The sequence below is a fragment of the Ascidiella aspersa genome, chromosome 9 (genome assembly GCF_963924565.1).
Source record: "Ascidiella aspersa chromosome 9, kaAscAspe10.2, whole genome shotgun sequence".
Taxonomy (NCBI): domain Eukaryota; kingdom Metazoa; phylum Chordata; class Ascidiacea; order Phlebobranchia; family Ascidiidae; genus Ascidiella; species Ascidiella aspersa.
In genome coordinates, this window is record NC_139455.1 from 17,388,262 (window position 1) to 17,451,599 (window position 63,338).

At 38.4% G+C, this 63,338-nt stretch overlaps 6 protein-coding genes across 6 annotated transcripts in view; 4 read left to right on the plus strand and 2 right to left on the minus strand.

Moving 5' to 3' along the window:
* Positions 1–1,669, plus strand: part of LOC146133320 (cytochrome P450 2B2-like) — a 6,529-nt gene extending 4,860 nt beyond the window's left edge. The window contains exons 8-9 of the mRNA XM_083396869.1: positions 1–148; positions 460–1,669. The exon at positions 1–148 is cut by the window's left edge and continues 13 nt beyond it. Coding sequence (XP_083252995.1) covers positions 1–148; positions 460–774 — 463 coding nt within the window. The 3' untranslated portion in view covers positions 775–1,669. The remainder of the gene's footprint in view (positions 149–459) is intronic.
* Positions 1,670–6,992: 5,323 nt separating this feature from the next.
* Positions 6,993–10,608, plus strand: LOC146133321 (lipoyl synthase, mitochondrial-like). Its single transcript, XM_083396658.1, has 7 exons — positions 6,993–7,261; positions 7,346–7,520; positions 7,631–7,787; positions 7,992–8,178; positions 9,031–9,176; positions 9,532–9,602; positions 9,759–10,608. The coding sequence occupies exons 1-7, from the start codon at positions 7,032–7,034 to the stop codon at positions 9,921–9,923; spliced, it is 1,131 nt and encodes a 376-aa protein (XP_083252784.1). The 5' UTR covers positions 6,993–7,031; the 3' UTR covers positions 9,924–10,608.
* A 4,674-nt stretch (positions 10,609–15,282) lies between these two features.
* LOC146133322 (sterol regulatory element-binding protein 2-like) lies at positions 15,283–26,537 on the plus strand. Its single transcript, XM_083396892.1, has 20 exons — positions 15,283–15,540; positions 16,574–16,797; positions 17,637–17,798; positions 18,032–18,160; positions 18,322–18,573; positions 18,857–18,927; positions 19,290–19,370; positions 19,509–19,690; positions 19,847–20,037; positions 20,325–20,487; positions 20,655–20,869; positions 20,986–21,223; positions 21,575–21,744; positions 21,881–22,058; positions 22,266–22,460; positions 22,731–22,884; positions 23,364–23,565; positions 24,380–24,556; positions 25,026–25,128; positions 26,195–26,537. The coding sequence occupies exons 1-20, from the start codon at positions 15,381–15,383 to the stop codon at positions 26,404–26,406; spliced, it is 3,459 nt and encodes a 1,152-aa protein (XP_083253018.1). The 5' UTR covers positions 15,283–15,380; the 3' UTR covers positions 26,407–26,537.
* A 1,578-nt stretch (positions 26,538–28,115) lies between these two features.
* Positions 28,116–29,701, minus strand: LOC146133323 (uncharacterized). Its single transcript, XM_083397712.1, has 2 exons — positions 29,437–29,701; positions 28,116–28,924 (listed from the first exon to the last, which is right to left on the minus strand). Exons 1-2 carry the CDS (start codon positions 29,699–29,701, stop codon positions 28,116–28,118), a joined length of 1,074 nt encoding a protein of 357 aa, XP_083253838.1.
* Positions 29,702–35,163: 5,462 nt separating this feature from the next.
* On the minus strand, positions 35,164–42,814 carry LOC146133324 (uncharacterized). Its single transcript, XM_083397210.1, has 7 exons — positions 42,685–42,814; positions 41,876–42,033; positions 41,314–41,492; positions 41,070–41,180; positions 37,492–37,641; positions 36,648–36,866; positions 35,164–36,232 (listed from the first exon to the last, which is right to left on the minus strand). The coding sequence occupies exons 1-7, from the start codon at positions 42,714–42,716 to the stop codon at positions 36,074–36,076; spliced, it is 1,008 nt and encodes a 335-aa protein (XP_083253336.1). The 5' UTR covers positions 42,717–42,814; the 3' UTR covers positions 35,164–36,073.
* A 9,323-nt stretch (positions 42,815–52,137) lies between these two features.
* On the plus strand, positions 52,138–59,130 carry LOC146133325 (uncharacterized). The gene is made up of 9 exons (XM_083397713.1): positions 52,138–52,201; positions 53,107–53,205; positions 53,369–53,401; positions 53,859–54,024; positions 55,037–55,238; positions 55,771–55,858; positions 56,258–56,408; positions 57,283–57,437; positions 58,946–59,130. Exons 1-9 carry the CDS (start codon positions 52,138–52,140, stop codon positions 59,128–59,130), a joined length of 1,143 nt encoding a protein of 380 aa, XP_083253839.1.
* Positions 59,131–63,338: the final 4,208 nt, after the last annotated feature.

Sequence of the window (63,338 nt, forward strand, 5' to 3'; positions counted from 1 at the left end):
ATTATTCTCGCTCAAGCATGAAATGGTGTTCACTCATGCGTTTCTTCAAGAAGTGATGCGATACCGAGCTGGGGCGCCCTTTAGTGTTCCTCACAAGGCAAATGAAACTATTGAAGTGGATGGCTATGTTATTCCCAAAGGAACACCAGTAAGTTATTTTTATTGTTATGACGTTAGCCTGCTCTACCTCATGCTATGTTTCATTCGATAAGCTCTAAATGGTTTTGTGGCCACATGATGAAGGCTACAAATTCGATTTTTACTGGGGATTATTAAAAATACTATTTGGTCGTTAAAAGACGTATATTAAAATTGTGGAAAATCGCACATTTTTTTCGGTTCATCAAATATTGTGTATTTTTTATAAATTTATTCTAAAATTTAATCATGATTTTAAAATCCTTTAATGCCACTCGCTAGCGACGAAATTGAAGTAACTCATTTGCTTCTTTGCTACAGATATTTTCGAATTTGCACGCGGCACAGAACGATCCTCAATGCTGGGAAAATCCCGAATTGTTTCGACCAGAAAGATTCATTAAACCAGACGGAAGTTTTGATTATTCCAAGAAGACCTCGTTGTTCGGTGTGGGGCCGCGTTCTTGCATTGGCGAAATTTTGGCCAAGTACGAGGTCTTTACAATGTTTGCAAAAGTGCTACAGTTATTCGAGGTCATGCCAGTTCCAGATACGCCGATTCCCTCTCTCGATGAAAACTTCACCACTCTATTTTTCGCGCCGAAACCTTATACTGTGCTGCTCAGAGAAAGATAGATAGCATTGGAAAACGCATGCAAAATAAAAACATATAATCCAGAGTACGGTAGTTTTATTACCCAGTAGATTTCCGTGGCTGAGTCATCATGTTAAACAGAATGTGTTATTCGTTTTGTATATGTGTTGTTTCCACCATTGCTTTCTCACCTACGGCACATTACATTTCACCTGTTTTATTTCTGATCTGTTTACGTTTTAAATCGACTCTTTTTTATCATTGGTCACCTTCTGCACTCAAATGTTTTTCTCATCGTTTGGTCTTTTAGAAAAGATGATGTGGTTGAAGACAGTCCGGTTTGGGAAGCCTGGGGAGAACCATATGAAATTGCCATTAAACGTTGGAGCTCTTTGTGTCGCTGGCCACATACCGTTGTACGCCTTAATTATTTCGCATGTATTCAGACTGCACTTATTACAAATAATATACGCCTCGTGTAGCGTTAGGCATCCGACAGGTCGTTAATTAGAGGATCCAGTATTTTTGGCGCAACAATCATTGGTGCATATTTTTTTTCTTAAAGTTATACTTTTGAAAAGAAGTCGATTTTCAATCATTATATACAATATACACCTTTTTTCTGTTGGAATAAAACGTTTTAGTGGCGCAAATAAACCCTTGAACTGTAACTGTAGGGGTAACTGTACATAACTTGTGCATGTTTTTAGCGTAAATGCGGACATATTTATTTCCAAATGAAACATTCTGTCTCTTACCATTTTGCCAAATAGTATTGTCCCGGCTAAGGCTAAAAAAGTTTTTTTATATTTCTATCGCGTTAAAATTTGGTAGCGCATTCTTTTGTTGATGTAAGGTGTTTTTGTTTTTTATTCCACGTATTTACTTGTGACGAAACGTAACAAAGAGAATTTAATAAACGGAAAAAACGGAGTTTAAGAATAAATTTGCATTACCGAAACATTGTAAATTCGCTGATGAAAGCAAAGCATAAACCCGGAAGGAATGTTAAGCGACACATGTTCAATAGAGTAGAATATAATCCTAATCCATACAAAAGTATTAAATTTACACTCATTCAGTCCACCAGCACCAGCAGTAGGCGTACACCTAAAACAGGTCTACGTTATAGCCTACCTGCAAAAATACTAACGTTGATATGCCCAATTTAACGTGTATATAGTATACAACGAAATATTATCGAAACACAAATATTGTCTGGTTGCAAAAGAGAAGCCAACTGCCCTAATGGTCACCTTAGATCAGGGGTGGGCAATTATTTTTAACCGCGGGCTGCATGAGAAACCTAAAATATGGGGTCAAATATAGGATCTAAAATACATACAATATGACGTCATACTCTAACGGTGTAAAACAAATAATCAACCAATTTGTTATTACATTTAGAGTTGTGCGAAAATGTGCAATTTAAGTCGGACTTAAAGAAGGTCACAAAACGTCGCGCAAAGCGCGAAAAATTTGCGACTATGTTGGTTTGAAAATGCAAACTTTAATTTAAATTTAGTACGTGATGCATTGAGCACCGACTAAAAATGTATATTGCTTGAGCGTTTATTAAGTTGTGGGGCGCGTTGACCCAAAACTTAAGATTAAAATACGGAAAAATTTCGTACGAAAAACTTACCTATATGTTTTTTCTTCTTTTTTAAAACTTTAAGTTACCGATGTGTTACAAAGTTTAATAAACTTAGCCTAATATTTATATATATTTTAAATATTAGGCTAAATTTGTTTAACTTTCGTTGGAGAGAGTGCCACTGAGCAGAGAACGCTATTGGTTTGTAAAGATGCAAAAAATCGCGTGAAACATATAAGAGAAAGACATAAGAGATTCGAAAAAAAAAATAATTTCCGTTTTAGCATTTAGAACAGGCTAAAAATGTTCTAAATGCTAAAACGGAAAATTTGGCGGGGTCTTGCCAAGATCTGTCAACTTGCCCTGGTTTTCGCTTAGCCTATGTATTTTATTGAAAATAAGCCGCGGGCCGTATGTTGCCCAGGTCTGCCTTATATGGACATACTCCCAGCTTATTGTTAAAACCATGCAAACAACAGCCGGTTTCCACACCAGACTTGTTATTCCTTGGGCATTTCTGTGATGCTATGCGGACCGTTTGCTTCGAAAATGTGCTTGCAAGCGTTTGTTCAAGTTGCTTTAGTCCCTTTTTTGTGTTTTACGTTTGCTTTAATAAAAATGTATGCCGCTAAAGTGGCGGAAATCCTGATAACATGTTATATACATTGGTTAGTTCGCGGCTAAAATGTAAGAAAGGATGGGAGTAATAAACTTACAAAATTTACCTCTTTGAGAAAACACCATTGACCAAATTTTATGAAAGTGTCAATCGCTCATATTCCTATTGTATTGTGTGCAGGGTTTTTTTTAAGTTTGGTTTGATTGACCGCTAAGTAGTTTTAAGAGACCGCAAGTGTTTCATTTAAATACCAAAAAGTTGTAAGCTTATTTCTAAGAAACGTGCTTATTTTAAAGTTGCATGCTTATAGTTTGTCTTATTTTAGTTTCTAAACGCGTTCTTTATCCTTTTTTTTATTTATATCTACCAAGTTATTTAATCCAGATTATAACAGTAATGCATTAAATTACATCATAACAATGTATTGTGATTGTTTATTCTAAATCTAAAAAGTACACTGTAGCCTATAGAAGTGTGGAAGGTTGCTTTAGCAATCAGGTAAACTAATTTCGGCTTGACGTGAGGACTGGCATTTTTGTGTCAGTACAGACAAAATGCTATATCAGCCCATATAGGCTATGGAAAATACAATGTTACTACAAAAAAAAATTCCTAGATGCATTACAGTAAATCATTCAATGAATAATTTTATTACAAGCCAAACTCCGCCAAGTGAACCAAACTTAACTACCAGGCAGGGTCAGAATTAGGCGTTTCATGCTGCCATGCACCATGGTTTAAAACAGGGGTCGACAACCTACGGCCCGCGGACCGGATCCGGCCCGCCGCCTCTTTGACAAATTAGACACGTGAGTCTATTGCACAAACTTTTTGTTCATTTTAACCACTTAATTGCGAAATATTTTCGCGCTACGCGCGAATGTTTATTCTACGTCCGGTTTGTTTACGTTTTGATGCTGCCTTTTCAACTAGATCAGCGATTCTTTACCGTTGAAAGGCTGCCAAGTGCGTCACGCAAAAACGGAAAACATATTAAAAAATATTGGACATATATTTTTTACTATTTTTTTATTTTTCATTTCGGCAATGTAATAAAAACTTGCAAGAAATTGAAAGAAACACCACTAAACCAAAAAATAAAATCGCGCTCTCTTCGCTCGCCGCAGGTGCCGCCTTGACTTAAATCGATTAACAAACACTGAGCTAGATTAACTTTAAATGTTATCGCGTTCCCTTAAAGTATTTTTGTTACACTTTTCGCTAGTAGTTTGGATGACGAAAGTGCGAACTCGAATTTTAAACCAAACAAACTTTTTTTTCACGCTTTGCGTCAACACTTTTACTGCCTCTGTAAATGTAATTAAACGCGTTTTTAAGTGCAAAAAATATCCAAGACCCGTCTGACTCACAGTTGTTCTAACATTTCAATCACACAATTCTTATAGTTATCATTTTGTGTAGCCCGCAAAGACCTTTCTGGGTTTGGTTTTGGCCCGCGACTAGAAAAAGGTTGCCGACCCATGGTTTAAAATTTGTATAATTGGTGCGGTCTGACGCGAAAAAATTGACAAAGCTTGCATTAAAAAAGGGTGGTAAAATTGCCAATTTCAACCTAATAAACGCATTTTTTGCGCTTCGCGCGATTAAGCTACGTTTTGCGCATACAAAAATAGCTGTTTTTCAAGTTTTTATTTTTTTTTGCAACGTTATTTCTGAAACCTTGGATTTCACCTCCAGAGTCCTGGATCTGTCCCTGATCTTTAGTAGCGTGCTTATTTTTTGGTCTGAGCAGATGGTAACCCTGCGCACCCTGCGGTATAGCTATAGTTGACGTAATATATTTATTTTTGCAAATCTGTGACAGATTAATTTAGCGAGTGGAAAACACCTCTAAGTTCTGAAATAAGATTACACAATGTGTGCCTATTGCGATTCGCGCGTAATAAAATACAAAAAATTTATAATTGCGCTTTTCTTGATAAACTCAAATAGGACTCCAGTCATAATACCAAATTCGGAATAAAAGCAAAATAGGACAATTACCTAAAGGTCGGAGTTCCGTCAAAATCAGAATAAGTCCTAAATCCGTTGGAATACGACATAAATGGTCAAAATCAGGCCTAAACAACACTTTGCCTAACCCCACCCTTAAGTACATCACTAACTCCCCTAATAATTTCAACCCTAAACCGTTTTCTAACCTCATCCATTACCCACTAATAACCCCAAACAGGACCGAAAATCCGGTGCCAAAACATAGGCGTGTAGCCAGGGTGGGCCTGAGGGCCAGTTTTTGCTCATTGACTGTTTTTTTTAACATTCCAACTTTTTGGCCCCCCCCAAAAAAAATTTTCGGCTGGCTACGCCACTGTGCCAAAACAGAGGCGCCCTAACGACACTGGTCAAACCAGGGCGTCCAAACGTCGTCAATAAAACGACCGATTCCAAACCGACCGCCCCTGATCGTCCCTTACCCTCTAGCGTTTGAGGCGTTATTTTGGCTATTAAGGCATTTTGCAGGTGAATTTAGGACGTATTCCATCAGATTTAGGTCTTATTCAGACGATTTTGATATTGTTCTACTGCGTATTTGGCTGTATTAACTATTATGTCATTGATTTTTGTGTGTTCCCCTTATGTGTTCCCCTAAAATTCGGTCGCATGTTTGTTTGAGTTCAAGAACAGGATGTTTCTTACATCAACATGTTTTCTAAAATATGGAGTTGTAAAGGGCTCTGCACACATACTACGTTTCGCGTCAAGCGTCGCGTTTTTACAGTAACTTTGTGACGTCATTCGTAAAATATTTTTATTCACAAAGATTGTCTAGATCAGGGATGTCCAACCTGCGGCCCGCGGGCCGCATTGCGGCCCGCCTGATATTTACGTGCGGCCCACACTAATTCTCACTTTCAGTAACCTTCATTAAAAACAGTTGTTTCGAATATCATCAAAACGTGAAGATCGCGCAGTATTTGATGTAGGCATCATCTTGTGTTTTTTATAATCGAGTCTAATGTCGTATTTCAACATCCATCGAGCACTTTGTGCACCCATCATTGCTAAGTAAGATGTTTGTTTTTCTGAATGTGTGTTTTTCCGGACCGTTTTAAGGAAATATGTCAGCCCAAACACGTGAAAACTTAAATTTTCGCATATTTGCGCATAAGTTCACTCTCGAAGAACGGGTGTTTATAAGTTAGGTTGTTTTATGACGTCACGATATGACGCAACTTATGACGTCACCCCTTTAATTTGAGAGATTTTGCGGCCCATCGAAATTTTTCAAGTGGCAATGCGGCCCATTCTGCTAAAAGGTTGGACATCCCTGGTCTAGATTGTAGAAGCAATAACATAATATTATTTATGTGCAAAAATAGAAATTACGGTACAGAATGATGAGTCACCAACTCATAACAACAATTGGGGATATCGTTGGTGTAGAATCGTACCACATTTTTGTCAGGGCGTCTATATTGTTTACGTTATTTGTGTTGGGATGTGAGTTAGCGTTTGGGCTTGTCAAGTTCTCAAGTATTATTATTATATTCTCTCATCTTTACTTCTTGCAATTTCAACTTTAATAACTCGCTTTGTTACTGTAAAAAAACAGTGGTAGGATTCTAGACCAACGCCATTTCTTTCTAATAAGTAAATACCTAGGCTACTAAAATCTTCCATTCTTAACGTGTCATGCATTTTTGGGACTACTGTGAATCCAATCTGCATTCTGTTGCAGGTTAACATCCAAGATTTTTTTAAAGGGTCAGCAAAACCAAAAGTTGAGTTGTGCTAGATTCCCCAACCTCAAGTGTGCATAGAGATTGCAATATGTATTTAATTGCATTTTTCTTGGGTGTATAACCTGAATTAAGAGTTGTACAGATGTGCAATCAAGCTTTTATGCACACCTGAGGTTTGGAATCATACAAATACTTCGGCTTTTCTGAATATTAGATCCAACATTACTAATTTTCATGTGCACATAAAACACTTAAAAATTCTGGGTTGTGAAACTGCCTCTGAATCCACACTGGCTGTCAAGGTATTTGGAAAAATTGTAAACTAATACACATTTTTATCCCTTAACTAATTGTTATAGCTTGTAAGCAGAATTGACCATGTCTGTGATTTGTAATAATGTTCATCAAGTTTGGAGACACTCTTGTAGACCATTCTTTACTACTTCTATTTGCCGAAGTATAAGCGAAAACTATTCAGACACAAAAGACAAAAAGAATGCAATTTCTAACGGTCCTGGTCTTGAAGAATTTATTTCTGGAGAAGTGACTAAGACCGATAAATGGTCAAATTATTCTGGAGATCTTGTCAAGCAAAAAGGAACTAAGCGGTTTGTTGTTAGTAAATAGCAGAATTTTATATGTTGATTTCATACACTAGTTGTCAATTTTTGCTAATCTATAGCTAAATACAGGCTGCGTTTGCCACCATGGTTAAAAACAAGTTATCCTGCTGGTGACAATTACAAAAGAATCAAACAAAATCTGCGAAAACTTAATCTTCACACAGTTTGCGAGGAAGCTCGATGTCCCAATATTGGTGAATGTTGGGGAGGAGGTGAACATCAAACTGCAACGGCTACTATTATGGTATGTAATATTTAAACCTCTCAACAATTTTTTTTTTTTTTTAATTTTATTATTTAAAACACATTTTGCTTGACATCGATATTGTCATTCATGGAATAGCTTGTTTCCAGTTATTGGGTGACACATGTACCAGAGGATGTAGATTCTGTTCAGTCAAAACTGCACGAAACCCACCACCACCTGATCCCAATGAACCAACCAACACTGCCCAAGCTATTGTTGCATGGGGCCTCGACTATGTTGTTCTCACATCTGTGGACAGAGATGGTGGGTTTGTTCTTACCATAATATTATTTAATTTAAATGTTTTTAAAATAAAATTATAGCTTATTTGCAATAAGAACTCAAATTCCAAAATTGTTGTTTGACAACTTAATGTATTATGTCCTAGTTGTTGTTTTGCATTATTTTTACTACTCCTTAAATCCTGTTTAACTGTATATAGTTAATCTTTTTATGATTTTGTTGTAGATTTACCTGATGGAGGCTCACACCATTTTGCAGAGACAGTTCAGCATTTAAAAAAAGGTGCACCTAGTCTTCTTGTAGAGTGCCTAACTCCTGACTTTAGGGGTGACATGGAATCGGTGTCTGTTCTGGCCAAAAGTGGACTTGATGTGTATGCACATAATGTTGAATGTGTACGAGACTTTACATGGTAAGAAATATGCTTATTGTACTTTTTATACTTTCCACGGTGAATTTGGCTTAAAACCTCGCTAATAAAATGTTTTTAAAAAATTGGTGTTTGTTTCACTGGAATGCTTACAATTATTTGCTAAACTATATATAATTCCATGAGGCAAAGTCTTGCCATTCTTTCGGAGATTGCCATCAATATATGGAAACTTTGTTTTATCTTGCCATTTCATTCAAAACACTTTTATATTTACTCTAGTGTCCATGGCAGTATTGTTTTATAATAACTATATACTGTATGTTGTTAGTTAATATTTATATACAATAAGGTTTGTACACTTTTTATTTGTAGCGCTATAAACAAGGTGTTATATATGTTGAAACCTGTTAACATAAAGCTAATGGGTTTGTAACCAGTTATATATATTTGTTTCATTGTTTTTAAAAATTGCCAAATTTTCTATTTTGAAAGAAACACAGCTTTCTAAATTTCTGCCACAAACTTATAGTAAAACAATACTGCACCTTGTGAACACATTGGCAGTAAATACAAAGTAGATAATATTTTTTTTATGTGTTGTAACGTTCTTGCTCAAGATTCCTTTCGATGCTGATATTCCCTGTTTTAGTCTAACTTGAAAGCAGTACATCACACATGTGAAACAAATCGTTTTACACAAAGTGACATGATATTTTTTAGCTGTTTATTTAAATACCAGATAAATTCAACATTAACAAAACATCAAACTTTCATGCATAGGTGATACACCTAAAGTAAATATAATTTCACAAATTTCAGTTAGTCTAAAATTTGCAAAACTATTATTTTTAAGTTCACATAAATTGCAAACACATCGCGTTTTACATAAAGGTTGGTTCGAGACCCCAGAGCAAAGTATGATCAATCTTTGGATGTACTTAGGCATGCCAAGAAAGCAAACCCAAATGTTTTAACCAAGTCCTCCATAATGCTTGGATTCGGTGAAACAGATGACCAGGTCATGCAAACCATGCAAGGTCTGTATGTGGTAGAGCACATTAACTGTTTTTTGATGATTTATTTGAATTGTTAAATTTAGTCCACAAACTGAACATTATTCTATCCAATTTGTTTTTCATCGAGGGACCGTAACAATCTCTTAAATTTCTCAAATGGTCTCTTAAAATATAGCCTAAATTCTGAACGGTCTCCTAAATATAGCTTAAATTTCCTAGAAAATAGCAGTTATTACTGAAGATAAAATTGCGGTACCTGAAAATATTTTTGCGGTACTTAAAAAAACCTTGTATGCCTATCAATTAATTTTGTATTGTGAGGCCTTACAGCTACAGTTATAAATCAGCAAACATTAATAATAATATATTATTTCAGATTTACGAGATGCAGATGTGGATTGTGTTACCTTGGGGCAATATATGCAACCGACCAAACGTCATATGAAAGTAGGAAATAATTTTTGTAACGGATATTGATAAAATCGGCCCATATAATTAAAACCCTTTATAATTCAGTAACTACAAATGAATTTCTTATAGTGAGAATGCAGTAGAAACCTACAGAATTCGTTAATTTATTACTTAATAATTTAATGTGACCAGGTGGCAGAATACGTGACACCCGCAAAGTTCCAGCATTGGGAAGATGTTGGAAAAAGTCTTGGGTTTCTTTACACTGCAAGCGGGCCGCTTGTTCGATCGTCCTACAAAGCCGGCGAATTCTTCATCAAAAATATTTTGGATCAGAGGCGGCAAAACCAAAGCTGAACAAAGGTCCATTGCAGTCCGTGTGACAGGCAGCGGATTGCAGAATAAATTCTCGCGTTTTACCTAGTATATTTATTGGCTTTTGTTTGATGCCATTTACTGCCAGATATAGCCTACCCTTTTCCATTATTTCTTACACTGCAATGCCGAGTAAAACTTTGGCGATCTACTTTTTTCAAGAGACAACGACTATAATTAATACCGATGAAACTTTGGCGATGAAGCATAGACTACAATCAATACCAATAATTTTTTTTTATTGGTGTTTAATACCCACTTCATCCAAGTGGTTGTCTTACATACGAAATTATATGTTGAAGTTGAATAATTGTTTTTCCGAAGGGTTGCTTCATTGTAACTTGCGCGTTGTAAGCATACCAAGTGTATTTGCACCTATAACTTGTCTTATACTGTGTTTCGCAAACCAATTTATTCTTCTCGTTGGAGAAGCCATGTAAAATGGCAAAACGATATACATAAATGGTTATTTTTACTGTATTTATTAATATTATTCGGCCCACTAGACGAATTTTATCTGCTATGCTTACTTTCCGGATTTGACTTGTAATGAAAACACTCTGGGCTCTGTAGCCGCTTCGAGGCCTTGGTCAGTGCTGTACGAGACCCAGAAAGTCACTGGTCGTACTCCTGTTATATTAATACACGATTCACTGTTAACTGACAGTCACCAAGTTCCGGTATGTTAAAATCTAACTTTTTTAGGGGCAGGTATAACGCGGTAAGAAACTCGTGTCTATCAATTTGTTGCAGTCTTCTGTTATGCACTAAAACGTGAAAGGCAACCCTCAATCTCGCCTTAGAACCCAAGGCGAGAATTCAGGTCCGTGAAGATCGATAGCATATGAATATGGATCCGATGTGAAATTGTAAACTCCGAACTGTATGAATGAATCTAAAATATTATGACTGGTCGAGCCATGTGCGAAAAAGCCAAACAAATGAGATGCATTCGTTTTCTCACAAGTAATGATTAGTTAAATATAAACCCATATATTTAATTACGAAAAGCTAAGTGTGGTATTGCTGCTGTGTTGTGTGGCGTTAGTGAAAATTAGGTATGTCGGATCGGAGCTGATCAATGCCAAAGTGGTACTACCGCTACTCGTTCGATACTATGGAATCGGAAGCATTCCGATAACAAATTGATATTGCAATTTCAGCCAAGACGATGATTTTTACTTAAAAGGTAAATTTATTAAGCAGTAGGTTAGTTAAACTGGAGGTATGTAACCTTAATTACGCTAAAGACAATTTGGTCTTAATAAATAACCAATGTTTGGCCTAAATTACCATCTATTATGCTTGTTCGAGCACATAATGACGTCATTTATATCATATCGCTATACTTTTTGCCCAAAATATCGGGAATGTAGGCCGAAATAAAGTAGTAGTAGGCCTATGCCTATCAATTAACAGTAAACATACTAATCTGGAGTGCTTACTCCATTAGGCTTTCGCCGTCGTTATTACAATCTCAGGGACAATGAATAAAGACTAATTGCGCGGTTTACCCACTGTTTGAAGGTTTACAAGCAGGCACTAAACTTTAATTCTAAGATATTTTAGTTGATCATCCTAGAACTGAGTTAGTTATTTGTATTCTGTGGTTAGACTCGCCATTGTTTATCTGCATCTACACAACCAAGTACATCCGCTCGCAGGTAGGTACCTTTCTCAAATAAACAGTTTCAATCAAACCACACTTTTTTGTTTCCTGTTATCAAATAAGTTTATTTCGAAAATATATATTTTTTAGGGAAAAAAAAGTGCGCTTAACTCTCACTAAACATTTTTTTCAATAAACAATTGAAGGCAGGTGATTTCCATAGGTCAGAAAAGACAAATTTAAGCATCCTCGAGTAGCGTCGTGCCAACATATAGGAAACCCTTGGCTGTTACTATTCGCTACTTCAACGGTCTTTCCGCAAAGCCCTAGGCTAAATCACGAATACATCCAATTAGGCCAGGGGTCGGCAACCTTTTTCCAGTCGCGGGCCAAAACCAAACTCAGAAAGGTCTCTGCGGGCCGCACAACATATGTTAACTGAGATTTCGTGTTATCACAATTTTAAAACAACTGTAACTTAGGCGGGCCGCGGATATTTTTGCACTTTGAAAACGTGCTTAATTACATTTAGGGAGGTAGAATGTTGGCAGAAAGCGCGAAAAGAGCGTTTGCTTGGTTTGAAATTCGAGTCCACACGTCGTCATCCCAACTACTAATGCAAAATTGTAATAAAACTACTTTGAATAAAAAACGCGATAATTTAACAGTTAATCTATTTGAGTGTTTGTAAACCATTTTAATCCGGGAACACCTAACGAGCGAAGCGAGCGCAATTTTTTTTTTGATATAACTTTTCTTTTAAATTTCTTGCGAGATTTTATTACATTTTCACAAAAATAATAGTTAAAAAAATTATATTGTCCAATATTTTTGAATACGTTTTCCGTTCGTCCGCGACTCACTTGGCAGCCTTCCACGGTGCAATGGTAAAGAAGCGCTGATCTAGTTTCAAACCAGCATTAGAACGTAAATAAAAACGGACGGAGAAAGAACATTCGGGCGAAGCGCGAAAATTTTTCGCATTTATGTAGTTAAAATAGTCAAAAAGTATTATAAATGGACTCGTGTCCAGTTTGTCCAAGAGGCGGCGGGCCGAATGAATTACATTGGCGGGCCGTAGGTTGCCGACCCCTGAATTAGGCTATCGCTAGATGTTGAGAAGGAACATATTCTAATGGTCTGATATCTGTGTTTTCACACAATAAAGTATGTAGAAAACATTGTTGGGTTTTAGGGTCCCTAGAAACACTAAAAAGCCATTTTGATGCTTGTCGTATTTGAGGCTTTAAACAACTGCAAGGTTCGACATAATCGACAACTTGTCGTGAGCTCCACCGTCTCTGCACAGCGGTTGTACAGCGTTGTTGGTGGCTGCTTCGTATGACTCAGTACCCCGGGCGGTGCATAGGTTGTAGAAGTCCTGGTATATATAATTTAAGTCGGTGTTTATGGGAGATGGATGGCCCCGCGCTTAGTCGATTGTGATCAAACGAAAGCGCTTCCAATCGGCCTTGCGAAAGTTCCATCGCCTTTTAGGTTTTCTCGGGACCGAAGCAGGGCTGCGGAGTCGGTTTAAAATAACCCGAGTCCGACTCCCGAGTTCGACTCCGGCCAAAAAAATAAACCCGAGTCCGACTACCGAGTCCCGAATCCGACTCCGGTCAAATGTGCGATTTTGTCGAGTCCCGAGTCCGGCCCGGACACTACAGCCCGTATTTCACCAATTTACGTAACTAAAATAACGTAGATCTTCAATCCACCTATAGGGTTGTCGTATAATTCATTCACTCACAATACTTGGTTGGAAAATGTTCCGCCATATAATATTCCACCTTTACAATTTCCATTTGGCGGCCATATCAGTTTTAAAATTCGGTACTGCGCATGCGCATGTCGGACTCGGGACTCTGGTAATTTTACAAGGTCTTACTTGAGTCCCGAGTTCCGAGTCCGACTCCAGCAAAAACAAACCGACTCCTCGAGTTCCGAGTCCCGAGTCCGACTCCGACTCCGCAGCCCTGGTCCGAAGTCACGATTTTGTCCGCACTGGCACTGTTCAGTGATCCTCGATGTTGAGTGAGGGGGATTTTGCCAGCACACTTCGTTTTGGATGTGGCACTTAAGTCACTATAGCAGTCGCCGCAAATGGTAGGTCCGTAATGTTTTCCACGTAACACCGGACAGAGTAAAACATTTCCTCGTCCTTAGGATAGCAGAACTTTAAATATTGTACTCTTAAAAAATTGTTCGGTAGCATTTATGTGCAGTATCACACCAGTCGATTTTCAGGCATGCCACACCTTCAATGATTACGTCAAATGATGTACCGTAGTTATTACGTATGCTATAAAACTACTTTTTAAAACCGTAACTTCAGCTTGTTGTGCATAGCACATTTTAGCCAAATTTTGATACAATCCTAAACTAGATTTTCTCTCTTTTGAATTTGGCCAATTTTAAAATGTGTTTTGTCATTTACTCGGGTTTATTTATCATACACTATAATTGGGGGGTCGCGCAAGTTATCGAAAACTTAAGGGGGGTCGCGAGAACAAAAAGGTTGAGAACCACTGATACAATGGCAAAAGCTAAACAAAAAAAGTTTAAACTTCTTGGCCCCCCAAAAAAATTTTCGGCTACGCCACTGGGCAGAAGAGTGAGGCCGGTGTTACCTTGGCAGAATGTTATTCAAAGGGTTCTTTGGAGTAGGGTGTTAAAGTCTTTGATGTGATTAGCCAATCTTCTGGCTGATGTTAAAGCGCTGCACTGGTCCCACAGGGTTTTTCACCGTGGTGTCCTTGTCAATACATTTGCTTCACACTGATCCACTTTGCGCAGAGAACCCCCGCGCCGTAACAGAGGGGCCACGTGTAAGCTGCATCGTTAAACTGAAAAAGCTAGACTATTTATGATTCGAACGTCGTTAATATTGTAGCAAACTGCGTTTTTTTCTCAAAAAACAGATCTTGGCTGTGAAAATACAACGGTTTTTAAAAAAAAGTCAATTTGCTAAGATGCAGAATGTTAAAACAATAGATGCAGAATGTTAAAACAAATACAAGTGGGTGGTGCGATCATGTTGGCCAGGCCTTGTAGTAATATATGACGACCTTTGCACATTGGACTCAGAGTCCGAACTGTGCTAATCCAAATTTTAATCCAACACTCGCGAGTCGCGAGCGATCAAATTTACATATTTTAAACGTGTCTAATGAAACCGATAACTTTTGATAATTAAATACCCCCAGCAAAATCAGTGATAACTGACAATTTAGCGACAAAGGCAATAAAGTTGGCATATAGAGAAATTTTATTTCCTACGTTACGAAGGAACGCTTTGCTACCGCTTTGCTTGATTGCGCATGTTGTTTGCCTAATATGACGTAACATCACGCCACTGCAAGAAAGCCCTGTGATTGGTCAACAATGAGTGGTCTCATTCTCTCAAGTATTACATCAACAATACTAGTTTCATCATACGTTTACTTTCCTTGTTAAATTTCGAGTTTTTTTGGCACGTGCAATTGTTCCGGTGGGAAAAATTAAATTAGGAGTGAACCGCTATTTTAATATATTTTATCTTTAGTTGGACAGTGTTTTAGTTGTGCACACTATAACACAACTGATGTGAAGTTCAACTATTTTTAGTCTAAATAATTTCGTTGGGATAACTATTCGAATAGTTTGGTCTTAATTAAGTCTGTTAATGGACATTGTTGGTTACACCATTGTTATCGTATTAATATGTTTTAATACTAAGATAGTTAATTGTAAATCGTTTTTTGTTTCTAGACAAAAATTGTGCAATGGAGTAACAACATTAATTTATTAATTTACCTTAGTCTGTTTTGCGAAGACACAACCAAAGCATGGATTTGGATTCTTATGTTTGGGGTAAGCAGGCTGACGCGGTCCTTGACCCTTTTGATGTTGATGAACTGGATCAACAGAGTTTAGGAAACTTCGATTCTGATGGATTTTTCTCGGATAGAGAACTCCTGGAAAACAACTGGGTTTCCGAAATTGATGGTAAAATTGTTTTCCTGATTTTATATAAATTCGTTAAGTTTGTGCAGCTATTATTTTTTTTATTATATTTAAACCTGCAAAATTTGCGCTGATGTAGAATCGCACCACTTTTTACAATAATGAAATGAGTTATCACAAATGAAAATGAAAGGAATAAATAAATATTGGAGATCAAATATAATAATAATACTTGACCCACCTAAATGCTAACTTGAACCATAACCAAAATATTGTTAGTATTATAAACTCCTGGATGAAATGTGATAGCATTCTAGACCAGTGCCCCAATTTTTTTTTTTCGACTTAAAAGCAGATTCAGACAAAATCTTAGGGTACACGCATACACACCAACCTGTTGTTAAAAGCGTTGCATATGCAATACCATCCCGGAATCTAAAAACAAACAAAGCGCCAGACTATATTGTATACATTTATTTTGGCAAAATTTCTTACAAAGTCACTACAAAAAGAGTGCCAAACAATAAAAACCAAAAAATGTCATTTCTTGAATGTTAACACATAAGAGACTAACAAGTGGTGTGGAGTTTGATTATTAAAGTACTATCCATTTTCCACAAGTGGGAGAATAGGCCTGTTCCCGCAGTTGGAAATTTAACGTTTGGTGAAAGGCTACAAAATTAATTTGGAACTAAGAAGTATGTTCTGCACATTCGGACTAGCGTTTCGGTTAGTATTTGGGTCAGGGTGGGTCATGTATTATTATATAATTTGTTATTTAATAATATTGCCTAACCTACCCAAACCCTAACCCAAATAATGTTCTTTGTGGTAAGATTCTAGACCATCGCCAAAGTTTCCCCAACCCTTTTATTCATATTGTAATTTTGCAGTTCCGTTACAGTAGTGCGAATTTCAAAGTTTGGCAAATAGCCTCTTTTTTCTAAAATTCAAGATCTTGTCAATCTAAAATACAATTCAGGCTTGTCCTAAGGGTACTGAAGGTTCCATGACAATGAATGTTTTCGTTTTGATTTACCCCTTTTCTATTCAGTTAAATTGATTCTTTGCTCAGATATCATTAAAGGAATGGACACCGATAAAACCACTGAGGAAGATCATGGAAGTCCAGCCATGAAAAATTTGGGGCATCAAACCTTGAATGACCTATTAAACTTACCTGCCCAGCGCCCTATATCACAGCATATTGCAGCAACCACTTTGCTACCAGAAGCAAAGAGCAATGTTAGCCTTCCATCCCCATCCTCACCACCAGAAGCCAAACCAAGACTACAACCTGTGAGTAGCAGAAGTTTTAAAAATGGGGGAGATTTTTCATGCAGGGAAATCTTCCAGTTTGAGTTTGGTTATCGTTTTTAAATAATTTTATTTTTTTTTAAAAAAATTTTTTTTTAGTATATGATATTAGGCACTGGTCTAGAATCAGGGCTTTTGAGCCCCGGCCTGGTGCCGTGCATTTTCACCCGAGCAGGAGCCGGTGCCCTTCACAAAATTAAGAATTGTTGCCTGTTTGGTGCCACCTTTTCTAACTAACCATTGTGGTGTTTTTTTTGTTTGTGTTTATTTTGAAACGCTAGATATTGCAAATTAAGCGTTCATCCTTAAACCTTAGTTTTTGAATTAATGGAGCCGGACCAGTAGTATCAATACGCTCCGGAGCTGGAGCTAACTTCTGATAAAAGAGAGCTCCGGAGCTGGAGCCGGAGCAGTTTAGCATTTACGCCTGTTCCAAAGCCCCGTCTAGAATCCTGCCACTTTTTAGGTACAGTGCTGCCAGATGTCAAAATTAAAACTGGTAGAACAAATATAAAAATACGACCAACTAAACCCAAATGCTAACCAGCGCCTTAACCGCAAAAAAATGAGTTGATTTAATAATTTATTTAACACTGCCCAAACTGGGATGAGCATAAAATATTTTTTTGTCTGTGAGGTTCTAAGCATTGCATTTATAGCATTTGTGTATAGCAAACTTCCAGCCCATTGCTCTAAAGGTATAGCTATTGATAAAAGTTCCAGGTCTGAAATCGCAGCAACCTTATTCCTTTTAGGTGAACCCTGGCTGTACATAAAAATTGTTGTTTTGTAAATACATATATTTCTGTTATTCTTTTAAGGGTTATGCTGTCCCAACAGCTGCTGTTCTACCAATGCAGCAACATCAAGTGAAAGCTCCTCTAAGCCGCGGGTCTTCAACCTCACCTTTCCCAGTGGCTGAAAGACAAACCATGGCTGCAAGCCCTAAAGTGAAGCCCATGATTTCCAGCCCCAAACTTCAAGTAATAATTTTAGCACTAAATATGCTTTCCTTCCTATAATATGACATATTAAATATATGCCTACTGAAATGTTAAGATTGCTTTAAGAGATATATAACAACTTACTGTTTTTGGTTTATAAACATTTTTAGATATTTGTTAATATTGCTACATTATGGATCAAATCTTTCATGTTGTTTAGATCCTTCAAACTTTTTAATAAAATTAACAAAATATTTCACTTTAATTTACAGAGATTACTGATCGCTTCTTCACCAAACACCCAGCAGCAGCAACAACCCAGTTCACCACCTTTGTCACCAGAAGTGGTTGTTGGTATGCAGCAAGCTCAAAACCAGTTAAATACTTCTGGAACTATTACGGTAAATCAAATTTAAAAAAAAAATTAAGATCTCTTTCTGTTTAGCTCAGACATATTTATAGTTAAAAATAGAATAAAAACAAAAAATTAAAATGTTGCAAAATTGTTGTTATGAAAACATCTGTCAATAGGTTACCCGAATTAAACATTTTTACTTCACAGATTCCAGTCTTAGCTGCGGCATCTCCCCTACAATCACCACCACAAGCACAGACAATTGACCTGTTGTCAACCTTGCAAAACAACCCTCAGCTGTGTAGCCAGCTTCGGCAACAAATTTTGAACCGACAGCAACAAGCATCGCCACAGCTTGAGACTAAACTGGACTCAACTCCACAAAGTTCGCTGAACCTTACTCCTGCCTCTTCTCCAAACAGGGCATCAGACTCTCCAACCAGCATTCCTTTAGTACAGGTAAATGTCCTAAAAGCTGCTATTAAATATTACTTGTATACAAGCAATCTTCATTCATTTTCTGTATCCTCAGTCATTTTTTTTAAGTTAACCAAAATAAAACCATTTTTAGGCACCCCGCTGTTGATTATCCTGTAACATAAATATTAAAAGCAAACCGACCGCTGTTTTTCCATCTGTCCAAAATTTCTCTAGTTGTTACCTGGTTAGTGAGGAAACATTTCACTAACATAATGTTTTTCAAAGTTTTAGTGACTTTTTTATATAATTTTTAATTGTGTAGAATCTTCAAGGAAAGACGTTCATAACATCAGTACCTATGGTGATGGAAGGAAGCAAACTCACTATCCAAAGGTAAAACTAGACCAGGGGTGGACAAAGGTATTCAATGGAAGAGCCATTTGAAGAAAATAAAAGTACCAGAGAGCCCCTTAATTAGAAAATGAAATTGTGTTGACTTGCTTCTAGTGATACGTCATAAACGAAATGCTGGCCTAAATAAAGAAAAAAAAGAGAAAAACGTTCTTAAACGGTACCCTTGGTAGCATTTACAATCCTTTTGAAATTTGACGATTCGACTAAAAGGGCCGCAGTTTGCCGACCCCTAAACTAGACCTTAGCTTTATCATATTATGTCTAGAAATGACTAATAGTTAAATTATGTTTTTTTAATTCTTTATTAATGTCATTTTTATTCTCTTTTGTCTTGTGTCTAGGCTACCATCTTCTGCAAAGCAAGAAGCAAAACCACAGCCTCCAAAACGCTCCTCACATAATGCCATTGAAAAGAGATACAGGTTGGTACAGTTTGACGAATAAAATAAAGCACACTGGTATAAAGCATTATTTCTAACTTTTGTTAAAAAGCATTTTCAACAAACATTTCAATTGTTAATGTCAAGAACATATATATAATGTAGCTCTCTGTATTAAAGATCCTCAATCAATGACAAAATCTTGGAACTGAAAGATCTCCTTATTGGAGGTGATGCTAAACTCAACAAAGCAGCGGTATTAAAAAAGGCAATTGACTACATTAAATTTTTGACCAATGCAAACAGAAGATTAAAGATGGAAAATCATTTGTTGAAAAAACACCTAACTTCAAATGATAACAGTAAGTGTTGTCCTAGGTTTTGGTTTGAGTTTTATTCCTTAGACTTAATCCATATGAAACGCTATAATAAATATCCAAATAGTTGTTAAGGAAGATTTTGCCTGGATTTTTTTTTTTTGCAATACTGAATCTAACCTTGAAATTATCTTTTTTTAGTAACAATCCGTGACCTGATAAAGAATGACATTAGTATTGTGGATGCTTGTGACTCCCCGTACTCCTTTGCAAGCCCCTCGTCGATGCAAACCCCACCCCATTCTGACCCCGATTCACCCAGCCTGCCCCTCATGTCCGAGTTTGATGTGGATATGCAGCAAAGTGTGGATGACATGGTTAATGGAAAAACTGTAAGCAAAACTAGAAAATTGTACAAAATAAATACAATGTGTGTGTGTTGTAATCAAATTGAAATTATGAACAGTCTTTAAGCAAGTTTCTTCTCACAGAAGACAAACTGTTAAGTTAAAATAACGGTATTGTTACTGCATTGCGATTAAAATGTGGTACATCTGTGCACTGCCACTAACATTAAGTGTGTCAGTAAAATTATCTTTTCAACAAACCAGGATGCTCAACCCATGTTTACTAAATTACCATGCACTTGATGTTTTTTTTAAAACTTTTTTTAATGCAGCAACCAAGTGAAGCAATGTCAACAGCCCCAGGTTTAATGGACCGAAGTCGTGCTGCGCTTTGTGTGTTCATGTTTACATGTCTTATACTCAATCCTGGCAACACCATTATGAAAGCATTTACCCCAGATGCTCAACCAAGCGAGCTGGACCATGTCATTGTTGGTAAGTATAATTTGATAAATACGTATGAATATGGTTTGTTTACTTTTATAAGGCACTTATTTTTCATGTTTGGAAACTATACATTAAATTCGTCCTGGTAACAAATGTTTGTAATAACTAATATGCACAATGTCATTTGTAATGCAATGAAACATTTTTATTTTCAGGTCGCTCGATTCTTGGTTTTGACTTGGGCACTTCCAATCCTGGCTGGTGGGATTGGATGTTTCCCACACTTCTGTCATGGTTTGTTAACGGCACTATCACACTCGCTGTACTTTGGCGCCTTCTGGTGTCTGGGGAGCCAATAACGGAAGCTAATTCCAAGTCATCGGCAAGGTATTGGAAGCATCGAAAGCAAGCAGAGAAAGAAATTGAGAAGGTTGAGCTTATTTGTCTTGAATTTCATAACAAATAATATTTTACATTTGATAAGCATTTTGGAAATATTTATGCCGGGCACAAACTTAGGTTTAACATTTTGATGATCATTTTTAGAACAACTATCCATCTGCGGACTACCACCTTCAGCAGAGTCTTCGTGCTATTGGACGACCTTTACCCACTTCTAAGTTCGACCAATGGTGTGCGCTTGTGTGGAACTCATTCCGACTTTGCCTAGGTTTCTCCCGCATCGGCCCTTGGATCGCAAGATGGAAGAGCAAGCTGTCGGTGCGAAATTCTGCACGTGATGCAGCCCAAGTTTACCACAAACTCGACCAACTGCATTTAACAGGTAAATTCTAGGAGGAATCTTGCACAGGTGTAGTAGGTTTCTAATCTTAGTGTATTCAATTTTGATTGGGCGAGAGCCCAGATTTTCGAAAAACGAATAAAATAGAAATCAATCTAGCAACGCCCGAATGATGAACATTACAACTGCAACATGTGATGCTTATAAAACCAGCAACAGTTTCACTAACAAACTTAAGTTAAATTGGAAAATCATAAATCAGTATTGCTTCACTTTTATAATTTGGTTTATTAGTTTTGATTGCTATCGATTTAGCAGATTTGTTTATTCCAAGCGCATGAACGACCAAGTAACTTCGCTGAACAAGTTAACACAGTTTTTATTTTACTATAGGGAAGGTTGAAGGAAGTCCAGTGATTGGATTTGTCTACTCGTTAAGTGCCATCAACCTGTGTGAAGTTGCTGGGTGGAAAACAACCCCACCTGGTGTGGCCTCGAGTATTTACGCCACTACTGCACTGCGGATCAAACGAACGGCACCTAAAGTACTGCAGTGGACCTTTGTAAGTTATTGATATAAGTCACTTCAACTCCAGTGCTAGGGTTTTTTAGTTGCACACCAGAGAAACAAATCCTATGCTTAAAACTTTATTATTATCAATATGATAAACCGAGTATATTTAAACTCTTGATTTGCAGAGATACTTTCTGAGCAAAAGCCGTAAAGTTATGACGGCTCATAAAGATTGCTGCGACACGCTTCGCTGGTTGTGTCACCCGATCGGACACCGTTTCATGGTTGACGAAACTTGGTCAAACCAGTCTGAAAGTGAAAGTGAGGACGAATCTATTCATTTCACAGCTGTAACAGACACAAGTAAGACCCTAAGTTGTTAAACAGTGTTTTTTTGGTTGATTGAACAAAAATTGTTGCAAGTGATAACTTGTTCTTTTTCCACAATCAGCAATCTGTATTAATGGTGTTACTATTTTGCTGTAACTTTTTGTTTAGAAAAACGCTTTTTTCAATTTCCTTAATATTCATTGGGTTTATCAAGTTTTAACTAGCAATGTCCAATTTTAGCCGATCCACTGTCGTTCGCTTCGTTCAACTTCCGCCAGAACATGTTGCAGAAGGCAGTTTACTCGCTCATCAACCCTGTGGACGAAGAAATGCTGGAAAACCAACAGATCAAAAAGGGCAAGAAGCGATCCAAGCGTAACACGCCGTCAAGCGAAGCTTTGCAATACCTTCAGCTGGTCTCCGAATGCAATGAAGGTAAATTTAACTCCATAATTTACAGGTGTTTTGACTGCTCTTTTGCTGATCTATTTACTAGTGTCTTATAGGCCAAAGGCCGTCCAACCCGTGACCTCTTTCGCGAGGAAGTTTTTAAATTTTTTACCTTAAAAACATGACAAATAATTATTGTTTACCGCGAAGACAATCACCGATACGGTTGTCCCTTGAACAGAACATGAAGCGGCACTAGACACTTTAAAGTTTACACTTTGAGGTTTATTACTTTAATTATGTTGTGTTTTGCAGACATCCTGAAAGTGGACTTGCGACACGACGACGAATGCAAGTTCTGGTGGTCGGTGGCGTCAATTGCCGCTTACTGGCTGCTTGGCGACCAAGAACAAGCTTCCAAGCTCTACCAAAGTGTTGAACAGTTGCCTAGGAAGCTGACAAAGTCCAAGTACGCGCTTGTTGTCGGTTGATCTAATTATATTAAAACAAATTCTCCCTAATAACATGGGAAGAGTGCAAAATATTAAGCCTAGAAAAATACCCGCTTTCTGTTGAATGCAATTTGAAAGCTTACACCAGTGTTTCTCAACCTTTTATGGCTTACGGCATCCCTCAAAAATATTAAATAGAGTTTCGTAACAACACAATCAACTTAACCATGTATGAAAATGTCATTTGAAATAATGATCTCTAATCCTTCACAAATATGTCTATCAAGAGGCTTACCAATTGAGCAAAAATTGGACTTTAAAAAAATTCTCAAATACCTATCGGCACCCTTGAGCATTAGAAATGGCACACCATGGCGCCGCGGCATCCCGATTGGGAACCACTCGCTTACACCAAAACAATGCAGTTTTTTCATCTCCAACCAAACGACACACAAAACTTGCTATGTTTCGCTATAAATTGTTCCTTTATTCGCAGAAACCCGCTTCCGCGTGCCGTGATGTGGTCCTTTGTGGCGCGTCGTGACTTCTTGATGCTGGAGGAAGAAATATCGAAAGACCCGTCGTCGGTCAAAGAGCTCGCCCAATCGCTCCAGATCGTCACACAAAGATGCGCCCAGGCTACGAAACTGCTCAAGCAAAGCCTGTACAGCGAGCAGGAGTGCCACCCGACTGCATTGGTAACTTTTCATATGTGACGTAGCAGTACGAAAATGTAAACTTTTCCTAAAAGCACTGGAAAAAATATATAATTATGAACATTTACCTCGAATTCTATTTGTTCATTAGTAACACAGTTTATAAATGACGCTGTCTTATGTTATGCCACACTTTGTGTATTTGCCCAATTAACAATGTATAATGTAGTTTGAATAGGGTCACGTACTCACGTTGCTTACTTGGACTGTCACTCAAGCAAAAAATAGCAATTGACAAACATTTTTGGCCGGTGGTGTCTTGATACACAAGTCAAAAACTGCACATGATTGTGTTGGAGGTGCATTGTAGTTGCATTGCACTTTATGAGAGTTTGTGCAGTGTCTCAACCATGCAATACCAATGCTTATCAAGAACAACTTTCCGTGGTTAGGAAACAGTATTACAAATTAAAAAACAATGGTAAAAAACAATGAAACATTCACACACATGTGTGTGTTAACAACTGAGATCTAGCCCTTCTGAACTTGCTGTTTGACCAACGATTACGGCTTACGTATAATTAGTACATCGAAAGCTATTGCAAACTTACCGAATCTGTTGATATATGATACAAGCAGGGCAGGCTAGAAAAAGGACCGTCGCTCTACCAAATGAGCTGCACAGGCTCCGATAGGAGATAGTCGAGAAACAACCATATGCGGTAAAAAAGCAATGTTCATTGTTCATTGTTCAATGTTCATGCTTTACCCGGGATAACGACAGCAAATTGGTATTGCCCCCTCATTCAAGTTGTGTAATGCGTGGCATACTAAATCTTTGATGTTTTTTTCGCAGGGCTTCCAGCTGATCGCATGCGAATGGCTGCTGCAGACCAGAACCGGCCTGTGGGAATGCACTCGCTGCCAGGACGGCGTTACACGTCGCGCCTCGCTCGAGCAATTGTCAGAGTTTGAAGCCAACACCGATCTTTTAAGAATTGTCACCGGCAAGATACCATCGGCCCAGTCGAAGGTAAACTGCCTTATCGTATTTTTTTTAATTTTTTTTTTTAAACCTACATATGAAAATTGAATTTTTAACATTAAAAACGCCATTTTGGCGATGTAGGTGTTTTAACATCTACAATATACAGATTCAACATTATTTTTATTAAGTTGGTGCACTAATAAACTGTTTAGGATTTGTAAATCTTCGCAAAAAATGATATAATGGTTATAGCGGTGGTTGTCAACCTGGTATATAGATCCACTTCAAACAGGTTGGGGAAACATATTTTAATATATTTTAAGAGCCTGTTTTCAGCAACCAGATTGTTTAGTAGTGTCTAAATAAAGTAATTGTTTTCCCGTGATATATGCTTGCTTGCCTTTTTCGAAATTAGCGGGCCCCGCCATAATCTCAAGTAAGCAAAAGGGTCAGGGAAAAATGGAGAACAGCTGGTTTCTAGATTTCGGCTTTTTAATGCCTGTACGTTTAACAGGTTTACCTTTACGACGCGACTCTTCGTTTGATGGCTGGAGCCTGTCCAACCAAAACGCACGTGCTACTTGACCGAGCTCTGCGTAAGAGACATCCCTCAAAGAGTAAGTTGCTGCTTTTTTTCTCTAATTATAAACGATTTTATAAAATTTAATTCGCCAAAGAAGAGATGAATGTATGTGTCCAATTTATTGACAAACAATAGCGCTAATAAAATGGCGAAATTAATGATCTGTATAACAAAAGAGGATTGTTTCTAAACAAAAATAATGACAAACTAAACTAAAATTTATTCACGTTGAATTTGGGCATTTACTGTTTAAATTAGGGCTTCTTAAACGTTTCAATCTACGGCTCGATTTGCTTTTTGTTAAATTTTCCACTACATTTAAAGGCAGGTTCTCACACTCTAATTGCTCTTAGGGCGAAATCTAACCATGTAGAATGTAGATAAACCTGCGGGCCGGTTTACACTAGATCAGAGTGTCCTAGATTGCCACAGGGGTGAAAGTAAGCTGGAACTGCCCGAAATGGCGTTTCGCTAATAGGCGTACTAGCGGGAAGCGGTTCCGGCAAAATTTATTTTACCGTAACGCCAAACTGGTGAAAAATTTTGTTTAGCATAACATTGTCCATTTTTACCAGACCATCCCAAAATATCCGGAAGTGTATTTAAACTAAATTGAATATTTGTGTATTACATCGAACGATAATCTCCGATTTTTTGGTTTGTTTTTGACATCCCCCCAATACTTTGTTGTGCGACACCCAGTTTAGGAAGCCCTAGCCCAGGGGTTCTTAAACTGGGGTCCATGGACCCCTTTGGGGTCCGTGAACTAATTTCAGGGGGTCCATGATGGCCAAATTGAAATATTAGTGTACGTTTGAAAAGTAATCAATTTAAAAAAGAGTTTAATTAAAAATGAAACGTTTTACCACTGAATGTTAGACTCTTTTTTGCTTAAACCATCAGCATATTTCTGACAGGCTATTTGATTATGACGTCAATTTATGAGATCATTTTTAATAAATTCTTGCCTACAGGGGTCCACGTGAAGCAAAAAATAATTTTAGGAGTCCGCGGTGAAAAAAGTTTAAGAACCCCTGCCCTAGCCTAAATAATGTTATACGTAAATATTCTGCTTACAAAATCCTCGCTTTGTTTTACAGATGAGGCCGAAGAGTCGAGCGGGCCTGGCGTTCGCGAACACGCTGCTGCTGTCAAATTAGCGTGTCGTCATCTCCCGTCGCCGATGATGTCATCGCCCGGGGAGCGCGAGAAAATGCTCAGGGGGGCAATCCACCAGATGGAGCTGCTGGGCGACCGCAAGGGGGCACGAGAGTGTCGGAGCCTGCTACTGAAGTTCACCGACCCTAAGTAGTAGTTTGGTTGCGAAAGTTGTGTCTGCTGTACGCTGCGAAGATTATATTTTATTTCCTACGCTTATTCGCCATTTCTCTCTCAAAACTTTCGTGTTTCGTTCTTTTGTTGTAAATAAACGTTAAATTTGGTTCAGCATGTGTGGCGATGTTAAGTAGGTTGTCTCATTATTAACCATTTTTATCACCCAGTGTAAGCTTTAAAATAAAAGGTAAGAAAAACATAATTGGGTAGACTTCATTTTTATTGATTTTGAAATACCTATAATTACTGTAAAACGTTTAAATGAATACTTTTCCAAGGGATAATGCTTGGAAAAATGCATTTTAGTTTATATTAATTTATTTGACTAATTTGGTAACTGTCGAAGTTGTAATATCACGTTATAAACAATTTCATTAAAACATAGTTTGGAAAATAGTACAAATAATTTTGAATCGACTATTCAATATAGGGGAACGACTGTGCTAAACAGTTAAATTGAAAGAAGCTAAACTTTTTTGCCCGGGACCGTCTCGCGGCATATTTCCTTACTGAAAATGCAATTGAAAGGGTGCACGACACAAGGGCTACACAACCAATGGAAATGTTTTCGAATGCAATTTAAAACTAAATTTTGACGAAATTTTAAACTGTACGGCAAATTATTAAGGCTTATTATAGGCTAGTTTTTAACTTCGTATAACGATTATCAAGGTGACAAAGTTCGGCAAAACCTTTTACTTCCGGCCCGCTTTTGTAAATTCTTACAGTCTGGCCCACGATGGTCAGGCCTTAAAGTTATCCGGTGCTTTCTGATAAAATTTGGTCACCCCTGGTTTAAACGAGTTTTTTATTGCCTTCGAAATACAACACAAATATTTTTAGATGAGTGAAGGCGCTTGTTACAGAACAAAAAACTTGAAAAGAAATAGGGATTCGTGCACAAAGCGCATACAAAACACTCCTACTAATGTCATAAAAAGAGTTATTAACACTTTTAGCCCAAATGCGTCGAAAAGTCTCATCGCACCCTCGAAAATAATAGTTTTGTCTTCAAAAACGATATAAAGGCATTTTTTCGCTTTGCCCGTATGGATAACATCTTTGTAAACGCAGTGTGTGGTGTTCTTAAGGGTGTCTCATTATAAAAAAACAGATATGACGTCACAAAGTTACATTTTAAACGTGACGTCATGATAAAAAAAACTCTGGATCCGCCCCTGTTTATCAAATTATTCCAATTTTTACGAAACATCGTAGATAACTGTATTGGGACGTGGTATCAAAAATAACACCCCTCGAAAAAAATTTAGCTTGATTAACTGTATGCTTTTTCACCGAACTCTTTACCTGGTTTATATGCAGAGAAAATGATTGCCGCCATTATATCGAGCATGAAAAAACAACGCCATTATATCGAGCAATGTACGCATCGATTTTTGTGTGTTCATTACGTCCCACTATTTTCTAAATTTTAATATTTTGCCAATTTATACCAAACTTTTCAAAAAATATCCTTAACTATAGCGTAATTACGATTGCGAACAGTTATTAAAACATATATTTCTTTAGGTATTTCTAATTTGACGTCGAGTTATGATGCAACTTTGCGACGTAATCTCCCAAAAAATCATGCCTCCACCCCCCTCCCAAACAATAACCCTGGATAGCCACCCTTTACCAACACAGCTGCCTAACTCCTGCGATACGCCCATATTAACGGTTTGGTTAGCTGCTCGGTGTCGTTGTTTGAAGAGTGGCGACGCTGATTCTCCGCCGCTTGGTGACGCCATCGAGTCGCTTTCCAGCAAAGGGAAATAACCTTTTCCTCCAGTTAACGAAGGTTAGGGTCATGGCGATGATGTTGGCGAGCACGATGCAGTCCTCAATGGCAGTCTGCAGATCCTCATTGGACGAAAGAAGTGGCATCGTTATGATGACCGTGACGTCGGACATGATGCACGACATGGTGACGTAGACGGCGCGCTTGATGACGTGCGTGAAGCCGCTGGCGGGTGCGGCGCCCTTGTGGAAGCGCTCCTTGGCCGGGGTAAGCGCGGACTTATGCCGGATGATCGGGCACACAAAGAGGTAGAGCAGTGCGACGTGGAAGGCGATCGACATGGCTGCCATAACGGCGAGGTAGACGTAAGCCAGCATTGTGTCTTCCACGAAGTGGCAGCCGCTGGTGGAGACTACAAAGTAGCGCGCCATGCCGAAGAGAACAGGGACCACGACGCCGCTGGCCAGGATCAGTACCACTGTGAAAACGCTGAGGAAGCGCGTTACCGGCGAAGTGAGGTGCTTCATGCTGGCGTGTACGTAAAATGAGCGTTGACGCAGCCAGAGCAGCAGGTAGATGAACACCAGGGTCCAGGTCATCAGCACGAAGAGGAAGTTCTTCATGAAGGCGCAGAAGTGCAGGTCGTACGGCAGTAAGTGAATGACCTCGTAGACGAGCTTGCTAAAGTAGAGTAGGGTGCCGGTAAGCGGACAGAGGATCGAACAAGCGCGCATCTTCACCGCTTGCTCGCCACCTGGAAAGATAGGCACCCGAATTTTAATTACCGAACAGCGTTAAGGTAAAGTTAGATTTCATCCTCTGTAAAATAAATTAAAAATATATAAGGAAGTATCAATTACTAGATAAGATTCCATCTACTCAGGGCCAAGAAGAACAGAAAACTGTTTTATTAAGGCTTATTTCTTTCCCATTGAAGCCATGCATTTAAATGACTTACTTGGTTGTATAAACTACATATGCATGGCCGAACATATTTTTAAATGGCCGCAAGATGGCGTATGATCACAGATTTCGCAATTTAAATAAATGCGTGGATTGTTCAACGCTAAATAATTGTAAACATCAATTTCATGAGATAAGTGGATACGAAAGACAGTATGCGGCAAAGGCACAAAGGAGAATTAGTGTGCTTGATCGTTTAGTTAGTGTGTTTGCTGGTAAATAAAAATACAAATGGCAGATTAACTGCAACGCTGTTGTCAAGAAACATAGGCACCTACGGCAAATAAGACAAAAAACATTTACCATGCCAAGCCTGCCTCCTTGTCCTTGGTTGAAAGTTTGCCAGATTGGCGTTGCGCATAATCTTAGTTCCCCGAAGATGGTGCTCATACAAGCACAGTCTCACAGTGATGAATCCTGATATAGCCATAAATAGGAGTAAGTGCAATATTCTAAAGGCAAGATAAGCACTGGAGACGTCATTCTCCTGGTGGTTCCGGCTTCCATTCGTCGAGTTGGAAATTACGTCATAGCCGCTTAGAGTTGTAGACCAAACTGTGCTTTCCATTGATTTCGGTAAAATTGAATTGAAACTGCTAGAGCTGCTAATGTAAGTTGGTTAGACAAATTTTGCAACATCAAGTACAGAAGCGACTTACGACAACTAACAATTGTTTTTAAAATTTTCACATGTATGCTTGCATCTCTCACCTAAATGTAGCAACACGTCCCTAAAAAACAAATTGTATATACTCAAACTATAAAATACTATAAATATGCAACACAACGTTCGTAACAACAATAATTAATTAATAAACTGACTTCAAAAAAGTTTAAAGTTTAAAGACTATGAACTTGCGTCATATTTGCGCCTTTGTCTGTCCGCGTCTGTGTTACAAACTTTGTTGTGCAAATTATTGACTGCGTAACTGACAACTAGTGAATGTGCTCACAAAGATGATTGGAAGCGATATAATTAGTCATACAACTGTTTCGCAGAAAATAAGCATTTTAAGGAAGCGTCCGCTTCTCCGCCATATTTCGCTTTAATTTCCCAAAAAACTAACAAACGGATTTTAGTCTATTAATTATCTTTCTATCTAATTTAAATTAGACAATGTAACTTAGAGATAAACCTGCTTGCCTTAAAACACTTGTTAGTTTGGTTCACGTAAAACAATTACAATTATTAGTCGTGTTGCTCGACAAATATATTCTGTGGCTGGTGCACGTCTAATATCTTAACATCATATTAATTGTGTTTGTTGTTTACGCTGTGCAAAAACTTTTCAATAAAAATTGAACTTTCACCTAATGTACCAACAACGACAAGATCTTTTGTGGAATCTACAATCTATACTAGGCTTCCTTTCTGCAGTGTGATCGACCCCATCAAATATGCACCAGGAAAATGTGCACCAGGTTACCGAAATACGATATGACATATTTATGGCTTTGCTGAGTTCTGTACGGTGATATGACGTCGATACAACATTAATTAATCAAGCCATGTTCGAAGGCAAATACATGGCCGATAGAATCGACGTTCTTTCGGTGGTATTCCCCGAGTGTAGGCGGATATACTGTCTTAGGTTTACTGTTTAGTTTACTTCTGGCGGATCGGAGGTCAGCGCAAAAAAATAATGTCATATAAATGCGGCAATTAATACAATGGGGTAATTCTGATCAATGCTAACACATACAGTATTTCGTGGTTCATATTCGCTAATGTCAGCTGCGTTTAACAATACACAAAATGTGACTGACTGCAAACAAATACATACGCACTTGAAAATTGAAAAATGGAAACAATTAGTAATAAAAGATTGATAGAATTTCCATGAAGACCGGGTTTTAGGTTAGGGATTTACAAAAGTTAGTTTCTGTGAGTCAAGCTAAACAAAAATAAATGATTTCTATACTTTTTTTAAATTTAGCCTTCGATCAAAATATGTCGGATTAAGAAATAACTACGTCCAATTCTTCAATCGGGATTATTTTGTAGTTCGGTCGTAATCATTAATCAAAATGTCTCATTATTTTCACATTAGGTCACAATGAATTGCCTTAATATACTTTTTGCGATTGAAGAAATTCGTGCCTATTTTACCCTTGTTTTATAAGAAAATTATCTAAAACTCAGTAATTTGTGCTGCGTTTAACATCCTCATTATTTAGCCCACCTGTCGCAGTAAAAATGATACGCATTACAGCTATGAAAACAATTCCAATAAAAGGATCTGGCCGAATCTGTACTTTTCCTTGTTGAAGGCTTTTACAACTAAAGCTTGCTTACACGTATAAATAATAAATTGCATAAAGGTAAGGGATGTGTTTTATTTAGCCTTCATGCGTTAAAAGTTGACTAATCACACAAGAGGCCGTCCACCCTCATGCCAGACCATCACTGTACCCGCCCGTGCTTTAATTACCGTACGCGAAACTGGGCTCGTAAATACCACGCAAGTGTTCCAAGTACGTGAAAACCCTGTTAAGCCATTGTCGACGATGCATTATCCTTCGGCGTCATGTGTGGCTTCCCCAAGACGCTTGTATATTAGATTTTCTTGTCAACCAGAAGACGCCACGCTCACCACACTCGTGCATTATTCATATCAAACCTGGCCTTTAATCACCTAACCTAATTCAAAACGACAAGCTTACTTTCGACTTTTAAAGTCTTTGGTGGCAACGTAAAGTTTGCGCGACTATAAGAATAATTTCAGGGCGCGGGGTAAAACAACAGCAATTGGCATTTTCTTCTTATTTCACCCCAAGTTCCAATAGAAAAGAATCACTTCTCTCAAGGAACTTGGGCGCCTATAAAACCCGTATCCTAAAAAATTTCAGAGTTGAAAATAAATGTAAATTATAGAGGGTTTCATCGATAATAAATCGTTTTCATCGATAAATAAGTCATACGTACTCCAATGACACCAATGATCGTAAAGGAGTAATCCAGTGATATCCAAAGACCACTTAAACAGTTAGTAAATACTTAAAATCAGTAAATTGTATGCTTGGTTTGTTTAGCAATTCTAGCAAACAAATCAATTTATTCCAATTCGGGAATTTCTGGATCTTAGCTTTTGCTTAAATCTAATGTCCTTTACTTATATTCTCCTTATTAAAGCAGTCATTTTAAAAAGACAAAATGTATAAGGATTTAAAGTATTAGTTATAGTATTACATGCTGTAGGAATGTCGTTACTTTGTATTTTTTCAGATGCCCTGATCCCAAATTTATATCTGTAAACCAGTATGCAAATTATTAAATGATGTTTTGCGAAACCAATGATTTTTAGTATTAGGCAGTTAGTTTACCTTAAGCGCGTACTTGATTGTTAATTTACCAGTTTTGGAGTAAATTATCCTTCTGGCGAAAAAAAACATGGCTGCAATATCCTCATTTTAGTTTCTTAACGAATCATTAACGACACCATCTAAATAGGCTTCAACCTGATTTTATCGGCCATCCCTATTGTTGATCACGCAAGTTCTACGCAAGACTTAACCAGACGGCTTTAAGACTTCGTGAAGTATGAAACAATCAGCGGCCACAACGCGAACAAGACTTACGAACCTGCTATACAAATTCTGGATTTAAAGTGCCCTATCGCCGGCTCTTTTTATGCTGCCTGAAAACAGCCTACGGAGAAGAAAACAGCCTACTTTTTCTAGTTAAACCTTTTCTGCTTAAAGTTAATGCATTTGAGGCCGCTGAAGAACTTTGATGGACTCGGCCGATCGCCAATCGCTCGGAGAATTGCGAAACCCTTGGGACTGAAGACCGCGCGTTGTTACTTCGTAATGCGGTCTTCAGCTTTTGCAGGGGCTTCGCGTCGATTTATGGATGCCTTGCGGTGCTGTGTAAAAAAACCCTTTCTGGCCGAGGTCAATGCAGAAAAATAAATCGACCTAGCTTTAATATTTAATGAGACGACCATCTTATGGCGGGTTTATTACTTTACAGTTCGCTTGGTGATTGTGACGTCGTATAAAAATCACAAAAAACTTGTTAAAAAGCGTAGCCGTAGAGCTTCAGACTTGCGGTGCTTTCACAGCCTGACAATATACAACGATTAGGCAAAAGTGAAGAGCCGCTATTATAGAACAATTGCGAAACAATGAACGAGATTTTTCTGGAAACACCAACCCGGTAGCCTACTAATATAAGTTTCATTTATATTAAAACAGCAAAACTCCAAAAATGTAAGTGCTTTTCTAACCTATAACCAATATAAAAACCTCAAGGTGTTTGGAGGTCAATAAAACATTAGAGGTCAAGCAAACCAAAAGGGCGTTGGTAAGGAAATTTATCGGTTCGAATTATTCACGGTTGCTCTAGGCCGGAAGTCGAGACGAAATTCAGCTTTAAGCGTAAACAGAGTTAGGCCCTACTCTTTATACCGCATGGGGCTTCTTATCTCCGTAAAAACGGCAACAACAGGGCTGATTAAATTAGTTTGCGCGGCGCCTGTGGGACAGCCATCTTTTCAGCCGGTGCCAATTGCTTCGCAGGACCTGGAAAACTACAGGGTTCTCAGAATAGTCATGGCTATTAAAGTACCAGTGTGGATGTGGTCCCTATTTATTGTTTCTTGTACGCTAGCCTGGTTTTCCAGTGTTGTAAACCAACCACTTTGAAATAACATTAAATCAATGTTTCCCAATCTTCTTCCGCGCCGACCCAAAATCTAAGTGTAAGAATAACCGCGAAGCTACGGCGAAAAAAGTAAGACGTTACAGCATTAATAAGTTGGAATTTAATTAATTTAAACCATGACTTCGTATCGCTCCGAAATTTGCCCCAAATTGGCGAAATCGTGCTCAGAACCAATCTAAATTCTAAATAAATCCACTCATGTGAACTATAGCATTTGTCGATCCTATCAAATTGAACAGCAACCCAATTTTGGGCCCTGGCCAAAAAGTTGAGAAGACTGGTCTAAGTCAAAGCTTTAGCAAAATAATCGTTTCCAAAAAGAAGCAGGAGAAGTCGTGTTTGAAGTCATTGCCATTGCAAATCAAATCATTTGCATTAAAAACACGTCCAACACTGTTGAATTTGTAGGATTTATTTCAGTCGAAGCAATTCGACCATGTTAAAAAAAGTGCATCAGATTGTTAAACCAATACCTATACAGTGATATAAGCTTTGGTTAAGCACAATCAATAAAAAAGTCAAGTTGCTAAAATAACTATACCATCCAAGTCACGGTTATATTCTAGTTATCCTATATGCAGCAGGTAAAAACGATACTTTGTAGCCGTAGGCTATGTTTTTTACCTCATATACAAAGTAAACACACTTCAAAATCAATAATCCAAAATGTGTTTTAGGGCGTCCATATTTTTTTAATTTATTTGTTTTACGAATATTCTATATACATGCATAGGCCTATTTATTTCATAACTGAACAGACTTTATGTTAACCCAGTTTCTTAGTTTTTTACTAATACGTATTGTCTTTTGTACTGACCCAGAACCATTCCTATATATAAAAACCTTTGGAAATGGTAATACTCGGCTTAAAAACTTTGAACGTCGATGGCTAATTAATTATTATCGCTATACGTGTTTGAATTTTACGGAAGGTGTTTACTGTTGAAATAAGACCACGGGATATACCTGAATTTGTTACGAAGTATCTGGTATTAGTGACAGCAACGAAAATAAAATCGTACATTCACACATACACTGGTTTTAAAATTGCTTTAAAAAAGACTTACAAACTATTGCTGTCTTAAACACTATCTATCCAGTTTCGCGGGAACTAAACGTCAGGTAGTCCATAGTTTGTTTTTTATTCGTTCATTCACTAGTCAGTAATGATCGATGCGAGGCTTTCGTAAGCCCGAGTTTGGAAAAATGCTAAAAAAAAACATTTTTTAATGAGGGACAAAATATCAAAATATGGTGGTATTATTTTCGGTAGAAGTTAGCAGAAAACAAGCTTATCAAATTCATTGTGCGTTTTTTACCACAATAGCCAGAAACTTCTAATCACAGTAGTCTTGCTGCGGGCCTAAAAACCAAGGCCTGACTCGGGCGGCAGGTTGCACAACCACGGTTCGTGGAATAATTTCTTAAACAACTAAGCGACTTTGGTTATTCGTCAATACAATGAGATGATTAGGTAGCGATTATAGACTGAAAAAACTAAACGCTTTTAAACCAAAAAACGTTTAATCTAGTGAGGATTATTGCTCCAATAAAAAAATTTTTTTTTTATATACAATATAGCAGTCTGGCGGGAAAATATTAAGACTTAATCGGTGAAACAATAACTTGTGAAAATTTTAACAGGAACTAAAACCAACGAAAACAAACCGAACTACATTTCGTCAAACAATTCATTTAGCATGATTGGATCTTCACCATTTTACGGTCAATAATAAAATTATATTAATTATTACTAAAGAACGCACCAGAAGAAGACACGAGGTCAGTACAGCTACTTTTTATTACCAACGGAAACACTGCAAATACTTTTTGCACATTTTCGTATTTCATGTATGATTATTGATCAATTAGTCTTTGGCATATGTTTTCTTATATGACTTTTTCCGACAAATCTTACAGATTTAAAGCATTAAAGTAGAAGTCATACAGTTTCCCCAATTGTGACCTTTTATCAATTAAGCCACAATATATGACTTAATCACGTTAATCATCCTCCCAACCAAAGCAAGTTAAGATAAATAAGGTAAAGTTAGTCTTTCCATCACTAGCCTCTACGTTTTTTAGAGCACTAAAACAACTTATCGGTTCAACTCAAATCCTAAGATATTCAAAAAGTTCTTCGACTGGTTGTTTCAGGGCGAATCCTCTTCCTTTCACACAAACAGCCAGTACAAGCCGCACCCAACAACATCGCCATAAAGACGCAGCCTCAATTTGAACTCTGACGTCACACAACAGGGCGCTTCGCTCGCGTCACCAAGTGTTGAGATCGCCGAGCACCTTCTGCAGTCCCCGCTCGACGCGCGTCATCGCCTCTTGTGACGTCACCGACATGACGGCGACGCGAATGTCGTCGAGCAGTTGGTCGACACGCATAAGCGCGCCAGGGTCCGGGTGAGTAAACTTGAAAACCTGCGAAAAGCAAAAGTGCTTATAATTATAGGAGGATCCAAGTTTGGATGTATCTCATGTCGATCTCGAAACCCAAAACTTGTGACAAAAACTACAGCATCGGGTATCGGCCCTGAACAGATTTCAGGAATATCGAATTCAAAAAGGTAAATATTCTTTTCAAGCGTTTTCTATAACTCTAAGTAAGGGGTTCTTAAACTGGGGTCCATCGAACCCTTAGGGGTACGTGAACTAGTTTTAGGTGGTCCATGAAGTCCCAATTGAAATATTAGCCTATATTTGAAAAGTTATTCATTTTTCAAAGAAAATAGTTTAAAAATAAAACGCTTTTCCACTGAAAGTATTTATCATTTCACATATTCATTTTTTGGCCGAAATTTTCACTGAATATCAACATTTCATGAAACCCTCTTACCATTGGTGATGTGGTTGTGACCTCAACCGTGTTTATATGTGAAGAACTTTCCTCACAAGAGGCGGACAGTTGATCGACACTGAAGCCCGGATCGTGGTTTTGGTCGCTGACGTCAGTGATGATCTGGATCACTTGCGGCTTGACCTCTTGCTCGTCTTCCAGGATCATGAGGGTCTCACTACCGGGAAGGTTGTCGTCTGTCAGAAGAAAGCCTTCCACCTTTGAAAAAGAGGATTGCAAACGTGAGACTTCTGAGGCTGTGATACTTACTAATTTTCTGTAAGATTTGGAATTCCTACATTTTTATAAAACAAAATCTATAAATTTAGATTTTGAATTGTTTTCCTTCATCAAAAAACTGGGCTAATCTTTGAATTGCATCATGGGAGGCTTTTTACTTAATTCACAGCTTACACATTACTCATCAAGACAAAAACATTACAACCTATCCAGTTCTGTAAAACATTACTTCTAAATGTCACTTGCTGCGTTTTAGTAAAGTTGTATATTTTTATAAAATTTTGAGTCGTTAAAATAGCAAACTTTAGGTTGATCCATATTGTTTGTCAATAAACTTATTAATTACAAACAAGAGTCCAATTTTAATATTACAATACTGAATGGATAAAATATTTGAACTGACACAGAATATAATAAATAAAACAAATATTGATAAAATATTTTGAACTGACAAGTACAAGAAATATTTTTTAGCTTGATATAAAAGCTAGCAGATAGCAACAAATGATAAATTTATAAATATATATTGTTTATTTTCTTAAATCAATTAATTACTTCAACTTTGTTGTAATATTAACAAAATGAGAATCTTCAGCATTCGTACCTGACATGTCTCATGTCCTGAATGTGCACTCATTGTTGGAAATTGGACATAACATCTAAATTCTTCCTGTAGTTCAGCACCGATGGACTGCAAAGCTGTTCTTAGCCTCTTTGAAGCATGTTCCCTTTTTGATTTTGTGTCAGATGTGATCTTAATAGTACAACAAATTTTAAATTGACCTTCTTTATTTAAATGGGGGGAATCAGTGTTGAACTTTAGGCATAAAAACTTTGCTAGATTTTTTCATTTAAGACCAAGGCTGGGGAGTGGGGAGCCACAGCCCAATGCTCTGGAGACAATCACTTTTGCTGGAGCCAGAATTTATAAGCCAGACCCAGATCCTGAGCTGTTTTTTATTATTTTTGTGGGGCTATGAAAATGTTATGTGTTCTAGCTAGATAGAAATTTAAATTGCTCAAATAAAAACTACTAAACAGTTTAGTGCAACGGTGTCCAACCTGCGGCCGTCGATGAAAAATTGTGCGGCCGTTAACACGTATTTTAATAAGCATGTGTTGGCGGCCGTGACCGTGCTGGCATGCGTTAATGGTTGATATGCTAAATGCAGATTAGAATTATTTACGACTTAAGGGACTACAGTTAAATCAGTGAGCTAGGCTTTTTCGCTACATTCTCAGTGAACAGAATTCTTATGTGCGCTAAAAAAACTTGATTTAATTGATTGATTGATGCACAAAGAAATCAGTGTATGACAGGGGTAGGCAACCTACGGCCCGCGGACCGGATCGGCTCGCCGATGTAATTTAACCGGCCCGCGGCCTCTTTGAACAAATTATAGACACGAGTCCATTACAAATACTTTTTGACTATTTTAACTATAGGTAATTGCGTAAAAAGTTTCGCGCTTCGCGCAAATTATATTTGTACGTCCGCTTCGTTTACGTTTTGAGGCTGTCTTTTGAACTAGATCAGCGCTTTTTTACCGTTGAACAGAGGAAGGCTGACAAATGGGTTGCGGACAAACGGAAACCGTATTCAAAAATATCGGGCATATATTTTTAATTTGTTTTTAATTTTTGGCAATGTAATAAAAACTTTCACGAAATTTAAAACAAATGCCAGTATAGAAAAAAATGCTGAAATTGGAACTTTGAGACAGGTCTAAAATTAGGTTTTTTTATAGGCCAGCCAAACATTCGTCTACCATTGCTGGTCATTAGATTGGCTAAGAGCATTAGAGCAGGGGTGGATCCAGAGGGGGCACCTGGCCGTCCTTCAAAAAATATTATTTTTGACAAATTTCAAAGCAAACACACTTTTTTCGCGCTTTGCGCGAACTTCTTCTATCTGTTTTATTGTATTTTAAGTCCCTTTGAAGTAAATCTGTTAATATCAAAAGTGTTATTTATATCATGGCATATTGCGCCACATTACTAATAAAATACAATTCTTACATAAATGCTTGTGTTTATAACAATATGGGATTATTTTATGTGCCTCAGACCATTTCGATTGAATTAAAAGTTTTTCCAAATCCAAACCTAATAAACGCATTTTTTTTCGCACTTCGCGCGATCAATCTGCATTTAGGTTCCATACTTTTTCCACGAGTTCGTTAGACAACAAGACATCTTTTTAAGATTAATTATGTTATTCCGTTACGATTTGACAACTTTTTGAGTCACCCCTACAAAAATTTAACTTGTGGCCTTGAGGAAAATAAGACTGTCCAGGTTGTTCCTAAGCAAAAAAGACACTCGCCAGCCGGACGAACGGCTATCAATCTGCACTTGCCCGGACGAAATAACACTCGCCAAATTTGTTGACACGCCGTCTGCAAATTTCCGTTCTAGCGCGGTTATTTCTTGGGTTATCGTTATTCTGTCTTACAGTTTCTATACGTAAACATTAGTTTTTATAAAAGTCTTGTCGTTTATTTCCATGCATGAATGACCAAATTATTGACCCATAAAGAAATTTACGCTTAAAACAATGTTTTTTAGCCGAAATATTATTTTTACAATCTTTAGTGAAAAAATAACACTGACAATTTAGTAGCCACGGCCTGCCTGTTTTCCTTTTTTCTAAAAAGCCTCGCGCTCTCTTTTTTTCTTTATCTGTTTTTTCTGTGCTTGAAGGACGTTTCACCGCAGGTTGCTTCACGCCGCAAACAAAACGCCACATTTCGCCTAACACTATAGTTACTGGTTGAACAGCAAATAATTTTGTCTTGGTTAACCGCTATGAACTTTAAGAAATCGTAACAACATAATTACGTAGACTAATCAGCTGTAGTTACACATTAGGTCATACTTTAAAATACCGCAGTGTTCAGTAGGCCATTTCGCTCCCTCAAAACATGTTAAAAACTAATTTTAACTTTATTTTTATCAAATTTTAACTTTATTTTAACCTAACGAAATTGCTTATTTGTAGAGGCCACAGTTCCTCTTTGAATTGATGCCAGTTACCCAAACATAATATTTTGTCGATTTCAGACCCAAACGTGATATTTTGTCGCAAAGTCAAGTTCTTTTATGAATTTTAAAAAGTGCATCGTTTTTATGGCGATAGATTAAGCTTGCTTAGGCATTTTTGTATTACTGCATGTCAGCAGGCTATTCCTACAATTCAAACTGTTGATCTTCGAAAAGACCACGTTTATGAAGAGGAAGTGTTTTGTAACAACCAATAAAAAAATGGACAATTTGCGATAAAAGTTACTGCTGAAGTGCTGATCCAAGTGGGCATTTTGACATATTTCCTGCTTTTATGGGTTAATATGGTTTAATTGTGTCACACTTCCTGATTTACAATGCTTCCACGACGATAGTAACATAAACTACTCTCAAGAAACACAAAAACTTTGTCAAAAGCCATAATTTGACAAATTTTGACTTTATTAATAAATTTTAACTTTATTGTAAATTTTAACTTTATTTTAACCTATAAACTTTTTAGTAACAGTCCCCTAGGTGCTGAAAACAGCTTTATTCTTTGATTCGTGGACAGACGAGGGACATTTTTAACTTTATTGACTTTTGCCCTACTCATAACTATTTACCACTTCAGCAATGACGTCTTTGATTGTTTGCCGGTAAACGATTTTTTAAACGGGACAAAGAGTCTTTATTACGATTATACAACGGGACAAAGAATCTTTATTACGCGCTTCGAACATGACCTCCATTAACCTTTACTAATTGTGCGGTGTTGAATGTATTTGCGTCTTAGCGTTTAAGGAAATAACTGGCGCTAAGTAATATTTCGCCTGTTAGTGGTGCTTAACACAAGTTGTCCTACACCAACTAATTACATTTCTCGCCGAAGCCACTCGCCAGTCGGGGAGTCGGGCAAGTGGGTGTCAATCAGCACTCGCCCGGAGCGATTTGCACTGGCATTGGCGAGTGGGCGAGTGCTTAAGCCCAACCCTGCTGTCAATGCGGCCGTCAAGAGCTAAAAGGTTGGACACCCCTGGTTTAGTGTATAAACTGCCACCTAATTTAGCCTGTGCTTGAGCAACTTTTAAAAAATATCAACATAAGCAAAGCACAAAAGCTTTATAATATAAACAATTTATCAATAGAAAAAGGTAACAAAAACATTGCTTTGCATACCTCAAACTGTGGGAATCGCACCACTTCCCGAACAGTTATAAATGCTTCACAATTTTTCTTCTTTGAACCTTTCACTTGATTGTATTTTCTTTTTGAGGCCCCAGTAAGAACCTAGGACATTTCACAAAACAACTTTAAAAAAGGGTGTCATGGATATTTTACATTACTGACTAAAAGCTAAAACAATATATAAGACATAAAATAACCACAGCCAAAATGTAAATTGGGAATAAAAAATACCTACACCATGCTCTGTAGACATTCTCTTTCTTTTCTCTTTGCGATTATGGTCCCTATCCTTTCCAAACTGACATTCAAGCTTGGCTGTGGACAAAATAATATAGGGAACTCCCAGAAAAATACCTTCAGCCTCATAGCCATTTTTTACTCCAATCTTCCACCAAATTCTGCTCTTTGCCCTGTCTGCATCATACATGAAATAAATTTAAATACTACACACCAAATGCATGCAATTAATTATCTAGTAAAATATTTCAAATTCACAAGAATAAAAAAATTTGCTTAATGTAAACATGAAATTGATTTGCAAAATGACCTAATTTAAAGATATCATTAAAAGGCCTGTTTTTTTATTCTGTTGATAAAATAGTTAATAAAACCAAACCAAACATTTGGGAGAGTAATATATCTTACTAAAAGATTTCATATTGCAAGTATGGTATTAGAGGTAAATAAGATTATTATGATAAACAAAAACAGTTTAAAGTTATTCAAACAATATGCCTACTTAAAAACAATAAGCTCACTGTTAATAATAACATGAAATAAGGTTTCTAACATCATACCATATGTATCATGGCTCAGCTTAATAAACTTTGTTCCAGTGGCAATCTCAAATCTGCCAATTGCTTGTTCAGCTTTTTGACGGGTGTCAAACCAGCACAATCCATGAGCTAATTCATGCTCGTCTTGGGTCCCAAATATCTCATTGTCGAATACTGCACTAAAAAAACATGGATGATACTTATTTTCTTTGCAAAAAGGTATTCTGTTTTTCAATATATTTTTAAGCTATCTTTTGTCAACAATAGTTGCACAACTTAAATATTAAATATAAATGTTCTTAAATAAAACTTGGCTAAAGCAACTTGTAATTTAAACATTATATTCAAGGAAATGATTATACAAAAAAAAACATTCAATAAAAAAGAGTACATGGTTGAAAGGAAATATTATTACATTATAAAGTTATGTATGTATTTCAATGGATTATTTTTCCAAATAAGATGGAAGGTTGTGCTTATAAATGAGGGTATGAACCTGGTAGTTTTATAACTAGTGGTCTACCACTAACTTTGTCAGCTGTTGTTATCTGGTGAAATGGAGCTATATAGGATTTTAAATGATTTAGGCAATGAATTTGCAGACGTGAGAAATAAAAAGTATTCACAAATGAAAGTATCACTACAAAATCTGCATTTACATCATTTAAATACAATACAGCAGTATGCTAAATATTTTTAAATTACATTTTGACTCAGATCAAATTAATTAAATTAGATTTTTTTTGGAGTTCAATCAAAATTTAACCGGTATATTTTTCCTTGGGCACAAAACCCGATGAATAAAACAATGGTAAAAATGATATGTTTACCTTTCTTGTGTCGTGCACAATGCGGCTGTCATTTCTTTTTTGTACTTCGAATTGCAAAACCTAATAATTTACGTAATTTTGATCATATGAACGCAATTAGTTGATCAGTTTACCGAACGGTAAAAATAAGTGATAACAAGGTTTTAAAAGACACCGTGCCGACCCGGTAAATTTTTGTATAGTAATTTTTTTCGAAGGCCTTGTAATATTATATAATAACAACATTTTTATATATTTTGATAAATGTCAAACGAAAACGTTTTCTTTGGATTATAGAAATGTATATATGCGATTTCAGGGTATTCTGAATTGGCCTAAAGAAATATCAGGGGTATATTTTAAAATAATATATTTTTATGTTATATTTCGAGGTAGCCCACATCCCATACACTACAGTCTTTAATAATATCAAGCTAAGTAAAGAATACCTTGCAAGATTCGTCACTCGTCACTTGTGAAAGGTCAGCAGTTTACAAGCCACTGGCAACCACGATTTCCCTTATCTTGAAGTTTATATGCCCTATCCCTGTTATTTTTTTTATACCGGTAACTGCATTTTAAGTCGATATACTTACTTTTCTTACATTGAAACAAAGATATTATAACCTTTTTAAATAGTAGGTCTACGTCACATTATTCAGGAACCAACTAAACATAGAAGTTTTATTTTAATTTATACAATCTGAGCGTGACAACTTTAGTTTAAGTTTTTTTATACGCTAGAGAGCGTATATGAGTCAAACGGCTTGCGAAGCCTATTTTTAGGTCGTAGGACGCGTAGTCGCAATTAGGTATATTCGTAAATTATGCAACGGAATATACCATGTTTACGTCTCGAAATACATTTCGTTTATTTATCTAATGTTAAACGTTTTTGCAACGGGCTAATACTGCGTTCAACGCATTGAATAAATTTAGGATTATTTGTTATTTTAGGAGTTGCTATAAATGTAAAACTGATAGAATTCAATAAGTACTACGCAACTTTATTTCCCAAACTTTTTAGGTTGTAAATATAAAACAGTTTGGTTTTGTCTTATGTATCTCACCTCAGTTATCCATTCATTGCAATCCGCAATTTACTTATTACAATTTACAAATAAATTCGTGGAGAGTAAGTCATGACATAAAAACTAGTTTTGTGTTCTTGTTGTTATATTTTAAAGTCAATTTGTATTCAGTACGCTTTTTAAATCTTAAACATACATTTGGTCAAAACTAAAAGCACAATATAATAAAAGTATTGATATCCTATAACACCAAATATGTAAAAGAAAGGCTTTATCAGCTTATAAGGTCCAGTGGGAAAGCAATTCTAGATAGTTTTTGTAAAACCGTAACTGCTTGATTTGTAAAACAAAAAAACAGTAATCGTTTTCTGAAAATGTGCCCACTTGATCTGGGTGTTTCTATTTGTTTTGTTGTAACAATACAGTAAACAGCCACTTAGCCATAATGCTCGTGTGGACGTGAAAATTCTTTTACGTTCTCTGTTGGGTGCGATAAGCCAAAAAACGTTGGAAAATGAGAGTCCCAAAATACTAAAGTGATTTGGTTCTCTTATTATGCAAATATATGTTTTATAAAACGTATAGAATATTTTTAACACGAAAAGAGAATTAAAAATAAAAATATATTAACTTTTTTTATTAGGTTATATTTTTGGTGCCTCTTCATTAAAAGTTGCGTATTACTTTCCTAAAAATAAAAAAATGTTAGAATTCCGTCAAAAAACTTTTCTATTAAAAATTATCTTGTCAACCATTTTTTACATTTGCTTAAGAATAAAAAATAAAAATTGTAAAAGTGGCTTCATCTAACTTTCTGTCAGACTAAAACGCGTAATGGTATCTCTTGGATAAAGCTACCACTTGCAGAACAAAAATGTCTCGGAAACATTTGGTTGTGCGTCTATTTTGTTTAGGTTCAGTCCGACAATTTTCCTATCAATAAAATGGCGGACGCCCAGCAGACGTGTACACACCAAATGACTAAGCAGTTGCATTCATGTTTGAGTCGCAAGTCGATGTCAATAATGACAACAAAGTTTATAATTTACCGAACAGTTACAATTGTATAGCGCCTTTTAATGCAAAAACCTTGATTATGAAACTAAAATCTTGCTTGACGTTTTTGATTTTAGTTTTAACATTGTCGCGTCGGAAAAGTTTCGAGCAAAGGGCTGGTTCACCGTCGAAATATTTCAATGGACAGACAAATAAATAATTCGAGTTTGCCTATTCGACGAAGGAAAGCAAAATGCGTCTAATTCTATAATCAAATCTAATTGTGAATTGCTTGACTATTCTCATTTTTTAAATTCCTGACAGGGGCGTCAGCGGCAGGAGAAGGCTAAGGCGCCTGTCGCAGCAGTTTGGACTAAAGGCGGACTCGAGCAGTTCGCATCGCTGAGGCCGCTGCTGGTAAGTGGCCTAAGTGCCCGCGTCTAGTGGGTCGTGTTTACGTGGCCGAGCAGCGGGCGAGCGAAAGGCCAAACAATTACCCCGAGGCTGGCTTTCCCACAGTGCCGCCGAAACGCGGTCGGCAACCGCGCGCGGGGAGCAATTAAAACATACGCAGGGCCCAGGGCACTTGGGTCGAGTTTTAAGGCTTTGCTGTGCACCGGAAGCAAGTCGTGTTCTCGCCGCCAAATGCGTACAACGCTGCCATAATCCGAAAACAAGCACACAAACCGATCGCTGGAATTCGCACCGACCGGCAATTAACCGCCCGCGATTCGTCGATGCCGCGTTCACAAGCGATCTGTCCAGCAGTTTCTAACCGCGCGCGGATTTTGCGCGAAGCAGCGTCTAATGACCAGGTGCCGGAACGCCGGCTTCCTCTCGTCGGCTTCCTGTTTGGCGCAAGAAAACAGAAAAATTAATTCCGTTCCCGGTCAGAATTTCCGCCGACGACGTAAGTTTTCGTCGCAAAGTCGCCAAAAAAAAACGAGGCGTGCGCAACGGTAGAGTGATCTCTCTGGCGTAGCACAAAAACGCCCCCGCCTCGACATGGTCCCACGTTAGTGCGCGGCGAGGGATTACATGGCCATATACCCGGTACGTCATTATTGGATATATTGCAAATGGACACCTGGATAGTAGCTTTGCGGATGATTAAACACGCCACGGTGCTTATTGTACCGCCGCCCCCCGGGATCCCGGTCAAAGGGGTGTGCGTGATGTCACCAGGACTCTTTTGCTGTGGTCCCAGTCGCGGACAATTCGAGGCACCGCGGATGTCTACGCCGGTGTTGAAAAAAAAATATTTTTAATAAAATTCGCGGACTTATAGCCAGAGTTCCGTTATAGGGATCCGGTGTGGGATTTTGTAGCGACAATTTTGTCGAGGTCGCGGATAAATAAAATTACAGTTTTCGGGCGCCGAAAAACTGAAACATTCGAGCGCGGCGAGCATAATACGCGCGCAAATTGGCGGGGATAAGTCGGCGTGGCTTAGCGCGTGAAACGAGCCGTAACCCAGCACACCTGCCTGGCTTCATCGAAATATAACTTACTTTTCGGGTGAACGTCAACGAATTTCGGGTCGAAATTTACTCGTATCGGACGGCGGTTTCTATTGCGAAGTCGCTCCAATACAAAGTCGTAGATTTGCCTGTTTATGAGGATGCATTATTAGGCTGTAATCTGGTAATGTCATGTTTCGTATGGTGTCCCAAACAAAACTTCGCGCTGTAAATATAGCAAGCAGATGGAATCACATTCTATACCATCTTACACACAACCTGGGAAACAAGTTTCTGGATGCCCGAAAATATGACCTTGACATTTTACAGTATTAAATTTATTTTTCGTTGGGCGTTCTTAATGCTGGATTTCCAAAAGTATATAGGAGGCCCATTACCTTCAATAATATGTAAACATTTGAGATACTGTTCTCAGGAGAAAAAATTAAACATAAAAGTTAAGCACAAATGTGTTTGTTTATAAGTTATCTGGCATTTGGATACACTATACACGGATCTGTAATGTAGCTTGATAATGAAATTGCAAGCCAGAAAGATCGAGTCGTTCGACATCATCGTTATTAAGACGTTTCGATACAAATTTGTTTCACATTAACTGAAGATGATACATGTTCGTATCGAAACGTCCTAATCAAGACGATGTCGATCGACTTAACCTCTTTGGCTTTGCAAATATCTTGCATTAATTTATTACAACTTCGGTGGCTTAGTTATAAAACAGTTTTAGCGATTATAGTTCTCCAGCACGTGGGCATATATACGGACGAATTCTAAACTCGATACGACCAACACTATACACGAATACCAAAAATACTGAAACACCCAAACATATATATATATTATATACATGTTCAAGTATTTTGGGTACTGAAAGAATGAAAACACACACAGGATGACACATTGGCAGTTTGTATGTGATTCTTCTATACCAGCGTTTCTCAACCGGTGCGCCATGGAAGGCTGCTTGGTGCGCCACGAGCGAAAGGAAAAAATGTCGAAATCATTCAAAAATTAATCGGAATAAGACTTTAACGGACAAAATAACGTTTATATTCTTAAAGGCTAGAAGTCCCTTTAAAGATATGCAACTATAAAACCCATATAAGATAAAAATGCAAGCAATTTAAGAGAAATATTGGTACACCTCAAAAATTTCGCGCTCCCTTCGCTCGCAAGGTTTTCATACGTTTCTAGGTGCGCCCCTAAGTAAAAAAGGTTAAGAAACACTGTTCTATACTCTGTACAACAAAGCGTTTATTAGAGGTGCCCATACGCGAAGGTCGACTACACGTCCAACGCACCACGGAATGGTAAGTTTGGGGTTGGCACAGTGCGCAACGCCTAATTAGATATACTCGTTATTGTGTTGCTACGCGTCTTTTAACTCTCTAATAACAGAGTGCCGCTTGAACGTAAGCCGCGGTTTGCTGGAAATAATCCGTAGCGGAAAAGATGTCCGAGAAAGCTGCGCATCTATATATGAACATCTCACATGGTTTATATTTGGTGTTATGCTCTCGAGAAACATACGACTATCGTAAAGCGAAAACTGTTTTTGTACCATTATATGGATTCAAATAGAGTCATTGTTTTGGCAAAAGAAACCACAAGCCATAAAAGTTCTGTCAAACGCTAGTACAAATTTAAAGTAATTTTTTTTTGAGTTTTAGCGTATTACAAGAGGCTCCCCTTCTCTTTTTACACAAGCACCTATCAATGAACATAATTTAGGGCAGGGGTTCTTAAACTTTTTTCACCGCGGCCCCTAAAATTATTTTTGGTTCACGTGGACCCCTGTGGGCAAGAAATTATTAAAAATGACGTCACAATCTAATAGCCTGTCAGAAATGTGCTCATGATTTAAGTAAAATGGTGTCTAACATTCAGTGGTAAAATGTTTTATTTTTAAAACGTTTAACTCTTTTTTTTAATTTAATTACTTTTAAAACGTACACTAATATTTCAATTTGGCCTTCGTGGACCCCCTGAAATTAGTTCACGGACCCCCAAGGGGTCTATGGACCCCAGTGTAAGAACCCCTGATTTAGAGTTTTGACAACACAATGCTCTAACAGACCATATACTTGATGGTGAGTCAGCTTAGTTCAGTCGCTATTTTAGCTCTATCTATATAGAGTGGGTTGTGTGCTCAAGGTGCAAAGTTGCACTGGCTATATGAAACAATCTCAAATTACAGAAACGTTTTAGAAATAGATGAAAAGCCGAATGCAAGATATGGTACTTTTTCAGTGTTTAATTAAATGAATTGACTTAAGAGCACTGAAGTCACTGTTTGTAAATTACCTGAATTGGTCATTACCTGGCTGATTTTCGCAAATTATTTTACTTATAATAAAAATTAGGTTATAATTTAAATGTAATAAATGTTAACTTGCCATTCGTTTCGGTTTTGTGTTACATATTCGAAATATCGCCCAGAATATAATTCGTTCATCCATTTTATTTTTTTCTTATTTTTACATTTTTTTGTCAATGCCCTAACTTGGATTTGATTGGTTCAGCAATCACTTGGACGGGGACTTCACTTGCTATTTGTTTAAAATGACTACACTTCACATTTCAAATGATTCGACTAGAACTTCACCCAAAATGATGAAATTGATGGCATTGTAAAAAGGGTTGTGTAAAAAGATATAATTTTCGCACATCAAGGTATGTCACGCACCAAGTAGAAGTTAGGACTGCAAGTGCTTTGACACCGCTCACTGTCGGGTACGTGCTCGTCGACACCTAAGCCCAAATCGGTCGGGCCAAAATGAAGTGTCTTCTCGCCGGTAAAATGTTAGCGCCGGCTTTTTCCCAGGGATTTGGGCGAAGGGCGAACGTATTGCTGCGCGTTCGGGTCGCACTTGAGAGGAACTTGGTAGCGAGGCCTCGGCTTCAAAGCGGCGAACGGACAGGATAATTGTCGCAGCAGCCCGAAGACACTTGGCGGCAGCAGCTCGAAACAGCTCGCGCCGCCTTTCGTCGGCGGATGGGATGTGCCCGATCTTGTAAGCCGATTACGAGCTGCCTGTTACAAGTGATACACGAGTTATTGTATTGTTTTAACCGAGGTTTACATTTGGAATCCAGAACTTGTCGTCGGCACGTTTTTCGCGCAACGACGCCCTTGTTGTTTCAAGCGGCCCGCGCGCAACTGAGAAACTACTGCTCCTGGATTTCAACGGGTATATGACAGATATTAAATGTTCAATGTTGTAAATTACGGATTCGCACTTTTAATGAACAAATTACCTAATCGAGACACTTGATCACGGCGCGTAATTCCACTTTAGATAACGTTTTACAAAGGCCGACATTGCAGTTTTACAAAGAGCCTTCATTATTTAAATGCGTCGCTCAATTTTTTTTATATGGATGCTTTTTTCCACAATATTGCTGTGATTTTAAAATCTACACCATTTTTTAAAAAAAAAAACCGACATCTTTTGCAAGGTTGTTTTGTATACCTATTTTTGATATCACCAATTCAATTCACCACAAATCAAGCTTTGCCGCCCTATAGGCGAAATGTTATTTCTGAACGCCTTCTATTGATTGTAATGATTGAAATATTAATTAGAGTTTTCCTTCCAGCGCTATTTTAAGCGAAATGTTAGTTCTGAATCAAAGACCTGAACACGGAAATTACCTTTCGACCAGCCATAATTTTGATTTCAAACAATGTTATTATTCAACCTAGTCAAAATTACCAAGAAAGTTTTGAATTACCTGTTCATTCAGTGTGAAGTGGGAGATAAAACTAAAGCCGATAATGGAGAAAAACATGTTGACCACCTCAAGTTAATTAGTCTTGTGAGTTGTATGCTTGCCAAGCTGTGATAATATATTTTTAATGTACATATGCCGTTAAACATTTGTAATGTACATTTTCCGTTTAAACATCATCTAAAGTATAATTAGATAAAACTGTGAGGCGCTTTTAATCAAATAGGTGAGTTTTTATCTAAAGCGAAATTAGTAAAAAATCTTGTCCGTTTTAAACAAGCAATCAAGTTGGAGCTTTCCAATGGTTTTACATACTGTACCAAGGGTTAACACATTTTGACTTGGGATGTCCTTAAAAAGCGAATCGGGCTGATACCTCATTCAATTTTTGCTTGTTTTTGCACAGTTTTTTTTTTTTGCTTGTTTTACACTGTAATGATTTGGTATCGAAGCGGACCGCGATACTTTTTGCCCAAAATATCCGGTTAAACGTACCGGAAAAAACAAACAATATAAAAAATGGCATATGGACCCATCCGGCTAAACCAGGGGTTTTAAACTGAAGTCCATGGACCCCTTGGGGGTCCGCGAACTAGTTTTAGGGGGTCCATGAAGGTCTACTTAAAATATTAGTGTATATTTAGGAAGTAATCTTTTTTTAAACCGTATGATTAAAAATAACGGTTTTGCAGTGAATCCTATTTAGACTCCATTTCACTTTCACTTTTTAGACCAAAATTAGCAGATTTATAAAGTCTATTTGTACTGTGACGTCAATTTATGATGTCTTTTGGATATTTTTGCCGACCGTGGTCCACGCTAGGTTAAAAAAAATTTTAGGGGTCCGCGGTAAAAAAAGTTTAAGAACCCCTGGGCTAAACCCTATACCTAAAACAGTTCTTAACTTATTGAGGCAGTTTGCATTAAATATGAATGTCAGGTAATGAAGCTATAGAAACTAAAGCATTTAAAGGTATAATTAAGAATGAAGACAAAACACAACACAGTATGTAAACAAAAACATATAAAACATTCGATTGAATAATCTAAATCGTCATTATAAAAAACCCCTATAGAATAAAGAAAAGCAATTAGTCTGTTAGCGTAAAAATAAACTTTTTGACGCGCATAATTTTGGTGAAAGTGAAAAGTCGCTATCAGAATCCACAATGGCGAAAAAATGAGCTTCGAGCGGGCGCGCTCTCACCAAGATCGACGTTTTCTTATCGCACGCCCGTTATCGGCTGTTTGTCTGCGGAATGTGACGTCACAATGTAGCTCCCGAGCCCAGGTGCGCCGAGAAGTTCTTTATCGGAGTCGGTTATTACGATCTTGCAGCCGCGCACTCGGGCCAGGTGATAGCGCTGGAAATGCGCGCAGGAGAAAAAGGCTGCCAGCTAAAATGGCGGCCAGCCTCATATAGTAGCAGCGTTTGGCAGCCGTGGTTACAGCAGATAGCTAGTCGGACACTGAGGACTTGAATAATCGCGGGATTTTTTCAGTGGACGAATGGTCGCAGCACCTAATCCGTAATTCGCTACAATTTGGTAGATCAACTTTGTTGTTCGAAGTGCCAAACTGCCAGGTTAAAATTACGAGCAAGGCGAAATATATTCAATAGGCAATTGACTTGCGGCGCTGACTGTAATCCATTGCCCGCGGACCGTATTTTAACGCCATCTTAAAGGTTTTATTGTGGACTTCTGCCCAGTTTGTGAAAGGTGTTTTAGGTTACATGAAATTGCGAGGCATATTAAGATTATTGTCTTGCTAAAGCGTCACTTTTTACGAAAAGCACGGAATTTAGGAACATGTGATACTGCTGTGGTCCGGCTTTTAGGTTGATTGTTATTTTGTGTCTAATAATTCGCACCCGGAGTGTCGATTACAGGGTATTATTCGCAACACCACTATTACGCACAGTTGTCATTATTTATTCCGTATATTTGTAGTTAGCAACGAGCCTTTCAAACGTCACTATTAGGTAATAATTTCGAGTAGACAATAATCTTTTAATAATTTGTGTCAAAAGTAAAGTGTTGTCATTTCAGAAATATATAAAGGCAAACCAGATTTTTCCAAAGTATTTCCAAAGCGACAGCTTGCCAACGTGCCCTTTTTCTTACTTTAGAGTTTCAGTTTAGTTCGTGTAAAGACAAATACATTAAGCCGCATAAATAATCCCGCTGAAAATCGCTCGTCTTCTATCGCCAAGCTCCACTTATCAACTAAGAATGAGCGCCCCAACAGCGTCGTTACTCCAGGGTTCGTCACCGTCCGTTGCCGGCCCTACTCTCGGTAAGTCAAATTGTCAATCTTTGTAAATGGCCGTATGTGTCTAATTGTAAATAGAGCAATCAGGTGGCATACTATATAAAGACAAATTGTATTAAATTCAAGACAAGCTTATTTTAGCCGAGCTGATAAAACACGGTTGTGGAAAGCTTGTCGAGAATTTAGTACAATATGTCTTTATATAGTGCCACCTGATTATTCTAAAATTATCAACACGCTGTTTTACGCTAAAACTATAGAAAACCAGTAGGATGTAACTTATTTTTTGTGTAAAAACGAGTGTTTAGCACTGGCCTGCTGTACTTTATGTCCGATCAGCGTAACCGCAAATATTCGTACAAAATTTTTTATTACATTGTTTAAAATTAATTTTAACCCCACTATGGGAATCTAATGTTGCGTGCGGCTGCTTCGAAATAAACGCAACGCCGTCCTAATCTGTCGCCCATCGCGAGTCAGGATGGCATGAATTTTTCAGGGATTGAATGGACCTTATTTCCGGCTCGTTGAGCCTTAGGAAAACTGCGCATCATTGCGTGACTGTGCGATATTACGTCTTTGTTTGACATTTTTTTGACACTTTCTTGTGCCTACGCCAGTAATTTGTTTTTTCTGGGCTAGACGTTGAATATATTAAAAAATACTTCAAACTCAAGCTATACCAATATTGGGTAAATTATGCATATAAGTCTTCGACTTGGTCAAAGCAATTTATACGTTGAATAAAAATTCATGTTTAAAAGTAATGACATTTTTATTCAATAAGCTGTGTTATGTTTGTATTATTAAGGTATACCCAATGTTTCTGTAAAATCGTAAAAACACTCCTATGCATCTATACCACGTGAGCCTTGTTAAACCTTTGCAAAAACACGAATTATTTTTTAAAATTTCCATGTTTCTTTAAGCCCTTCCCGGTGTGAACCCATCACTGTTGCCACATCACCACCACCATCATCACCACCATGCCAGCGCCTTCGTCAGCAAGATTGAACACAATCCTTTGCGTAAGTTTAAAAATGTTTTTTTACATATAGGCGTTATATTAAAATTGGTCTAAATACTGAAAATTTGAATTGCGTTAAGATATTAATTTGTCAAAACAACAGCGTGATGGTGATATACACAGATTCTTACAGCCATAACATCCATGTTTTTATGTTTTTCCAGCTTTGTCTCCGGTCGACTTACAGAGCAATCAAGGTAGGCCGATAAATACCCGACCTCTAATTATAGCCGGGCCGCCGTATTATGTAAACGCGCGTAAGCCTCTTTGGGCCGAGGCTCGCGACAGTCGCTGTAGTAAACAGTCGAACAAACGAGCGAAACTATAATGCATATATTCACGTACATGATACAGTTGCAAATTTGTCCCTATTGCCATAGAAGCGCGTATCAGTTAATTACCATAAACAGCGCACTTGTAATATCGAGCGCATTTTCGTTTGCTGTATTATTTTTTAATGACAGATAAATGACCAATTATTTTTAAACGGTACATTTGTAAATACACTGTTTCATTGTCTAACGATTTTAGGTTTCTTTTTTATTTTAAGCCTCGACTTTAAGTGATAGTGTTTAAATTTTTCAAACGCAATTAATTCAAGGTGTGACCTATAATTCAAAATATTATCATAATTTACCGAATTTTGCCCTCCAGGTTCCGGGTCCCCCACTGAGAGCAGCTGCTCGACCACCTCATCCCCCTACCAGATCAGCCCGCCCCCTTCGTCACCCCCGATGATGATGTACGCCCCCATAACTACCCCGTCGTCGGTGGTGGCAAGTTGCACGTCATCGCCACGTACTACTGCGTCGTCGAGCGGGTAAGTCCCGACCGCGAGAAGATTTTTGTTGACTTACAGTTTTTTTTTTCGACATTGATATTTTAACACTAAACCTATTTCTTGAATAAAGCAGTGCTTCCCAACCATTGGGTCGCGAAACATTTCTAAACGTTACAGTTTTCTATTAGATCGGGAAATTATTGCATTGTCATTACGTAACAATTAAGACGTGCTGTATCGCATTACCTATTTCAGTACGTACGCCAGTAGTAAAGATGCAGGTTTTATGTAACTTTATTTGTCTCATTGTGGGTAGCACAATGAGACTTGCATTAAAAGTAAGTCGCGAACTGAAAAAGGTTGGAAAGCACTGCACTAAAGCACCAGTCGATGAATGGTCGAAAACCTGTCGTACAATGTATACTACAGCATCGAAAAACTCTAAAACAAGTCTTCGTATCCATACCGTTTTACGTTCGGCGGTCGAGAACGCTTTGTAAGGCTTTTAAATAACCAATAATTACCGTCCGAAGTAGTATATCTCGCGTAAATTGACTCACTTAATTTGATCCAATCCACCGGTTATGAACGAGACGATGACCTTTTGTGACCTGTCCCGACACCAATCAGCAATGTTAGATTTTGTCCGATCATGTAGTTTCTCGTGGGACCCCGTTTTCTTTTCGATTATAATTGATGGATCCACTTCACTTGCTTAAGAGATAACCTAATCGCCACTTAAAACGGATTTTCAACTATTTTTAAAACTTCAGTTTAAAATCGTTGCAAAGGCAGTGTCTGATGATTTTTCCGAGAAACGAAACGCTGTATAAAAATATGCTAAACCTAACAAGGCGCCTAAAAATACACCACTAAGTTGGGTGTATTGGACGATGTTGGACCATAAAAAACGTAAACAAAAAACTTCTTGCAAATGGTAAAAGAGTTGAAGTGGCCTAGTCGAGGCTTTTAATTACGTATATCGATTTTGAAAACAGCGTTGTCCTGCGATGGACCCTTGTAGTATTAACACTTTCCAATTGTTGCGCAGATACGACGTGTGGTACAGCAAGTCGCTGATAGCCGACCAGCACAGCGCTGCCTCGGGCTTCAACCTGGCCCACAGTCCCGCGCCCGCCGCCCCCAGCGCTCCCAGCCTGAACACCCCCTACCACCCGACGCCTTGGGAGGCCGCCCTCCATTCGACAAACACTTGGCTGGAAATGCAGAGCCTACAACATCATCACAGTCAGGTAAGGCGCCAAGTTTGTGAAAGCGGCGCTGCCGTTATATTTTAAAGGTTTGAAAGTTGTAGGTTGTTTCAAAAGGCTTCTTATTCATGCTATAGTTGCTAAAACTAAATTATGGGTACTGTATAGGATAGTTTATCTCCGCTTTAGTATGTGTAGAATTGTTAATATAGTACAGAACAGTATGTTTTGGTAGTCGTAAAAGACCTGACAAAATATTTTTAGTTCAGAAACTTATTTCTTTTTCAATGACTAAAATTCGTACCATATTACATATTTTTGGACGTTAGTAAGATAAGAAATGCCTCAAAACCAGCGTCTAAGTATGTCGAATTGTGCATAACTACAAAATTGTTTTCTTCAAGTCGCGAATTACAGGTATCGCGTATTTACTTTATATAACAAGAACATAATTATAGTTGCGATTATTTGCGATTCTTTAATAATATAGCTCACTATAGCTGTGCGTTTATAATTACGAATTGTTAAACTTTTGGTTTTGATAACCGGTAAATAACGATACTTGTTTACCCAGATGGCAGCGGCTTATTCCACCGACTACCACCACGCTTTTCCGTCCACTCTTCCTCCTCTTGGAACCAACCCAAGTCTTATTCCGTCGGGTAATTATTTAGTGTTTATTGTTGCTTGTGTGCATTTGTTCTAATTTGCATTAAATACATCATTAATATTTGAGTAAACATTAGTTCTTCTGACCTCGTATAAAATTAAATTTAAGATGGTTTAGGGATAGGTTGTGTAATTAATTAATTTTACATATTTGTTTAATCTAAGTCATAAAAAATAGTTTGTTGAATTAAAGAGAGTAAATTTTGCAAATCATCTTACCAGGAGCGCCAAACAATAATTGCTTGCCATTGAGTGCCCTTGCCAAGGCCAGACAAAGCTAAATAATTCAGTTGGGCAAGGCCACCTTCGGCGGGGATATATATCGAAATACAACAGCGATAAATGTCGGAAACGTAGCCTTCAGTCCGCTTAATTTTTCCTCCGTTGTACAGCCCAGCCTCACAACCCGTACGAGTCTTTCAAGTCGGTGCTGCCGGCGCCGTCTCCCTACACCGACCCCAACGCAACCATCTCCTCCATGATTAGCTCTGCCTCGTCGATAGCGGCCAGTAGCAGCCGAAGCTCGAGGCGCTACCCCGGAAGGTGAGAGCACATTTCCGCTGCGAATTTGTTTTTTTTTCACAAAATGGCCAAGCCATAGGTATTGTGGTAGCTGCGGGGGGGGGAAGGGATCTTACGATGCTCTGTGTGCCTATAGTCGACTTAAAACTACGATATTCTTAAAAGGCACAAAACACAACACGATATTTTTAACAGGCACGCATCAACATTAAATCAAATACTAAAATCGCGATTTACCTCACTGTTACACATGGAAGTGTCCGTATCGATTGTTTCCTAATTGAAATATTTTTCAATCTTTAAACAACATTCGAAGTGTAAAAAAAATAGTGAAATGTTCAATAAATATTTTTTAAATGTGACACACCGATAAGTCTTTCGATATTTCGTACAACATATTCCCTTTAAATCATAAAACACTTCACGATGTATTAACGAAACCCAGTTGTTATCCCTTCAGTGAACTTTACCTTAAGGCTAAGAAACTAGTACAAGCCTAAAGAAAATAGACTAATGCGATTTGCGGCGTTCGCCTATTTTCGAACAAAAATCCCGACGAAATCAAATGGACGGCGATTTGTGACAGAAATTTTAACCGTGCGTCACTCAAATAGGGATTTACCAAAAAAGATCAAAACTCGACATTTTTAAACTATCACTCACTCGATGGTTTAGCAAAATCCTCGGGCTTCATTTCTAATTTAGATACTTCTATGTTTGTTAAATTTTGTTGTGGAGCCTTAATCCGTTGGATGAGTAAAGTATCATCGTCATTTTGTAACTGTCTGAAAGCTAGGTTTTAGATGCGCGATGCGCATGTTGTCTATGAACTTAGCCGCTAGGTTCAGGTTAACGTTACATCGAATTGCAAACAAATCGTTTTTCTGCGTTTCAGGTCCAACTGCAACTGTCCCAACTGCCAGGAGGCAGAACGGATCGGCCCGGCCGCCGCCGCCTTCAAGCCCAAAGTACACAGCTGCCACATTCCTGGCTGCGGCAAGGTCTACAACAAGACTTCCCACCTGAAAGCGCATCTGCGCTGGCACACCGGTAAGTTGCGGAAACCGCGGAATTTTCTTTTTTTGAGATTCTCCTTTGCTGCTGCCGGGCCGAGAGTTTCTGTGAAGGTTGCTAATAAGTGCGAAAATTTGACGGGGTAATTGTGCGGCGCCGTTGTATTAGCCAGGTGCGACGTGTAATTAGGCACATGTGCAGCCATCAGTTAGAGTTGCACAGTTAACCTGAGATCGATTCGAGAGACTAGAACAAATGAATCGCAGTGATGGGGACTTCCGTTAATCAATGGACGAAATTCCGTCGCTTTTATGTGCGTAATTAAAAATTTTCATGATGTAGTGGGTAAGCTCACATCCGCTTTACATCAAGACAGGGGGTTGGTTGAGCAATATATCAAGGTCAAATAAGGAGCACCCGCTCTTTGAGAAAAAATATAGGGAGATTACTAAAAAAAGAAGTTATACAAAAACAATCATAGTTTTTAGACGAAAGCCCTGTACCATTCAAATGTTAATGCCGCACAATTGCCATAATTAAAGCGTCAGGTGCGAAAACGTCATTAAAACCGCCTCTGAGCCGGCAGCGCCGTCGCTCTTGTCAGCAGATGCTGCTCTGACTTTTTAATCTCCCGTCGGAATATTTCTCTCGCCCGCTCGCAAAGAGCCCCGCACCACATCCCGTTCGCTTGTGGTTCATTAAAACGCCACCTTCCCAGCAAGGCCGCTGCCACAATCGGATTCCTCTTGAACACTCATTCGATGACACTTCCTGCTCTGCCATTGGCAGTAGCAAGTCGTTCTTGCTCCTATACCCTGCCTGCCTGCCGAATCCGCCCGCTACTGGTTTCCTCTGACTGTTTGTCGGATCGGATGCGACTTTTTTTCGGCCGATTTTAATTTCGACTTCCGTCAGTTAGGTTTGGGTTTTGTGAAACTTAAGAGCCTTGCATAATACCAATAAAAATAACTGCCATAGCAATTATATAGCTAAACTATACTTAAAGCAGTTGTCACACACAGGATTATATTCCTTCTCTTGGTCGGAGCAAGGCTAAAAAATGTATTGCCAAAAATATCTTAAGGATTTTTACAAAACGATAGATAAAACCGTTTTGTTGTGCGTAATTTTTATCCTTTAAAGTTAAACTTTTGTTCTAATGTTCTGCCATTATTGTCTCAACAACAATTCTCTTTACAATGTGATGAAATCAGTTCATTAATATGAACACTCTTGTGGTTCGTGGTTATATAATTTATTTTTGCAACCCTTTTTCAAAGCGAAGTTTGTGAATCGTATTCCAAGCTATGGCATATCGCAAAAATAAACTTGGGATTTCTTAATAAATGAATAACATAGCACTTTGTAAGGACGACGCCATTTTGTGCCGTTCGCTCGCAGGCGTGCATATCAGACGATAAAAACTGATAAAAGGTGTTGACAAAACACATGGGAGGACGCGGCGCCGTCCACAGTCCCATGTTCGCAAAACTGTATTCTCGGTTTCGCACAACTTTAAACCCCACTGTCTTTCGTTTTTGCAGGCGAGAAGCGATTCGCGTGCCCGGTATGTAACAAGCGATTCCAGCGCAGCGACCACCTCAGCAAGCACGTCAAGGCACACACGGCCAACGGCGAAACCGAGGCCAACTGCAAGGCAGAGAAAAGTGAGATGCTGGCAGAAATCGACGTCAAGCCCAAAGTCGCCAAGCAGCATTTCGTCAACTGAAGTCGAAACGCTAATGTGAAGGAAAACTCGTCGGGTGCGGGATTTTTTGTCGCGAGAAAGGCGCCCCAGTGTTTCGTGTAACAGGGACTCTTTGTGCGATTGCTTGGCCCGGTCCGCCGATAGAACAAAGGGCTACGCGGCGGCGATAATAGTCGGTGTTTAAGGCTACGCCGAAAAGCTCGCCAAGTCCACCGACGTCGGCTTCCGGTGTCCGACTCGAAGACACACCTGCCGCTGTAATTCCTATTTACCTGCGAAGTTTTCAAAAGACTCAAAATATGCGGCTGCTGGCCAGAAAGAGTCGAGAGCGCAGCAACTTCTCTCTGCCCGGCACGTAGAAATTAGCCGCCAGTTCTCACGCAATTTTGGCTGCGGCGTTTTCGTCCTTTTCTGCTCCGGCCGTGACTCGGTCCGCGGCAACGCGCACGCGGCCATTAACTCATCACGCTAAGTGGCCCTACGGCAATTAGCGCGGCATCCGCATTCTCAGGCCGAATGCAGACCCGGCAGGGCACAACGGGCTGACTTGGCCCACTTGGCCGCGGCCTCTCGCCTTCCTGTCGCATTTCGCCCGCCCTGAGATATTTCTCCATTCTCGGGAATTTCAAAGCGGCTCCCGATTATATTCGCTCTTGACCGTGGCGCTTTTTCCCACTTGTGTCGCATTCTCTGCACAACGGCCCCACTTTGCCCGTGAGAGGCCTCTGAATGAGGCGCTTTCTTATTTGATTTCGAAACATTCCAAGGAGATCTGTGTGCGCTTAGCTTTTTGTTTTTTTATTTGTTTTGCGACGAAAAGTGGGACTTGAGAAATTTTCGCGTGTTTTTTCTCTGTTCCTTATTTTCGCCGCGGCCGTCACTTTGCGCGCAAAAATGTGAACATACCCTAATTATTAATTAATATTTGACGCATGCCACTTTGTACAATATTGCTTGATTATGCACGCTATTTTTTTCCAAAATAAACAAATGTGATACATTTTTCGTGTGGTCATTATTCTACTGAAAAAATAGGAATGTACAAGCACTTTGTAACAAAAACCATGTACTTAATCAAGATTCGATTGTCAGTTTGCGGCAGATCTCTATTGGAACCAACGGTAAATGCTTAATGATTCCTATTGGCAAGAACGGGTTCGTCTGAATCATGTTCAACGTCAGAAGGACCTGTCAAAAATATCACGGCCGCAAGTAGGTACAGGCCTTAATTGCTTGTGAATTTACGCCAAAGTCGGCATTACGTCAAAAAAGTGCTGCGCTGGCCTTTGAACCATTTTACCTGTCGCGGCCGCGGTGCATTCCCTTGAACGAGCAAATGCGCAAGCTTGCAACGAAACGGCAACACTGTGCGAACAAACGACGCTGCGAGAAGATAAAAGTGTCGGGCGGCTTGTTCGACTCGTCATTAATCTCCACGCTACTCCACCGACCTTGTAAGTTGGCCCGCCACGCGTTTTCCCAATCATGGTAAGCGCCTTAGCGCCGAAAGTTTCTCAACGCAGCGCGCACCGGCAGAGAACGACGCCGGCGCTTCGGGCCGCTTTTAGACGGCCGTTTGCCCGCCGGGCTTTCAGGCCATTTTCTACTTAGCGACGCGGCGCGCTGATACCCTCTCTCTTCCCAGCAGGCAAATGGACTGCGGCCATGAGGGCGGAGACGTGGTAAAATGTCGGTCGATCCGTGCCACTGTCCAACCTCGACGACCGAGTGTGCGACTACAGCTGTACGCTGTTTGGTTTACTGTTATTAAGAAAGTTCACTTATCCTGACAATTTTAAAGTAACTAGAAGCAAAGACAATCAATTTTTGCTTCGGACGATTTTCCATTAGAACTTTTTTTTGTTATTCTGGAGAGCAACAACAATTTGCAACCTTCATTGTTAGTTTGACTATAGTGTTTTGGTACTGTTTTTGTTATCCAGAAGGGCATTACAAACTCTTGAACCTCGTTAAAAATAACGATTTTAACTTTACGTTTTCAATTAAAGTGCCTTAAACGTGGTTGCTCGCGCCTTTCAATATCAACATTGTCAACCTATTAGTTTCAAAACACATAATTTCAGATTAAGTTCTCTCTTTAAGAGCTTATTCTATTAGGCACGATAGGCTACAAAGCAAAAAATAGAGAAAAGTAACTAAACAGAAATCAAATTTGGTGTAAAAAAACTTTGCGTTAGTAAAGATGTGTTTTGGTCATGCCATCCGAAAAATGGAAAATCACGTTATGTGAAAAGAATCTCCTTGGCAAGCAAACATCATTAAAACCAGTTTCTATCGAAATCCGAACTAATTTTGAGGCGCGCGCAAAATAGATTACCGCGTTAAAAGTTCATATAGACTCGCACATTGAAGTGGAATATTCTAATAGCCAATTAGATAATTTCGGCAATGGACGAAGTGGTACGAGATATTTTTACACCAACGCAAAGCCAACGGTTTATCGTGGCGAGAGACACTTGTTAACGCCTTTAGTTAAGGGATTTTCAAGTCACAGGGACAAACTTTTTCAGGTCGACTTTCTCCCGTCATCACAGTCACACATGTTTTGGCGTTTGCGTGCGCCCGAGCGCATTTTTGTCGTGGCAAATTGCGAGAGTCGAATCTTCAAACGCGGGGCCGACAGCGAGCGCCGAGTCGGGAATACAAGATAAGAGCATTTCTGGACAATGGCGGCGTGTGTAGGGCCAGCAGCCAGCTTAATTTCGGGCCTCCTTCAGCTGGTAAGCAGGAAAATGGTCCGTCGCATTTATAACGAAGCGGGTTTACGCCAATTCGAGGCAATGAAAAGGCATAAACGCGACGCGAATTTGAGGCCAAATGGCCATTGGTCCGCGCTATTCAGTGCGATTCAATGCGGAATGGTCCATTAGACTGCAAGCGTCTATTGGTATAATCGTCCGACCGAGTGAAGATAAGAAGCACTTATATCGAGAGCAGGTGCGTCTGGCGACAATATGCGGTCGACTTGCCTTTAAAAATGTATGAAAGCGCGACGAAAACGCCGAGCGGCCCCTCTTTTTCTTCTTTTGCCCTTTGCTCAAATGGAGGCGCGAAAGTTTTTTTGTGTGCTTTATTGTGCTTGACCTCGCGAACAAATGTATTTGTCGGCTATGCCCGAATGTGTTGGAAATTGTCCCCGAGCCGCGCACGACTTTGAGGATTTTTCTGCGGCTTATATGTACGACCGTGCGCTTGTTAGGGCGATAACGAACTTCGAATAGTCAAGTGTTTCACGGTAAAATGCCCGACGCCAATTAGGCGAGATATAAACCGGTTAAGGCCATTTGCTGGCACAGCACATTAATAGACTCCAAAAATTGTAACGGTTCGTAATTTTTAGAACAACAAGATTAGGCAAATTGCAAAGTGAATATAGGTTTGTGCGGTAAACGGAAATGTTTTTTCTTTTGTGAACTCCTTAGTGCATCTATGACTGCTAATAGCATAAGGTCGCGTCGTTGTTGTAAGTCGCTAAAATTTTTTACGTCATTATGCCACCCTGGTCGCCATTAGATTATAGTTGGGAAACATCTAGTTCTAGGCCAAACTATTGCTAATAAAGCCAAATTGAACGTTTTTTTTCAAATCTAATGTAAAACGCCTTAAAAGTAATACATCGACAAAGTGTTGACATGTTTTAGTCCGCCTTCGCTTTTAATTAAAATAAACTAACGTTTAGGAAGGCTAATATGCCGCGAAATTGTAGCAAAATGCTCAGCATTCAACAGATTTCTTTAAAATAGCTTGTTTACATTGCACTTCAACCTTGGACGTAATTACAAGATAAAAACCGCATGTTTCAATTTTCTACAAAGTGCCATTGTTTCGCCCACGGCATAAATTAAACTTAAAATAGTTCGTGGTCGCAAATCATAAACGTGCCGACCTCGTTTTCTACAACGCCTTCGTTATTCACCTAAAATGTTTTTACGGAATTTTTGCCAATACAGGTGTATTGTAGGCCACTTAGCGACTGTTAAAATGAAATTTGTTTCCCTTTTTTGTGAAAAAGCAAAAGTAACGGTGTAAATTTAACCTTGATTAAAATATGGTATAATAAAACATGCAACTAGAATTCACGTTTCGCATACAAAACGCGACATGTTTGTTGGTAAAAGTAAAACAATTACCGAAATTTTGGCCTGCAGATAACATACAAACAAAGTGTACCTACGTTTTACAAGGACACTCCAGTTACTTATTGTATG

Excerpts from the sequence above, each read along its gene's own strand:
- LOC146133321 (XM_083396658.1), top strand. The coding sequence starts at position 7,032 with ATGTCTGTGATTTGTAATAATGTTCATCAAGTTTGGAGACACTCTTGT. Across the intron at positions 7,521-7,630 it reads CTGCAACGGCTACTATTATG|TTATTGGGTGACACATGTAC; the intron begins GTATGTAATATT and ends GCTTGTTTCCAG. Across the intron at positions 8,179-9,030 it reads TGTGTACGAGACTTTACATG|GTTGGTTCGAGACCCCAGAG; the intron begins GTAAGAAATATG and ends TTTTACATAAAG.
- LOC146133322 (XM_083396892.1), top strand. The coding sequence starts at position 15,381 with ATGGATTTGGATTCTTATGTTTGGGGTAAGCAGGCTGACGCGGTCCTT. Across the intron at positions 15,541-16,573 it reads CTGGGTTTCCGAAATTGATG|ATATCATTAAAGGAATGGAC; the intron begins GTAAAATTGTTT and ends TTCTTTGCTCAG. Across the intron at positions 22,461-22,730 it reads GGTCTCCGAATGCAATGAAG|ACATCCTGAAAGTGGACTTG; the intron begins GTAAATTTAACT and ends TGTGTTTTGCAG.
- LOC146133323 (XM_083397712.1), bottom strand. The coding sequence starts at position 29,701 with ATGGAAAGCACAGTTTGGTCTACAACTCTAAGCGGCTATGACGTAATT. Across the intron at positions 28,925-29,436 it reads AAGGAGGCAGGCTTGGCATG|GTGGCGAGCAAGCGGTGAAG; the intron begins GTAAATGTTTTT and ends CTATCTTTCCAG.
- LOC146133324 (XM_083397210.1), bottom strand. The coding sequence starts at position 42,716 with ATGACAGCCGCATTGTGCACGACACAAGAAAG. Across the intron at positions 41,493-41,875 it reads GCTGAGCCATGATACATATG|ACAGGGCAAAGAGCAGAATT; the intron begins GTATGATGTTAG and ends TGTATGATGCAG. Across the intron at positions 41,181-41,313 it reads GAATGTCTACAGAGCATGGT|GTTCTTACTGGGGCCTCAAA; the intron begins GTAGGTATTTTT and ends GAAATGTCCTAG.
- LOC146133325 (XM_083397713.1), top strand. The coding sequence starts at position 52,138 with ATGAGCGCCCCAACAGCGTCGTTACTCCAGGGTTCGTCACCGTCCGTT. Across the intron at positions 55,859-56,257 it reads CCCAAGTCTTATTCCGTCGG|CCCAGCCTCACAACCCGTAC; the intron begins GTAATTATTTAG and ends TCCGTTGTACAG. Across the intron at positions 56,409-57,282 it reads TCGAGGCGCTACCCCGGAAG|GTCCAACTGCAACTGTCCCA; the intron begins GTGAGAGCACAT and ends TCTGCGTTTCAG.